The 72089-nt window shown below is 33.2% G+C and overlaps 3 protein-coding genes across 4 annotated transcripts; 2 read left to right on the plus strand and 1 right to left on the minus strand.

The window, feature by feature from the left end:
* The first annotated feature begins 3944 nt into the window (after positions 1-3944).
* LOC131623616 (transcription factor bHLH30-like) lies at positions 3945-12646 on the plus strand. Its single transcript, XM_058894626.1, has 2 exons — positions 3945-4666; positions 11963-12646. Exons 1-2 carry the CDS (start codon positions 4397-4399, stop codon positions 12416-12418), a joined length of 726 nt encoding a protein of 241 aa, XP_058750609.1. The 5' UTR covers positions 3945-4396; the 3' UTR covers positions 12419-12646.
* Positions 12647-18809: 6163 nt separating this feature from the next.
* On the minus strand, positions 18810-21017 carry LOC131623617 (UBP1-associated protein 2C-like). Of its 2 annotated transcripts, none has more exons than XM_058894628.1 (2): positions 19829-21017; positions 18810-19231 (listed from the first exon to the last, which is right to left on the minus strand). In XM_058894628.1, exons 1-2 carry the CDS (start codon positions 20896-20898, stop codon positions 19066-19068), a joined length of 1236 nt encoding a protein of 411 aa, XP_058750611.1. In that variant the 5' UTR covers positions 20899-21017; the 3' UTR covers positions 18810-19065. The 2 variants fall into 2 exon arrangements, with proteins under 2 accessions (XP_058750611.1, XP_058750610.1); XM_058894627.1 differs by having other exon boundaries at positions 18967-19231; positions 19800-21016.
* Positions 21018-48201: 27184 nt separating this feature from the next.
* On the plus strand, positions 48202-51973 carry LOC131623618 (protein trichome birefringence-like 37). The gene is made up of 5 exons (XM_058894629.1): positions 48202-48598; positions 48682-48853; positions 50946-51124; positions 51250-51408; positions 51488-51973. The coding sequence occupies exons 1-5, from the start codon at positions 48291-48293 to the stop codon at positions 51774-51776; spliced, it is 1107 nt and encodes a 368-aa protein (XP_058750612.1). The 5' UTR covers positions 48202-48290; the 3' UTR covers positions 51777-51973.
* The last annotated feature ends 20116 nt before the right edge of the window (positions 51974-72089 follow it).

Here is a 72089-nt window from a genome sequence, read left to right on the forward strand (position 1 = left end):
AGAACCTTATTCTCCAATTTTGCATTTTTATTCTTTTGTCTGTCAAGCTTTAAATCCCTTTCATCAACAATTTCATCATCTATTACAACCTTTATCCATGTAATTTTTATAATTTCTACAACCCCAAAATTTTCTCCCACAGTTGACATTGTTCATTTCACTGACGATACGAAGAACACTTTCATCTTGGCAAAAGTACTTCATCCTCTTGTTTCTACGAAGCATAGATCCAGGTGTACCAAAGCTTTGGTTGTTTGACATTGAAGCACTCAATACATTTTTCGACATTGAAGCACATATGGTAATTGAAGAAGGAACACGAAGGCAAACTCAGATGGAACACGAAAGAACACAAAAGACAACACACAATTTTTAGGATTTATTGGTGAATAGAGAAAATGATAGATGGATTACTAATTTGCGGGTGAATAGAGAAAATGATAGATGGAAGATGAAGAATATAAACCCTAAAGGTATTTATAACATAGTTGATGAGTAAACCTTTTACTATTTGCCTACCTATCATGCAATGTAATCCATACATAACATTTTTTCAACAAACCTAACGGAAGGGGCCATTCCATATAATGGAATGGTAGTTAAGAGACTATTTTTTAATGTTTTTAGTTAAAGGACCAAAACGAAACATCTCATAAAATTAAGAGATTTGGGGACTAATTATGCCTAAAATAAAAATAAAAATTAAATATTTAAAAAAAATCAGCGGTTGTAATTACTATGTAAAATATTTTTACATATTATTGCATGCATGCTAGTTAGATTTTATTGCATACTATGTAAAATATTTTTACATATTATTGCATACTAGTTAGATTTTATTTTTAACATATTTTGTATGTGTTTTAATTAGGCTTAATTAATTTTAGTTTCTTTTACATTTTTGAACTTAAAATTGATTACGTAACTATTTTTAAATGATGTGAAAAATGATAAATCACTATATAAAAATATTTATGGAATTTTAAAGATAAAAAAAGGGTTATTACCATTTTTGCCCCTGCCATATAGGCGACTTTTGGTTTAACCCCTGGAATTTTTTTTTTTTTGTAAAACTAACCTTGTCAAATGAAGATTCTGTCGTTTTAGACCTCGCCAACAAATGGCACATACCATTTGCTTATGTGGCATGCTGATTGTGTAATTCTTTTATTTTTTTAATTTTTTAAAATTCAAATATGCTGACGTGTAATTATATTTTTTTTTATTATTTTTAATTCCGCTTAAAATTTATTTATTTATTTATTTATTTTTTTTATTAATTTATTGTTAAAATTCAAAATTTTAAAAAAGTCTAAAAAACTTTTTCACAAGTAAGACTTGAACTCATGTCTTTTAACTCCATACCAAGGATGCACTTACCACTAGGCCATATGAATTTACTTCCAACGTTTACACACAATGCACATATTATTATCACTTAGTTATCACTTAATTATAAATTTTACTTTATTATATAATAAAGTGAAAGCAATTATACATAAAATAATTAAACAGAAATAATATATATAAAATAAACTCAAACTAATTGAAATAATTTAAATATATTAATTTCAATAATTATATATATATATATATATATATATATATATATATATATATATATATATATATATATATATCGAAACTAATATAAACTTAAATTATAAATTATTCTTTTAAATATATAATTTTATTCTAATAAATAAACTGAAATTATTATTAAGCACTCCCCTCCACTCAAATGCTTGAGCCTTTACCACTATACTATAACAATTGGTTTGTTAATATTTCACATGATATTTATATGTAGTAAACATTGTCAATACATAGTATTTCAAATGTTCTCTTTAAAAATATTTAGAAATTAATGTTTTAAATACATTTGAAAAATTAACATTTTAATTATTTTAATATTAACAACTATTTTTGTCAAAAAAAAAAATATTAACAACTATTAGATTTAATTTAATTAATGTACGGTTTTAATGTTTTGTTTTAAGTGCTTTTTATAATATATAGCATATAATAATAAACTGAAATTAATTTATAATATGTAGTATAATTTGGATAAATAAACTGGAATTAATTTTTCATATTATTTCAAAATATATACTATAGTTTATTATTTCAGTTTATTTCTAAATTTATCTTAATTTATTCTTACATGTCATTTTAAAAATAATTGTACATCAAAACACATTTTAATAGTATATATTATTATAAAAAAGCACTTAAAACCAGAAATTAATTAAAATAAATTTAATAATTCTTAATATTAAAATAATTAAAATATTAATTATCCAAATGTATTTAAACTACAAGGCAAATTAATTCAATGTATTGACATGTTTACTACATATAAGTATCATGTGTAATATTAACAAGGCAATTGTTATAGTGTAGTGGTCAAGGCTCTAGCATTTGAGTGGAGGTGAATGGTTTGAAGTCTCATGTAAAGCAAATTTTTTAAAATTTTATGTGTTTTAAATTTTAATAATATTAAAATAAATAAAAAAAATAAAATAATATATTACGTTAAAATAAATAAAAAATAAAATAATATATTACGTTAAAATAAATAAAAAATAAAATAATATACGTTAAACAAAAAATAAAAAAATAATAATAAATATTACGTGGAATTAAAAATAATAAAAAATAAAAATATAATTACACGTCAACGACAGAATCTTCATTTGGCAAAGTTAGTTTTTAAAATTTTTTTTTTACAAGAGGGTAAACCAAAAGTCGCCTATATGGCAGGAGGCAAAAATGATAATCACCCTAAAAAAATACAAATTACATGTTATTAAAAAATTGATATGACATCAATTTTCAGTAAAAAAAATGTGAGAAAGGAGAAAAAACTTTGAAGAACTTCATACGTCATAAAATGAATAAAATGAGGAGTGAAGCATAATGAAAATTCCATTCTATTGTTTAGAAAATTTTAGAACGAAATTAAACAAATTCAGCATTCCGTCATAATCGGAGAAAAAATATAATGGTAAATTATGCAATGAGATAGAATTCATATCACTTCATTCAACTATGCTCCCTCTCATACAAACAATTAAATATCCTTTTATTTCATCCCGTTCCGCTTCATTTGATTACATCAATCAAAACAAAATTTTAAGAATAAAATATATAAGTTGCACATCATGAAAAAAAATATCAAAACCATTTAAATTTAAAATAGAAAAAATTATTTTCACAGGCGAGGTAAAATTGGGGCACTCATTAAGATTTATAATTATCTAATATAAATAATAAAATAAATTATTTATTCATAAATTTATATAAAAATTCAAATCGTCTATCATTAGTAGTGTTAATCTATTTTATAAAAGTTATTTACATTTATTTAATAATATAATAAAAATATATATAACATTAATAATTTATTTATATAATAAAATAACTTATAATTTAATAATATATAATTAAAAAATAGAAATATTGTAAATAAATATTTTGGAGTGTTTGTTTCAAGTTTAAGAATTATATTTTCAAGAAGCTAAACATATTCATTTCCATAAAATTTTACTCAATTTTTTATTGATAAATAGTTTTACTAGTTTTCTTTAAAATATTAAATAATATGCCTAACACATTTTTTAAAAATATTTGAAAATCAAACTTCTCTATTTCTATTCTTGAATAACTTATTTCTAAAAACCATTTTGAATCCTTGCAGCAAACGCCCTCTTAAATATATTTTGACTTGCCAACCCTATAAAAATATTAATGTCAAAATAAATAAATAAATAAATAAATAAAGGTTTTTGGTATAATGTCCAATTCAAAACACCTTAAATTAATTAATATCAATCATTAATAAATAAATCAATAGACTTTTTTATTCATTCCATCAAAAACCCATATTCTATTTTATTAATATTAGGTGTATTACACTATTACAATTTATTTACACCATTACACAGAGACTACAACAGCAAGTTCTATAAATAGTCAACAACGTGGTACCAATGTTTCCATAAGTTCAAAAGTCACAAACACTACTCATCAATCATCTAAAACCTTGTACCTTGTCTGTTCTTCCATTGAAATCCAAGGCAGAATAAATCTCAAAATTCTCTTCCTTTTTCTCTTTTCCCACCTACAAATGGTCGAACTCAACATCATCAAGAACAAAATGTGGATCTTTTCACATTAATCTACTTCTGTTTCAATAATCCTCTAAAAAATTCGTCCTCCCTTTGCTTAATGGAAGTTATGACCAACGATACTATCAACAAACAAAGCAACATCCGTTTTCAAAAGCTTTCATTTTGGTTCGCCCCTACTACTCGTCCACCTGGTTTTTTTCATCTTCTCTTTCGCAAGTAGCAACATCGTTAGTGATCGCAGTGTGAAATCCAGAGTCAGAACTATGTTTTGTGGGAAATTTTCTTCAACTGGGTATGATGATTTGGAGCTGTTGAGTCACTCTTTGCATGAGATTGGAGGTTCTGATGGTGTTTCGAGAGATGGGTTGTTGTTGTCATCGTTGACAGAAAGGGTTGGTGGTAAGAATGAGAATTGTGAGGCGAAAGCTTTGGCTGCTTTGAAGAATCATAGTGAAGCGGAGAGGAGAAGGAGGGAGAGAATAAATGGTCATCTTGCTACATTACGTGGTCTTGTGCCTTCTACTCATCAAAAGGTATTTTTTCGTTGCCTTCGGTTGGAATATTGTTCTTTTGTTGATTGTAAAATTGGTTTTGATTTTTGTTAAATTATTAATTGTTGTAGGAGATGCTAAATTGTCATTTGTGTGAAACTAGATTTGATTTGATTTCCTTACACACAAATTTGATTTGATTTGATTTAATTCTAAAATAGGTATTTTAGGTTTTTTTATAATTTTGAGCTTTTGGCTTAGAGAGCAAGTTAACCTAAATCTATAAATAGAGGGAGTAATCCATATTTTAGTAGTCAAGTTGTATTCACGCAATTGCAAGTTAATGAGAAGTTTTTCACAGTTTGCGGGTAGAGAGAAACTCTGCAAAAAATCATTATTTTTCTTAATTTCTTTCATATTTTTCATTGTCATTGCGTGGTACTAACAATCTTGTTCTTCAAGATTGATAGAAATTCATGATAGATATTGGTGGATTTCCAACATAAGAAAGATTGTGATCAAAATACTTATTTGTTGCATAACAACTTCCTAATATTTAGGCATGACAATTACACTCGTATCCTTGAATACTTATGCGAATAAGATTTAGATATTATTAAGTTATAGAACCATAATTGATCCACGAATCGATAGTTACTTGGGATAACGAAGGACCTAAACCTCGGATGCCATAGAGTGTTGAGAATCAAGTGTGAGGAAGAAGTCTCACATTGATTAGAAAAGGAAAGAATGAACACTTTATAAGTGAGAGAACCCACACACCTATCACCTTAAGGTTTTGTGTGAGTATGTGGTGTGTCTCTCACAAATGTGTGTGACAAGTATAAAAGTGTTCCCTCATTGACCCCCAAAGTGCCTCAATCATAGAGAAGGGTCTGACCTGGAGGATTAACACTTCAACGCTCAAGTTAAAATGTGAAGGAGAATAATAAACGAAATTTGAATTTGAAATTATATACCTGAAAGTAACGTGTGTACCCTGTATATAATGAGACGGTTGTAACAACCATATATTCTCTAGATGTATGATGCTCTTCATCTCCTATATTCTTCCACATTAATTCCTCTATACTGCGATCAATTCGAGCGAGTTTTCTTTAAGTAATCGGCTGATGGCTATTTTGGTCGGCCCATAAGAGATAAGAAGAAGATAATTTTACTATTAAAGAAAATGATTTTTCATATAGAATACACTGTTTTCTAAATTTTGTGTATGTCTTTTAAATGCGTGGAGATTGTAAAAGTTATAAGTGAGAGAAATATAGTGGAGATTGTAAAAGTTATAAGTGAGAGAAATATAGAAATATATGGCGTCTATATTTTGATGTTTAAATAACACAATTTTATGGTGAATTTTTATTTATCTAATTTAAAAAGTTAGGTAAAATTATCTTTAGTATAAACTGTTTTGAAAACATCAAAAAATTATATCATTTAAAATATAATTAAATATATGAAAATCAAATGGTATCTTGTGATTAGGGATGTTATAGGTTTATTTTTAGGCCTTAGCCTAGACTTTTTGAAGGTCTGGTTAGTCTGTTAGCCTACCTAAAGCCTATTTGTTTTAGACATATGTAAATAAGGAATTAAAATAATATTTAAATAGACTAACTAACTAAAAGATCAAGAGACTAAAAATTTATTTGCATTGACTTATTTTAAATTACCTATTAGCATAAGTTCTGTTAAACTATTTCTTTAAACGAACTTATGAAAACAATGTTCATAAGATGTTTTCATCTTATTTTCACAAGTTCTTCAATATAAGCAAGTATTATTTATGTATTTTAATTCAAAGTACAAAATATAACATAATAATAAAATAATTATTCATATTTATTTAAATCGACCGGCTTAATAGACTTAAAAAAAAAAATTGGCCTGAGACCTAGCCTTTTTAAGTAAATAGGCTTAAAAAAAGCTTAGATATTTTTTATTAAAAAAATTTAGTCTAGCATGAGCATGTGTAGACTAGTTTATATGTCTCTGTTATCGGTTTGACCTATTTCCACCCCTACTTGTGATTACTTGATGTTAGGTTATCCAGTTTTTTGTCCAATTTTATACTAATTGGTAGGGAAGTTGTCCCATAATTTTATTTATAATTTTAAAAGAAGAACTAGTAAACTACCCGCGCTGCCGCACGGGTACATTTATTTGATATTATATATATAATTTATTTAGATATTTAAAATATTGAATGATAAGTATAATTATATAAAAAATTAGATATTCATGAGTTTGTATAGGTTAAAATAATTTTGTATAGTTAATTTGTATTCAAATGCATATTGAAAGCAATTTTTATCAAAAAACAATTTGTGTGAATTTAACTAATCGTGTTCCGTTACAAATAAGAATTGTTAATTAAAATAAAATGGTTATTTAATTGATAGTGCCCCGTGAGAAAAATAGAAAATTTTGACATTTGAAAATAAGAATTTTGTGTCTCAAATAAGTATAATGTCAACTAAAACAAAATATGTATTTTGTTTATAATGATCCGTGAGAAAAGTAGAAATTTTGACATGTGAAAATATTTTTTTTAATAATTATGAATAATTTTGACATTTGAAAATAATTTTTTTAATAATTATGTTAATTCAATTTATTAAAATTGTGAGCGAAAAAATAATTTGTATAAAAAATTAATGATATTCATGAGTTTGTATAGGTTAAAATAATTTTGTATAGTAAATTTGTATTCAAATGTATAATGTCAACTAAAACAAAATATGTATTTTGTTCATAGTGATCCGTGAGAAAAGTAGAAATTTTGACATGTGAAAATAATTTTTTTAATAATTATGAATAATTTTGACATTTGAAAATAATTTTTTTAATAATTATGTTAATTCAATTTATTAAAATTGTGAGCGAAAAAATAATTTGTATAAAAAATTAATGATATTCATGAGTTTGTATAGGTTAAAATAATTTTGTATAGTAAATTTGTATTCAAATGCATATTGAAAGCAATATTTATCAAAAAAAAAATTGCGTAAATTTAACTGATCGTGTCCTGTTACAAATTTATTTAATACGATATAGATTTTATTTAAATATACATCTAAATTTGAAATGAGTTATTTAATTATAAAATGAATAATAATAATTTAAATTTAATTTGAATATTTGAAAATAAAAATTTTGTGTCTCAAATAAAGATAATTATTAATTAAAATAAAATTATTATTTTATTGATAGTGCCCCGTGAGAAAAATAGAAAATTTTGACATTTGAAAATAAGAATTTTGTGTCTCAAATAAGTATAATGTCAACTAAAACAAAATATGTATTTTGTTCATAGTGATCCGTGAGAAAAGTAGAAATTTTGACATGTGAAAATAATTTTTTTAATAATTATGAATCATTTTGACATTTGAAAACAAGAATTTTGTGTCTCAAATAAGTATAATGTCAACTAAAACAAAATATGTATTTTGTTCATAGTGATCCGTGAGAAAAGTAGAAATTTTGACATGTGAAAATAATTTTTTTAATAATTATGAATCATTTTGACATTTGAAAATAATTTTTTTAATAATTATGTTAATTCAATTTATTAAAATTGTGAGCGAAAAAATTAAAATAAAAGTGAAAATATTGGAGAGAAAAATGCAAGAGAGAAAGAGAGAGAAAAGTAAGTAGAAATGAAATGAAAAATAAATGTGGAGAGAGAAGTGAGATAGAATAAGAGTAGTATAAGAAAAATAAGAAAATAAATATGAATAAGAAAGTTGAAATGTAAGAAAGTAAGTGTAAGAAAAAGAAATGTGGGGGAAATTTGAAATTTGAATGAAAAGAAGAAAAGGAAAAGGTGAGGATATGTGAGAAGTGTAGAAAAATAGTTGGTTTATGAAATGACCAAACTAACCCTTGAGTAGAAAATTAGTTAAAAAGGAAGGGCAATAATGTAATTGTGCAGGACTATTGTTTTGATTGCTAGATAGTAGATTTATACTAATTGGTAGGGAAGTTGTCCCATAATTTTATTTATAATTTTAAAAGAAGAACTAGTAAACTACCCGTGCTGCCGCACGGGTACATTTATTTGATATTATATATATAATTTATTTAGATATTTAAAATATTGAATGATAAGTATAATTATATAAAAAATTAGATATTCATGAGTTTGTATAGGTTAAAATAATTTTGTATAGTTAATTTGTATTCAAATGCATATTGAAAGCAATTTTTATCAAAAAACAATTTGTGTGAATTTAACTAATCGTGTTCCGTTACAAATAAGAATTGTTAATTAAAATAAAATGGTTATTTAATTGATAGTGCCCCGTGAGAAAAATAGAAAATTTTGACATTTGAAAATAAGAATTTTGTGTCTCAAATAAGTATAATGTCAACTAAAACAAAATATGTATTTTGTTTATAGTGATCCGTGAGAAAAGTAGAAATTTTGACATGTGAAAATATTTTTTTTAATAATTATGAATAATTTTGACATTTGAAAATAATTTTTTTAATAATTATGTTAATTCAATTTATTAAAATTGTGAGCGAAAAAATAATTTGTATAAAAAATTAATGATATTCATGAGTTTGTATAGGTTAAAATAATTTTGTATAGTAAATTTGTATTCAAATGTATAATGTCAACTAAAACAAAATATGTATTTTGTTTATAGTGATCCGTGAGAAAAGTAGAAATTTTGACATGTGAAAATAATTTTTTTAATAATTATGAATAATTTTGACATTTGAAAATAATTTTTTTAATAATTATGTTAATTCAATTTATTAAAATTGTGAGCGAAAAAATAATTTGTATAAAAAATTAATGATATTCATGAGTTTGTATAGGTTAAAATAATTTTGTATAGTAAATTTGTATTCAAATGCATATTGAAAGCAATATTTATCAAAAAAAAAATTGCGTAAATTTAACTGATCGTGTCCTGTTACAAATTTATTTAATACGATATAGATTTTATTTAAATATACATCTAAATTTGAAATGAGTTATTTAATTATAAAATGAATAATAATAATTTAAATTTAATTTGAATATTTGAAAATAAAAATTTTGTGTCTCAAATAAAGATAATTATTAATTAAAATAAAATTATTATTTTATTGATAGTGCCCCGTGAGAAAAATAGAAAATTTTGACATTTGAAAATAAGAATTTTGTGTCTCAAATAAGTATAATGTCAACTAAAACAAAATATGTATTTTGTTCATAGTGATCCGTGAGAAAAGTAGAAATTTTGACATGTGAAAATAATTTTTTTAATAATTATGAATCATTTTGACATTTGAAAATAAGAATTTTGTGTCTCAAATAAGTATAATGTCAACTAAAACAAAATATGTATTTTGTTCATAGTGATCCGTGAGAAAAGTAGAAATTTTGACATGTGAAAATAATTTTTTTAATAATTATGAATCATTTTGACATTTGAAAATAATTTTTTTAATAATTATGTTAATTCAATTTATCAAAATTGTGAGCGAAAAAATTAAAATAAAAGTGAAAATATTGGAGAGAAAAATGCAAGAGAGAAAGAGAGAGAAAAGTAAGTAGAAATGAAATGAAAAATAAATGTGGAGAGAGAAGTGAGATAGAATAAGAGTAGTATAAGAAAAATAAGAAAATAAATATGAATAAGAAAGTTGAAATGTAAGAAAGTAAGTGTAAGAAAAAGAAATGTGGGGGAAATTTGAAATTTGAATGAAAAGAAGAAAAGGAAAAGGTGAGGATATGTGAGAAGTGTAGAAAAATAGTTGGTTTATGAAATGATCAAACTAACCTTTGAGTAGAAAATTAGTTAAAAAGGAAGGGCAATAATGTAATTGTGCAGGACTATTGTTTTGATTGCTAGATAGTAGATGGAGCTCAGTCTTTTGATTACTGTAAACACGACAAGTATTGAAATTTGAAGTGCATTATTGAGATTAAATTAATGGTTTTCTGATTATATCATTGTTGTCATTATATGGTCAACTTGTTGTGAGAGTTACTTATTTCTAAAGTCAACTACCATGGTCCATCATTTTATCATTGTTTATTCTGCATGACAAACAACCTCACCAATTATGTATAGTTCATGATAATATTATTTTCACGGTTTCTTCTTCAGGAAATAATTTATTATTTAATGTAATATCAAACATTACTTGCTTGATTAGTCACCATCACATGAACACAAATATACAACAACAACCAAATATTATTTTACTAATTCAAGTGGTAGACATGATCAAATTTTATCATAATATTTTAATATTATGTTTTATTCAAATTTTGAGAATTTTTTAAACTTCTTTTATAAATTTTTTAATTCTTCCTTAATTTTTTTACTATAATATTTTTAATTTTTAATTTTTACAGACACAAACCACTTAGATATACATTTTTTAGTATAAATTTTATCTCAACCTCTCCAATATAATATTCTTAATTTTTTCTCGTTTAGTCTTGCAACATATCTAATATAAATTTCTCACCTCTAACACACTTATTTTATTTTCGTATTGACTTTTTATCATCCAACATTCAGTCTCGTACAACTTAAACATAACTTTTGTGTCACATAAAATTTTTGAGGCACTTCTATTTCTACGTCGTTTAGCATTATCAATCCAAAATATTTAAATCGTCTGACTTGTAGGATGATATGATCTTCAATTTTTATCACTAGATTAAAAATTCTTCTTTTTTTTGTGTGAAATTTTATCTTACTTATATTCAGACGAAAGTCATGTATTTCTAAGACTTGTCTATACATCTCCAACTTCTCATTAATATTCTTATTCGACTCCCTAAATAGAATTATATTATCTCTAAATAGAACTATATATTTGGAAAAAAAACATACATCTAACAAAAATATACAACATTAAAAAGTAAGTTATTTTAATCTGATGGCTTTCATCAAAATAAATAAAAAAGAGAACAAACGTTTTCATTGCAATTAGATTGATTAAGATATTGCTTTGAACTTTTGTCGTTGACTTGCAACTATGCAAGCTGTTCTTTTTCTTCTGGAGGGCATGACATAGTCAGTTTCTTGAGCTATGTTTTTTGTTGTTTTATTCCACCGCCATTTTATCTTCATTTGTCACACAACTCATATAATGGTGATGTGGAACAATGAAATACTATTTTATATATATATATATATATATATATATATATATATATATATATATATATATATATATATATATATATATATATATATATATATATATATATATATATATATATATATATATATATATATATATATATATATATCAATCATCATAGTTAATAAATAAATAAATAAATAACTTGATGTCTTTTAGATGGACAGAGCCACATTACTTGCTAAAGTGATCAGCCAAGTGAAGGAATTAAAGAATCATGCAATGGAAGCAAGCAAAGGTTTTCTAATTCCAATGGAAACCGATGAAGTGAAAGTTGAACCATATGATACTAAACTAGGATATGGATGCATGTCTTACATGGCAACTATATGCTGTGATTACCAACCTGAGATACTTTCTGACCTTAAAAAAACACTTGATGCACTTCAACTTCAACTAGTGAAGTCAGAGATGTCAACATTGGAAAGTAGAATGAAGAATGTGTTTGTATTCACATGTTGCAAAGGGCATAATAATAGTGTTAATGTTGAAGCTTGTCAAAGTATTGCAAATGTTGTTCATAAGGCACTTGGTTCTGTGTTGGAAAAGGCTTCTATGTCAATGGAATTTGCACTTAGAACTTCGTATCCAAACAAGAGGAGAAGAATATGTTGATGTGTTGTAATATTATAAGGGACTCTAAAATTTTCTCATGTTGATGCCATAAAACTAAGTGTGCGAGTGTGTGGACCCGTTAGAGATTTGTGTTATTGGAAGTTTTATGGAGAAAAATGCATTGTAATAAGCCTAAGATGCTTAATGTTTGAGTATGTTTACTTCAATAATATTTTGTTTTCTTCATCAAATCAAACACTAAAAAGTTATATTGAATACTTCCAAAATATCAATAGGGAAATTTTCTCTTCATAGGTAATAACTAATAAGAGCTGAAAATAGACCATTAACAATATTCTCTTCAATAATAGGTTTAGAAAATCATATCAACCGTGATACATTAATTAAAATAGATGTTATATGAGCTCCAAAATCAACTGTTAGCTCAAATATAATAAAAAGTGGGAATAGATTTTACTAAAGAAAGTATAAGATACTTAATTCTCATACAGATTTTGTGTCGGCGTATTTAAACGTGACATCATCATTTTTTACGTGATCCAAAAGAAAATGGTTTCAAATTTTAATGTGCTTGGTGCAAGATTGCAACACAAGATTTTATGTAAGGTTGATGATATTAGTGTTGTCGCTTTTTATTGGTATATGCAGTGATATATTTGTAAGGGCCTTCAAATAGGACGGTATATGTCTTTTGTTGGGCGCTTGCCCCTATGAGATGCGGCCTAAGGCATATTCTTCATGTGGCACAAGGGTTCGCTCTAAGGGAAAAACATGAGTAATATCGTTTATCCATCTTCTAAGTGCGTGTGCGAAGTTAAATCATGACTCTTTAAGAAATAGGCGGTCAATAGCCTCCCTCAGAGTCAAAGGGATGGATGTTATCACTTTTTAGGGATTCCTGAATTACAAATAACATATCTAATGGTGAGATAATTGATTGATTAAAACAAAGGCTCAATATTTTTTTACGAAATAGTTTGGTTCATCTTCAATCAATAACATTATGAATGCAAAAATTTAAACCTAACAAATTAGATATGTTTTCAACAAATTTAATATTAAAATCGTAAAGAAATTAGAATTAGAAGATTGGGTTGGTGAGTTTATAGTGACTTGACTCAGCCGCTATCGTCCTTGTAGGGGGCTAGTGTAATCTTGATGGATAATTCATCAAAATTTGCTTTTTGCACTATGATATCTAATGTACAAAGTTTGTATGATTCTATTCAAGTAATCTAATTCTTGAATCGATTCAAGAAAACATTCAATTCAAATAAACATAATGTCTTCATGATTTTGAATTGACTTGTGTTTGTTCAATTAAATTTGATCAAAACTTCAATCAAAATCTAACACATTAGTTTCAATTGATTCAACTCTTCGCATAATTTAATTCAAATTATAAGAGACTTCGTAACAAAAAAGTTTAATGCATGAGAAAACTTTCAAATGCTCTATGAATGAAAATTTTCTATCTAGAGACTTTTACTCTACACAGTGTTTTAAAAACCGGACCGGAAATTAAACCGGTGAGGATATTGGGTCACTGGTTTATTGGTCGAACCACCGAGTCACTAGTCGAACTGCATGACTAAACTGGGTTAAACCGGATAACTCAGTTGAATAGACGAGTCGTTATATCAAAATTATATAGGTATAAAATCTGTCAAACCGAATAATTCAGTCTCTAAAAAATATAACTAGCACTTAAATTTTTTGAAAATATCATACTATAAATAAATTCACAAATTTATATTTAAATTCAAATTTTACGCATAGGTATCACACACAATAAAATAGAACATAATTATAAAATATAATTGCAAACGAAAGTTTAATCGCAATATAATCTAATTTAATAATTTATAACAAAATAATTTCATTGTCTATTAAATATAATTTCAATAAAAAAAATTGTTTCAATGTTGGGACCTACTTCTTCAATATCAAAATTATCGGTAACAAAATCAACTGCATCAGGAACAATTTTTTTATTTTTTTATTTTTTATTTTAATTTTACATTAAAATAGTCAAAAAGACATTGTTTTAATTTTTTAAAATAAAAATAAATAAATAAATAAAGAAATGCATTTAAACCGCCGGTTCACAAAAACCGCCGATTTTCCCAGTTTTAGCGGTTTACATCGATTTTGACCGGTTCACATCGGTTCAAAGACATTTCCGATCCAGCTATTGAACCAACCTGGCCGGTTCCCAGTTCGATCGGTCCGACCGGCCGGTCCGGTTTTTAAAACATGACTTTTACACATTAAATTACTACTAAATTAATTAACAACATTCAAAATAAAAATAAAAATCTGTACAAAACACATTTACACTTCTGGCCAAAATCGTTATAGTACTAATAATCTTCCTTGAAAGTGTAACTCCCTTAGAGTGTGTTTGGAGAAACATTTTAATGAGGAAAAACAACTTTTTGAGAGAATTTAAAATGAATTGACCAAAATTCATTGTTTAGATACAAAATATGGAGAATCGTTAAAATGATGGAAATTTATGAAGTATTTTATTCAAGTTTGATTTAAGAAATTCCAAATGATACCAAAAAGTAAAGAATTTGAAATTGCTTCTTTATCCTGTATAATGCAAATGCTAAATTGTTTATTATTAATTTTTCAAATTTTGCAAGATGGTCCCTATATCTTATGAAAGTTTCAAATTCACCCTAACATTTTTATAAATTGCAAATAAGTCCCTAATAATTTTCAAATTTTATAAATTGATCCTTTAAATTTTCAAAAATTACAAATTGGTCCATATTTTTATATTTTAAATTTGACTCAAAAGTTTTAAAATTTATAAAAATAACCCCAAAAATTTAACAATGAATCATTTTAATACTCTATCAAAACAAAAGAATTTTAAAATGAATGAATTTCAATCGAATTATTTGAATTACTTAAAATTTTAAATTTCTTAAATTTTTTCAATTAACTCATCCAAACACACTCTTAACACTTAAGAACATTGGTAATAAAATCTCACCACATCATATCATAAGCTTCAATTAAGTTAGCTTTAATAGTAAAGGAACTCAACTTTTCTATCAACATCTTCATGTTGTGAACCATCTCTTGAACTACCACAATTTGGGAATACTCTTACTCAAACAAAACCAATATGAAAAAGAAGAGACAGTTGTTAAAAATGACTTTAAATTTATTAACTAGACAACCTTATTATTTTAAAAATTTGCTTTCCAAGATATAAGTCAAAATTGTTCGGTCATCATGATAAACATCCACATTAGATCAAAAACTCACATCTGTATATAATAATCTTCCCCTCAAGTGTGAGTCCATACACTATACTTCCCCTCAAATGGAAGCTCTTTCATCCACATATACTCTCCCTCAAACGAAAACTCTTTCATCCACATACACTTGTATTATCGGTGCGGACACTACAACGACCCTCCCCCTCAAACAAAAGCTCTTTCTTCCACATATACTCTTCCTCGAGCGAAAGCTCTTTCATGCTCATACACTTGTACCACCGTCTGACCACCACATTGTTAAGAACAGTTTTGATACAAGAAGTCAGTCTCTTAATTGAACCATCGACGCTGATATCACTATTGGATCATCCATCTTGGTTCAAGAGCAACACAAAAATAAAAGAGATTACACATATTCTCTCTAAACATTAAGTTGACAAGTATATGAGTTACCTCACTTATAAAGTGTTCAACATTCACTTTTCTAAACAATATAGGACTTCCAACTCACACTTGTACACAACAAAAATAGACCCACATTTATGACATTAATATAATGCAATTCAATTGGTTTAAACATGTTTTTCTAATTGTCGCAAAATGCTAGGATGGAATGTAAAAACAACGTTGTGAAATAAATCACATTTTATGCCAAAACATTTTCTAAATCATTTATATAACTAATCAAATGTGTAAAATAAATCACATTTTATGCCAAAACATTTTCTAAATCATTTATATTACTAATCAAACGTGTGGATGCATCCCTCTTTTTTCAAACGTCATTTCAAAAATCACATTTTGTGCCAAAATATTTTCTAAATCATTTATATAACTAATCAAATGTGTGGATGCATCTCTCTTTTTTCAAACGTCACAAATGCTATGGTGGAATGTGAAAGCCCCGTTGTGAAATAAATCACATTTTGTGCCAAACTATTTTCTAAATCATTTATATAACTAATCAAATGTCTGGTTACATCCCTCTTTTTTCAAACGTCACAAATGCTAGGGTGTAATGTGAAAATACCATTGTGAAATAAATCACATTTTGTGCATACCCTAAAAATTTGATATGGCCCACACACAAAAAATGAGGGCGGGGTCCTAATTTGTATACCCTGCACTTTTAATGCCTAAAATTTGCAGAATGTTATGTTTACGCACGCAAAAGCCCACAAAAAGCAAGACGAGACAGGTCAAGCATATTAGTGGGTACGGGATTAAAATCTTGATCCAGCTCACAAAAACTGCGGACAAAACTGACATGTCTAACATACCAGATCCATTTTGTCGCCGCAAACCATTGTAGCCGCATAATGCATCAAAGACAACCATCTCTCCCATATGCTGCAAGAGGTGGAGTTGTTTTCTCTTGAACTCACATAAACAAGCTCGCTTGAACCTTAATGCCAATCACACGATGTTTGCTAATGTGCACTTAGGACATCAACAAGACACCCCATCTAGTTGTATCGAGGTAATATGTAAATTAAAGGGAGTAGCAAAACAACGTTGTGCAGCCCAAAATAATTAGCCAAAGCCAGCAACAAAATATTGCTATGCAGCTGATCTAGTTGGCAATCATGCAGATGATTTTGAGAAAAATGATCTACCTATTAAACGAATCCAAAACAAATCAATTTCCCTTCTCTTGGACAAGTAAATGTAATTGCTCTACCAAATTCTTAAACTCGCGTCATAAGGTAGCATGCATAGCAAATGGCCTTAGAGAAAAGGTATCAAATTCCATTTTAATCAATTTAGCCCCTAATTCCCTCCACATATGCCATAACCCACACAAAAATTCCCTGGCTTTCATTCAAAGTAATCCCTTAAAACGTGCCCCCATGAAGCCATCATGCACAAGCCAGGTGCCTGGTGGTATCATGGTCGAGTATTCATTCCGATCCCATTTGATCACCAGCCAGAAACACCGTTCAAAAGTAACATCTCAAGACATCATTTACTCAAATCACAACATGCACTTGTGATTTTAATACCATTTATTTGAAACGATGCAAATTTAAAAGTGGTTATAACTGTGAAAGCCAGCCTTTTAAGGAAAGCAATCAAGTGCACCATATGCATTATATCATTAGCATTTATATTTGATGAAAATGTGTTACAAAATAATTGTGTCACTTCAGAGAATGATACAAAAAATAGCTCCCTTTACTAACTAGACATTTGAGGGTCCAAACTGGCATTCAAAAGTCCTACATCTTAACCTCAGTGGAAAAGGGCAATGCGGTGTTGGCCGATCCACTCCAAATAGAAAATGGGACAGGAACCACCTCAAAATTCATTAGAAAAGGCAGACAATAACAATCACAAGATTTATGTCAACAACAACAACAACAACAACAAAAACATTCACAAGGTTCGATACAGAATCCATTGAAGTTAGAAGTTATGCAGAATTTTCAGTGATAACAAACAAACAAGTTATTCGTCCCAAGAGATGACTAATGAGAGGGAAAACAAAAAAGAAACACCAAATTATAGCAAAGTTAATTGTTGCCCATTCTCCTCTAGAACCCAAACAAAGAACACCACATACACAATAGCAGCACAGTGCAACACAAGGTAATAAACCAAAACATGGTGTTGTACTTTTTACCTTCATATATCCTACTTTTAGCTCAAGAGAGACAAAAGCATTAACATTTCTCTTATCTTGCTTTCCTTTATTACCAGCTTCGGCAATCAATCATCAATTATTAGCTCAAATACTTTTCTTGTTATACTAATGGCTAGTTAACAACCACTTGATGTGTGTGTGACAAAGCTTTATTGTGTATTACACAAGCCAAACTAAAATTTTAAAAATCATGAACTGTGAAGAATACAAAACATCCTTCGCTTTTTCCCTACATTGAAAATATATTTTCAGAAATAGTAAAATCTTGTTTTAAAAAACCATCATTGTGTTTTTGTGTGTATAAATTATGGATTTATGCACACAAAAATGGCATTGCAATTGCCACATCAAGTTTGAGCTTGGATTCCCACAACAAACAAGGCAGATAATCACCAAAGAAGGTGTTTACACAACTTCACTAAACTGATTTCACAGAAGTCTGATGCAGAATTAGTTTACAATCAAATCAAAAGGATATGTAAAAATAAATAAAATTAAACAAAACACAAGCCTGACCATAATAAACATATACTAGCAAATAATGAGGTAAAAAGTTAAAACATCAAAATTAAATTGAGATATCATCATAAGTTCACAACAACCATGCATAGTACATATATGCACATAGAATCATAGACAGCGATATCATGTTTCAAATTCAACGTGATGCACCTTGCAACTTGATCAAGAACTTGGCAAGCTAATTCAGGAAGCAAAATACTCAAAACAAAAAGTTCAACAAAACTTCCACATAATCACTACATAAAAAAACTACACCATGTTATGTAAGCTTTAACTAGCAGCTAGAGTAAATAGGAGCACAACAAATAGAAGCAGAGGTAGTGAAGCAGCAACAAATAGCAGTCCATGTAACCAAGACCAAAAATTTCATTGTCTGCATGCACGAAATCAGCACAATCATTTAAAGCACAAGCGCCCAAGAAGCCATCACAAAGCTGAACGAAACACCTAAACAAAACTCAAACCAATAATTAACATTCAAAAAAACAGTGAACTGTCAAAAATCATCATAATCACTAAAAAGTTAAATTCAATCAACAAACAAATAAATGAAACAAGATAAATTTTGCAGAAAGATATCAATCAAACCCAATAAACATTGCCAATTAATTTATAAAACCAAATTGATAAGATGGAGGGGAGGCCCTTGTAACAAGCACACCAAAAACAAACTTCACTGTTTTAAAAACCATCAACTTACAAGTTACAGTTAAGAGTCACACACATATTCACTGATGAATAGGGGCATAGAGTTTCTTACAAACCAACAAAGCTTTCTAGTGAAGTGATAGACATTAACATAGATTGGAAACCTTGAAAACATGATCAGTTAATAAGTGAACCTAAATCCATTTTTTCAAAAGATAGTTGAAAACTGAATGCAAATAAGAAACTACATCATAATCTCAAAACCAAAAGCTTATACAAGCAGACACATATTGCATACAAAGCAAAAACAGAAAACCAATCACATATGGCCTAGAAAAGAAAATTGAAAACAAAACACAAAAAGTACCTCAATAATAAGGTGGCACGCCTTGGTACATTCCTCCGTTAGGGGGTCTCTGCATAGGCATAGGCTGCGACGGGTAACCATACTGTGAACCATCAGGGTATCCACCAACAGAGGGAGGATGACCTCTTGGACCGGAAACAGGCACGGGTCCAGGAACCGGACCGCCATACTGAGGGGCACCTCCACCAATTCCCGGCCCATATCCGCCACCAGAAGGAACTTGATTACCATAAGGCGGTTGTCCATAAGCATTAGGAGGGGCACCATACTGTGGCACCATTGCTGCATTAGGAGCATGATGATAATTAGGGTTAGAATTATCCACCGGGAAGCCTGATGGGTTTTGGTTCCCGGGTTTCGGCTTTTTGTTATCCACAGCCAACTTGCAAATCACTTGGTGACCATCAACGGTTTTGACAGACTCCACCAATGAGTTCCTTGCACCCTCTTCGGTTTTATACACAAAGAAAGCAAAGCCTCTAGTTTTCCCACTCGCTTTATCAAACCCTAATGGTCCCTCTTCGATTTCACCGTACTTCGAAAACTCACTCAATAGACTCTCCGCTGAAACTTCAAAAGGAACGTTACCTACAAAAACCTTACGAGCAGATACATCCCCGCCGGTAGAACCCGCACCCGCCGCCGCAAGCTGCGTCACCGTCATTCTCCCGTCAATCTTCTTGCTCGGTTCCTTTAGGGCAAGAATTGCACCGTCGACATGTCGGAAAACAACGAAGCCGTATCCCTTAGACCTACTGGTCGATTTGTCGAATATCACGATTGCTTCATCTAGGTCACCGTATGCAGCGAACACAGCACGGAGCGTCTCACTGGTGGTCTCGCCTGAGAGGCCGCGGACGAAAAGCTTCCGGCGTGAGGTATCACGGTCGGCGACAGAGCGTACGGCATCGAGAACGTTGGGGTGTTGAAGGGCGGCGGACTTAAGAAGGTCGAGTAGCTGGTCCTGAGTGAAGGGTTGGAGAATCTTGTGGATGTCTTCTGGGGTGAGGGTTGTTATGACGACGTCGGCGTCGTTGGAGAGAGGAGGAGAATTGGTGTCGCCGTTCTCTTCTGTTTTGCGCTTCTTGGAGAAGTCCATGGTGATAGATCTTGAGGGATTTAGGAATTAGGGATTTGAAACCAGAAGATGAAGTTAGGTTTTACGAAGTGAAACAGACAATACTACTACGATTACTCGTGCACCACAACGCAACCATATATTATATCGATAGTAGTCATTTAAATTAAATTCACTAACATATCAAATCTTCTGTTTTTTTTATTTAAATATCTTGTTTTTAATTTAATACTGTACTAGATAACAAGAGGACACAATTTTATAGTTTAATCAAAAATAATTAGGTTTTGAAAAAAAAAATCAAAAAATATGGAGAAATTCTTAATACTTCATCTGTCCCAAAATAAATGTCATATTTATAAGAAAAAAAATTGTTCCAAAATACTTGTCACTTTATATTACCAATACAATTTTATATTTAATCTTCTAATTGTACCCGCTAATAAATACAGTATTCTAAATTTATTGTTTTTTTTACTTAATATTAGTATTATTTTGAATACACCAATAATTAATCAGGATAATTTGGTAAAGTCACAATTCTCTCTCTTTTATTTATTATTGTTTCTTAATCTGTATGAAATGGATCATTGCGACAAATAATTTAGGCGGAGAGAGTATTTTATATATATATATATATATATATATATATATATATATATATATATATATATATATATATATATATATATATATATATATATATATATCATTAATAAATTTTTAATTTTTGAAATACTATAACAATATAAATTATATTTTAACAATTGTCTAAACTTTTTAAAATACTTCAAATCCTTTCTACAATCCAATTTTTTAGTTCTCCTAAATTAGGAGGATTTTAACTTTTGAATAAAAATAAATTTCAAAACCTTTCCACTTAAATCTTTTTATCATTTTCACTTAATTCTTCATTTTTTTTAAGTTCTCTATTTTCTTCTCCTCCAAACTCCCAAACAAAATTTTAGTTGAAAACTTCAATATTATTATCAACTAATAAAATAATGACATAATCAATATTTTTAGGAGAAAATAAATTGTAATTAGTGTGCTAGTTATCTCATATTAATACCACATAATGCTCTGAATTAAGGTATAGGCATGAACATGGGAATTTTTTCAAAAATATCAATTTGTATAGCAACTTAGGAGAGGGGTTTATGAGCCTCTTTGTATATATATTTCTATGCCACAGTGCATAGAAAAACATATTAGAATTTTTCTATCGCTGGTTCATTTATGGTACCATAGCTTGACAGGTTTCACTTGGAATTTTAAGACAATGTTTTATCATGACGATGTATCTGATCTTGAAAAAAGTCTTCTAAAGAGACGATCCACAAAACGGTGAAGAAAGCTCAATCATTGTATGATTTAAATTCCAATGATAATCTAGGAAACTTGATAACTCAAGTGTGATTTCGAGAGGAGAACCATGAAGAATGGGCGCGTGCCATGAAAATATTGTTATGTGCTCGTAGGAAATGTGGCTTTATAGAAGGCACCATTGAAACACAAAAGGAAAATTCTGATCAAATTGAAGACTGGTGGACTGTTCAATCTACGTTGGTGTCATAGATTCTAAATACCATTGAAGTTGATCTTCGTTCTGTTAGACGCTGGCCTATAGATCTAGAGGGGGGGGTGAATAGATCTCACTAAGTTTTTACAGATTTTTCTACAGACTTGAGCGAAAGCGGTTCTGAATCGACTTGCGTCTATTCTGGACCGCTATTGCAAAGGTCGTATGTGTTTCAAAACCAAATAGTAAGTGGAATTGATGGTGAAGTAATATGATAGCTAACCAATACGTTTAACAACTGAAATCCAATTAACTTCTAGATTGACAACTTTGCTTTGCAATGCAGTAAGATTGGATTAAGCAAAAACACAAACACTTGGTGATAGGTTCAAATTGATAGTGATTCAAGTTGTGGTGAATTGTGATGTTTGTGCAGAACTTTAATTCACAATTTTAACACTCGAATCGTTGATCAATTTTACACTTATAACCAATTATGAACAGAAAGTAAAAGAGAAAGTAAAAGCGACAAGAACACGATATTTGTTTAGGCAGTTCGTCGATCGTCCTCGCTACGACTACGTCTGCCCCCAATTCCAAATTGAAATTGGGTAATCTTTCATTAATGTTGAAAGTAGTATATACAAAGAAGATAACAAAGCGATAAACGATAAACCAATTATGTCGATCCTTTGAATCTTCTTCCCCCTTAATCTTGAGCCAGATCAAGGTTATCCAAGAGCTTCACTTTGATTCCCTTCTGCAGTGTCTTGATTCCTTGAACTCCCCGTTCCTCAATCGTTACACTCAGCCGAATCCTCAATGAACGCCTCTTGATAAAAACCCCCAAGAACCACCCGTCGTGGAGGACAAAACCCGCAGATTTTATTCACCAACAAACCCCACAAACCTTCACCCACTAGGAATCTTCAATTCCGTTCCATGGACGTTATCGAACTCATCACTAACCCGCAACGCAAGAATGATTATGTGTAATTGTGTTGGAGATGATGAAGAACGAAGATGAGAAGCGTTTGTGTATCTTTCAGTCGTTGGTGTTGCCTTGAATAATTACCCTTGCACAATATATATGATGCATAGCAGTTGGAATCAAGAATAACTGAATTTTGGACTTTCTTGATCAGTTAGGTCGACCACTTGTAGTGCTTAGGTCGACCTAACAGAGCTTGCTGAATTTTGCTCCCAGTTAGGTCGACCTGTTGAAGGAGTAGGTCGACCAGAATCCTCTTCTGGTGCGTTCTGGGAACATTTTCTCAGATTAGGTCGACCTAGTTGCTATGTAGGTCGACCTAACAGACTGATATGAAGATTTCTTCATTTTGAGTCGACCTAAATGGACTGTGAGTCGACCTAGCAGAGGTATATGGATTTTCCTTCATTCTAGGTCGACCTAGGTTGACAGTAGGTCGACCTAACTGCTGATTTTCTGCATTTTCCATGTTCAGCTTGTGTTGAGTCGACTTGTATGCATAGTAGATCATCTTGTGCTTTCATGAGTGATCAAATGCTTTACTTTTCTGATTCTTCCTTGTTGTTTGGATGCTCATTTGAGTTTGCCATAAATCAAAAACATCTTTGAGTGTAATCTTGTATTCACAAACTCCCCCTTTTTGATGATGGCAAACCAATACTCAAAAGCTTTGGTAGTAAGTGACAAGGACTCAAAAGAGCTCCCCCGTACATCCAGCATCTATCTCTCAACAGGGCAATCTCTCAACAAAGCTCCCCCGTACGCTCAGCATCTATCTCCCCCTTTGTCAACATCAAAAAGAGAGAACAGGAGAATAGAAGAGTAACAAGAGAACCATAGATAATAATGCTAGCATGTATAGTATAGTAGGTAAAAGGTAGTTAATGGTAGAATGAGACACATATGTGAGCAGGAGCAGTTTTTATGCATGAGGTCACTATAAGCGTGTTAATTGATAGCATATTATAGTATCAATAATATTTTTGGAAGTGAACACCAATTGCGTTACCGCTTTTTCAATATGACGCCTGGCTTGATGATGAGCTACCTTTATGCTAAAAAAATTGTTAGCAAGACAAATAGATATATACATAAAGTAAAGAAATAATATTAAGAGAAAACAAACGTAATTAGCCCAAATTAGAGATATCGAGTATCCCTAATTCCCTACGAATGTTGAAATATTGCTCCGTTGCTAGCGGTTTGGTGAAGATGTCAGCTAGTTGCTTCTTGCTTTCTACATGTTCAAAAGTAACGTCTCCTTTCTCTACATGATCTCGTAGAAAGTGATGCCTTATTTCAATATGTTTGGTACGTGAGTGTAAGACAGGATTTTTACTCAAGTTTATGGCGCTTGTGTTGTCGCACATGATAGGTATGTGATCAAGCTTAATACCAAAGTCAAGAAGCTGTTGCTTGAGCCATAATATTTGTGCACAGCAGCTTCCAGCAGCTACATATTCTGCCTCAGCAGTGGATAATGCAACCGATACTTGTTTCTTACTATGCCAACTTATTAATGAGTTTGAGAATAGATGACACGTTCCACTAGTGCTTTTTCTATCGGATTTGCAGCCAGCAAAATCTGAATCGGAGAATCCTACCAAATGACACTCATTTCCTTTTGGATACCATAGGCCATATGTAGTAGTTCCACGTAAGTATCGCAGAATTCTTTTGACAGCTTTCAAGTGAGATTCTTTTGGACAAGATTGATATCTTGCACACATACACACACTAAACATAATGTCTGGTCTTGAAGCAGTAAGATACAATAGTGAACCTATCATACCTCGGTATAATTTCACGTCAACCTCTTTACCTTTCTCATCTTTGTCTAGATTTGTATTTGTTGCCATAGGTGTGTCAATTTCCTTTGCTTCACTCATTCCAAATCTTTTGAGCAGCTCCGTACAATATTTAGTTTGATTCACAAACGTTCCATGACTGAGTTGCTTGATTTGTAGGCCAAGGAAGAAATTCAGCTCACCCATGAGACTCATCTCAAATTCACTCTGCATAAGCTTAAAAAAGTCTTTGACAAGTTTTGCATTAGTGGACCCAAATATAATATCATCTACATAAATTTGGACTAAGAGAATATCCTTATCTTTTCTTTTAATAAAGAGAGTGGTATCAACTTTACCCCTCGAGTACCCTTGACTAAGGAGAAATTTGCTCAAACGTTCGTACCAAGCCCGAGGGGCTTGTTTAAGACCGTATAGAGCACGTTTCAGCTTATAAACATGAGTTGGATACATGTAATTCTCAAAGCCGGGTGGCTGAGCAACATAGACTTCTTCATTTATATAGCCATTTAGAAAGGCACTCTTAACATCCATTTGGAATAGTTTGAAGTCTTTAGAACAAGCATAAGCAAGTAAAAGGCGAATAGCTTCGAGACGTGCTACAGGAGCGTATGTCTCTTCATAATCAATACCTTCCTCTTGATTGTAACCTTGAGCAACTAATCTAGCTTTGTTTCTAGTAATAACACCGTTTTCATCAAGTTTGTTACGAAAAACCCATCTAGTGCCTATTACTTGATGATCTCCCGGATGAGGGACTAAGTCCCAAACATCATTCCGTTTAAATTGGTTTAATTCTTCTTGCATGGCCATTAGCCAATGCTCATCAAGTAATGCGTCCTTAGCGTTTTTCGGCTCAACTTGTGAAACAAAAGCAAAATGATGGCAGAAGTTACTTATCTTTGAGCGTGTTGTAACGCCCCTTGAGATGTCTCCTATTATATTGTCAATTGGATGGTCTTTCACGTTTGTCCAGGCCTTGGGAAGTTCTTCATTGTTTGAGATGCTTTCTTTTTCATTTTCATTGTGAGACTCATCTTTCTCTCTCTCAGCATCTTTCTTTACAATACTCTCATCCTCATCTTCCTTATCCTTGACAATGTCTTCAGTGGATGGGCCTGCACCATTAAATGAAAGACCTTTCTCGACATATTTTGCATAAGATTCATCAAAAGAAACGTGTACTGACTCTTCTACTATAAGTAATCTCTTATTATATATTCGATATGCTTTGCTAGATTGTGAGTAACCAAGGAATATGCCCTCATCAGCTTTAGCATCGAATTTGCCAAGATTATCCTTACCATTGTTCAAAACAAAACACTTGCAACCGAATACATGGAGATGAGATACATTTGGTTTTCTACCCTTTAGTAATTCATAGGGAGTTTTGTTCAGTATAGGACGTATTGTTATCCTATTCAAAACATAACATGCTGTACTAATTGCGTCAGCCCAGAAATACTTTGGTAGATTACCCTCATTCAGCATTGTTCTTGCCAGCTCCTCTAGAACACGATTTTTACGTTCAACTACTCCGTTTTGTTGAGGTGTTCTAGGAGCTGAAAAGTTATGCTCAATTCCATGTTTATCACAGTATTTTTCAAAAGAAATGTTTTCAAATTCTCCACCGTGATCACTTCGAATTGCAACTATTTTGTTGTTCATTTTGTTTTGACATAATCTTGCAAATTGTGTAAAGGCTGGAAAAGTTTGATCCTTACTAGGTAAAAAGATTGTCCAACAAAATCTCGAGTAATCATCGACAATGACAAAACCATAGGTGTTTCCACCTATGCTTTTAGTCCTTGAAGGGCCAAAGAGATCCATGTGAAGTAGTTCAAGAGGGCGTGATGTTGAAACCACGTTCTTTGATTTAAAAGAGATTTTTGTTTGCTTTCCCTTTTGACAAGCATCACATAGATGATCTTTTGAAAAATTCATTTTGGGTAAGCCGATTACTAAATCTTTTGAGACAACTTTATTTAGTAAGTCAAAATTTATGTGGGCGAGACGTCTATGCCAAAGCCATGAGTCATCGCCTAGAGCAACTAGACATTTGGTACTAGACTTAGATACCTCATCCAAGTTTAGCATGTAGATGTTGTTTACTCTTAAGCCCTTAAACATAATGTCTCTTTTCTTAGTATGTTCTATTGTGCATCCAGAATTTGTAAACATTACTTTAAAATCTTTGTCGCACAATTGACTTATACTTAAAAGATTATGTTTAAGACCTTCTACTAGCAGCACATCAGTTATAGTAGTGGTAGAAGGGTTACCAACACTTCCTTTACCAAGTATGGCTCCACGATTGTTATCTCCATAGGTGACATACCCCTTTTTCTTTGCTTGAAACTCAACGAAAAGAGATAGGTCTCCAGTCATGTGTCTTGAACATCCGCTATCAAGGAACCACAACCTTTCGGCAATGTCAAGACACTTTTCCTGCAAGATTAATTTAAAGAGGGAGGTCCCCAATTTTCATTGGGTCCTTGGTAGTGAGTACACAATTTGTTGCACTTAGGCAACCATTGAAATACTCCTTTAGGAACTAAAATTCTCCTAAATTTGCATTTTTCAATGGTATGTCCCTTTTTGCAACAATAATGACAGGTAATATGATGAGAATATGGAGTTTTGCTAGTTGATACTTTTGGTACAAAAGTGTATTTACTATATAAAGGAGTATACGATCTTTTGAACTTGTTTGGATCAACCGCAAAAGTCACTTTTGGTTGTAGAGCCTTGTCTAACTTGGCTTTTAGATCTCTTACTTCTTTTTGCCAAATGTGACATGTCTCACAACCAAACCATGATGTAGGATCTAATTCAACTTTGTCCTTTTGAATGTCTAGCATAGATTGTTTTAAAGCTTCCATATCCCTTTCGGTTTTCTCAACTTTTGATTCAAGGTATGAAAATATTTTCTTATTTGAGGCCAAAAGTTTGAAAGCTTTAATTGCATCTCTATGTAATTCTTCAAAAGCAAGTTTTAGTTGAGAATGAGATACCTTATCTACGAGTTCAGGTTTAAGATGACTTACAGCTTTCTTTTTCTTGTTTTGATGAGCCATGAGACATAGGTTTGCTGATTCTTCTTCATCGCTTGACGAGCTTTCACTAGATGAATCACTTTCCCATGCTATGTAAGCTCTTTTAGATTTGTTATGACCTTTGCTTTGGTTCTTCTCCTTTTCTTTCTTAAGGTATGGACAATCCGGTTTGTAGTGACCGGCTTTCCCACAATTGAAGCAAAGACCTTTGATCTTTCCTTTGTTGTCGTCATCTTGTTTGAACATGTTTGATTGCTTTCTATAGTTGATCAATCCTTTGTCGGAATGTTTTGCTCCATTTTTCTTTAGATATTTGTTGTATCTTCGCACAAACAGTCCCATTTCCTCATCATCGGAGTCTTCGTCATCACTTGTGTCACTATCCTTTGGCTCTCGTTTTGAGGTCTTGGAGCTCGAAGCTTTTAGAGCTATTGACTTCTTCTCTACCTCTTTCTCCATGTTCTTTTCTTTCTTTGTCCTCTTCTCATGCATGTCAAGGCATTTAAGATGCTGTTCATGTTCCTCTAGTTTACCAAAGAGAGTGGTAATGTCTAAAGTGTTGAGATCATTTGCTTCCTTAATTGCTGTAACTTTGGGCTGCCATTCCCTGTTCAAACACCTTAAGATTTTGTTAGTAGCAACTGCATTGGAAACAGGTCTATCAAGAGAATTTAATCGATTTTTCAGGTGAACGAATCTTTTCTGCATGCTTTCGATGGTTTCACCATCTTCCATGTGGAAAAGTTCGAACTCTTGAGTTAACGTATTGATCCTAGCTAGTTTGACATCATCCGTTCCCTCGTGGGCAACTTGCAATGTGTCCCACATAGCTTTAGCTGATCTACAATGGGAAACGCGATAGTATTCATCAACTCCTAGAGCTGAGATTAGAATGTTTCTCGCTTTCCAATCGTATGCATATTTCTTTTCATCTTCAGCATTCCAAGTATCTTCTGGTTTTGGAACAACTGCACCAGCTGCATTTGTCATAGTGATCTGAAATGGACCATTGACAATAGCTGTCCAGATGTTCCTATCAATTGCATTGATATGGACACACATACAATCCTTCCAATAGCCGTAGTTTTCTCCGTTGAAAACTGGAGCTCTATTATGAGCCCCTTTAGGTCCAGAAGCCATCTTTCCAATAAGTGTTTCACGTAGCACGGAATAAACCAGAGCTCTTGATGCCACTTGTTAGACGCTGGCCTATAGATCTAGAGGGGGGGGTGAATAGATCTCACTAAGTTTTTACAGATTTTTCTACAGACTTGAGCGAAAGCGGTTCTGAATCGACTTGCGTCTATTCTGGACCGCTATTGCAAAGGTCGTATGTGTTTCAAAACCAAATAGTAAGTGGAATTGATGGTGAAGTAATATGATAGCTAACCAATACGTTTAACAACTGAAATCCAATTAACTTCTAGATTGACAACTTTGCTTTGCAATGCAGTAAGATTGGATTAAGCAAAAACACAAACACTTGGTGATAGGTTCAAATTGATAGTGATTCAAGTTGTGGTGAATTGTGATGTTTGTGCAGAACTTTAATTCACAATTTTAACACTCGAATCGTTGATCAATTTTACACTTATAACCAATTATGAACAGAAAGTAAAAGAGAAAGTAAAAGCGACAAGAACACGATATTTGTTTAGGCAGTTCGTCGATCGTCCTCGCTACGACTACGTCTGCCCCCAATTCCAAATTGAAATTGGGTAATCTTTCATTAATGTTGAAAGTAGTATATACAAAGAAGATAACAAAGCGATAAACGATAAACCAATTATGTCGATCCTTTGAATCTTCTTCCCCCTTAATCTTGAGCCAGATCAAGGTTATCCAAGAGCTTCACTTTGATTCCCTTCTGCAGTGTCTTGATTCCTTGAACTCCCCGTTCCTCAATCGTTACACTCAGCCGAATCCTCAATGAACGCCTCTTGATAAAAACCCCCAAGAACCACCCGTCGTGGAGGACAAAACCCGCAGATTTTATTCACCAACAAACCCCACAAACCTTCACCCACTAGGAATCTTCAATTCCGTTCCATGGACGTTATCGAACTCATCACTAACCCGCAACGCAAGAATGATTATGTGTAATTGTGTTGGAGATGATGAAGAACGAAGATGAGAAGCGTTTGTGTATCTTTCAGTCGTTGGTGTTGCCTTGAATAATTACCCTTGCACAATATATATGATGCATAGCAGTTGGAATCAAGAATAACTGAATTTTGGACTTTCTTGATCAGTTAGGTCGACCACTTGTAGTGCTTAGGTCGACCTAACAGAGCTTGCTGAATTTTGCTCCCAGTTAGGTCGACCTGTTGAAGGAGTAGGTCGACCAGAATCCTCTTCTGGTGCGTTCTGGGAACATTTTCTCAGATTAGGTCGACCTAGTTGCTATGTAGGTCGACCTAACAGACTGATATGAAGATTTCTTCATTTTGAGTCGACCTAAATGGACTGTGAGTCGACCTAGCAGAGGTATATGGATTTTCCTTCATTCTAGGTCGACCTAGGTTGACAGTAGGTCGACCTAACTGCTGATTTTCTGCATTTTCCATGTTCAGCTTGTGTTGAGTCGACTTGTATGCATAGTAGATCATCTTGTGCTTTCATGAGTGATCAAATGCTTTACTTTTCTGATTCTTCCTTGTTGTTTGGATGCTCATTTGAGTTTGCCATAAATCAAAAACATCTTTGAGTGTAATCTTGTATTCACACGTTCCACTATGTCTTATGCTAAAAATGCGAGAGATTTGTGGAAGGATATCAAAGAAAGTTTCTCTACAGTGAGAAGTCCCAGAATACAATAGCTGAAATCATATCTAGCCAGGTGCAAACAAGATGGTATGTCAGTTGCAACATACTACGGAAATTTGAAACTATTGTGGGATGAGATGGCCAATTACGATCAAATCCCGACATGTGGTTGTGGTGGATACAAGTGTGATATATCATAAAAAATAGAAAAGCGAAGAGAGGAAGAAAAAGTTCATCAGTTCTTCATGGGATTAGATGATGCAATTTACGGGACTGTTCGATCCAACTTTCTTGCAACAGATCTGATGCCCAATCTCATTAGGGTATACTAAAAAATGATTCAAGAATAAAGGGTGGGAATGATGACTAGAAGCACAAAAGAAGGAAGAGAAGTGATGAGCTTAGTTGTTCAAACAAACGGACGTGCAAGTCATTGCAACAAATAGAAAATAGACAAGGTAGAGGAGGAGTTGTGTGTGCAACTGCAAATGTTGTACACACATGAGGATGTCACATAGAATCAGTGTAGAACAATTGCAATCGTTGGTAGGATTTCTCAATAATATCACACTCTTGAGAGTTATAACAACAACATGGCACTAATACACTTTCTTCCTCAGAAGCAGCATTTCACTCAAAGACACTAAGGCAATTTAAGTGAGAGAAAAATATTTTTAGAGAAAGATAAACTCCAAAGAAAATAGAAAACTTTGGAGAATTGGTGTAAAATGGATAGGATAAGACTCTTCCTTATATAGGAGATAAGAAAGTCAAAAAAGGAAACACGATCCATGGGCATTTTTAATGGCCTAATCAATTAGCCCCTTGTCCCAATTGTTTGGATAAGCAAAATAATTGATTATTCCGGCCCATTTTGGAAAGTTTAGATAGAGAGTCGTTATCAATCATCAAGACATTGTCACAATCAATTATGTAATCGATTAGGCTTCTTCCAATTGATTGACTTAATGTCCCAATCAACTTTATAGTTTAAAAAATGCTTCAAAAAGAAGATGATAGTTTCCTAATTAACTTGCTCGGTCTTGAAAACATTTTAAAGAGTTTTGATAGTTAAAAAATAGGTTTAAATGGATTTTAGTGTGTGTGTGTGTGTGTGTGTGTGTGTGTGTGTGTGAGTTGCCTTAGTATTTTAGGATTTACTCCCCTACTTTAACAAAACTCTAGTCACTCAAACAGATGTGATTTTGTGATCCTTCACACTTTTTCTCTTTCAAAACTTTGAGGCTTCCAAGATCCTTTTCCAGATACATCGATCATATAAGCATTTCAATGAAATTTTGAGTCTCCTTTTTGATGAGGCTAGAGATAAATTCAAGTTTAGTCATCATTATCAGAGAGTTAGAAATCTATTACCATTGGCTTTAACAATCATTGGTGTTTTCATCATCAAAACACTAGGAAGATTTTCAGCAGGATCATCTGCTTCATACCTGCAAGCATATAGATCCACAAAAATAACCTCTTTTCAACTCATTATTTAATATACACTTTAATATTATTTATTATTGAGAGAACAAACACTTAAGTATAACTATATTGTGTAAACTGTTGTTGATCTAGAATTGTAAGACAAGGGAAGGTTATTATCTTGAACTATGATATTTTGATATTAAGGTTGCAGGTTGAACCTGAGATAAAAGCATGGTATAAGAAGGTTGTGGGTTGATCTTGTTATGAAAACTCTATGATAATGGAAATCTAAAGGGTTTGCCCCTGGGGACTAGACGTAGGCCTTGTGGTTTTAGGTAGAACCACGATAAAATCTAACGCGTTCTTCTGTGATCTCTCATCTCTTCATTTTTTTGTTATTATTTACTTATTATTCTCTTCTTATTCTACACGTCTTCTTTGAATAAATAAAAAAAACATTTTAATTATCCAAGTTGTTAAAAACTTTTTATATCAGTATTCATTCATCTCTTGTATTTGAAATCCCCTAGGTAACACCATTAAGTCATAAGAGCCATAAGAAATTTCAAAAAGATTGTTATAAGTCTCAGTCCCTATTAACTAACCTATGATATGAATTGAAATGATACCTTTAAAAATTAACATAGCTTCACTTAAAGCTATAAAAAAACTCAATATTGATGAATATCAATGTAACTATGTTAATGGAATCATTATACAAGGTTAGGATTATGTCCTTAAACATAGTTAAGAATTAAAAAAGGACATAGACTACAATAAATGAGTCAAAGTTAAATGATTTATTGAATGCATAATTTTTTAAAAAGTATTTTACATATTGGGATGAAGGATCCTAAGTTTGGGGAATGGTTACCAAACTAGGAAGGATCCTTTATTGTAATAATGTTTTTAACGAAGGAGCCTATTGGCCAGTGAAAGTGTAAGGCAAATAATTAAGCACAAGCATAAGTTCAAATTAGTTGAAGAAGTATTATCCTACTATCTAGAAGAGTATTAACGAGAAAAATAAATATTTCATTAATGTCTTAAATAATAGGTCGATGAACCAACTGATTCAAGAGAAAATATATAATGGTCTAAGAAGGTAGGCCTTGAACAATCTCTTGGCCATCATAAGTCAAAATATTATTCCAAAAAAAAACCTAAGCAATTTCATGTTTGGCATTGGATATTCAAACCTTCTTTACCATTCTCAAGGTTAAATTCAAAACATGCATTCTAGGTTAGTAGAGGTTTCAATTCATTATCAACATGAGTCAAATTCCATATGAGTCAATCCTTTGACAATTAATTGATTTTCATTTCTTGACAACTTTGAAGCCTCCAAAGTCAATTGTTCTAATTCCTTCTTATTTTGTTCCTACTCCCCTGATAAGAAATTCATTCTATCTTAAATTTGGAAATTGTTGTTATTTCTACATCAAGTTTTGCATACACTTTTTTACTACTATCTTCCTTTCATGTAATTTCTACATATAGTTAAGATATATGAAATTTGAGTAACCCCTTAAAATCGCTTATACGAAGGACAAGTTGGATGAAGATTTCTTGTTATACACCATGTAAGAAATGCACGGTAAAAAAAATGTAGTTCTAAAATCCCCAACCTCTTCTACACCTGCAACAGTTGAGATGTCTATGCGGACACCACCAAGATTTTCCCAATGTATTCTTGGGTGGTCAAAGTCCACGGAGAAAGAAAACCATCATCTTCAAAATATTAATTGAATTCCTCTTTAAGGATTCTCTACTAGTTAAAAAGGAGAAAGAAAAAATATGTAGTAATACACGAATAATTAGTTCAGATTTGAAAAAAATACCATTTAACTATTTGCATTTTTTCTACACTACAAACAAAAAATAATTCTCTCTTGTTGATCGTCTTGTGTATCAAGGTCAAGAACCCTTAGTTCTCCCTTTAATATAATTCTTGCTTACACAAAAAAAAAACGTTTTTATTATAAAACAAAAGTTTAAATTTTTCAATACATGGGGATGTAGCTCAAATGGTAAAATACTCGCTTTGCATGCGAGAGGTACCCCTGCATCTCCAAAAGTTGATGTTTTTCTCTAAATCATTTCATACGTGTGAAAATATCTTTTTTGATGAGTTGGGTCTATTGACAAAAAGGCTTGCTAATTATTTGTTTTTGTAATCGACCTACCATAAAAAAAAGTTGCTTAATAAAGAAATATTTGTTTACAACAATTTTCGTTTTAGTAAAAGAAATTGTTGCTTTTTCTTAATTATCAATTTCATCATTTTATCTCCAAAAGTAGATGTTTTTCTCTAAATCATTTCATACGTGTGAAAATATCTTTTTTGATGAGTTAGGTCTATTGACATAAAGGCTCGCTAATTATTTATATTTGTAATCCATTTACCATAAAAAAGGTGCTTAATAAAGAAATATTTGTTGACAACAATTTTCATTTTAGTAAAAGAAATTGTTGTTTTTTCTTAATCATCAATTTCATCATTTCATCTCCAAAAGTTGATGTTTTTCTCTAAATCATTTCATACGTGTGAAAATATCTTTTTGATGAGTTGGGTCTATTGACAGAAAGACTTGCTAATTATTTATTTTTGTAATCAACCTACCATAAAAAAGGTGTTTAATAAAAAAATATTTGTTGACAATAATTTTTCGTTTTAGTAAAAGAAATTGTTGCTTTTTCTTAATTATCAATTTCATTATTTTATCTCTAAAAGTTGATGTTTTTCTCTAAATCATTTAATACGTGTAAAAATATCTTTTTTGATGAGTTAGGTCTATTGACATAAAGGCTTGCTAATTATTTGTTTTTGTAATCGACCTACCATACAAAAAGGTGCTTAATAAAGAAATATTTGTTGACAACAATTTTCATTTTAGTAAAAGAAATTGTTGTTTTTTCTTAATCATCAATTTCATCATTTCATCTCCAAAAGTTGATGTTTTTCTCTAAATCATTTCATACGTGTGAAAATATCTTTTTGATGAGTTGGGTCTATTGACAGAAAGACTTGCTAATTATTTATTTTTGTAATCAACCTACCATAAAAAAGGTGTTTAATAAAAAAATATTTGTTGACAATAATTTTTCGTTTTAGTAAAAGAAATTGTTGCTTTTTCTTAATTATCAATTTCATTATTTTATCTCTAAAAGTTGATGTTTTTCTCTAAATCATTTAATACGTGTAAAAATATCTTTTTTGATGAGTTAGGTCTATTGACATAAAGGCTTGCTAATTATTTGTTTTTGTAATCGACCTACCATACAAAAAGGTGCTTAATAAAGAAATATTTGTTGACAACAATTTTCATTTAAGTAAAAGAAATTGTTGCTTTTTCTTAATTATCAATTTAATCATTTTATATCTAAAAGTTGATTTATTTCTCTAAACCATTTCATACGCGTGAAAATATCTTTTTGATGAGTTGGGTCTATTAACCGAAAGACTTGCTAATTATTTGTTTCTGTATTCAATCTACCATAAAAAATGTGCTTAATAAAGAAATATTTGTTGACAATAATTTTCATTTTAGTAAAAGAAATTGATACTTTTTCTTAATTATCAATTTCATCATTTTATTTTATCTTCAAAAGTTGATGTTTTTCTCTAAATCATTTCATACGTGTGAAAATATCTTTTTTGATGAGTTAGGTCTATTGACAAAAAGGCTTGCTAATTATTTATTTTTGTAATCGAGCTACCATAAAAAAAGGTGCTTAATAAAGAAATATTTGTTGTCAATAATTTTTATTTTAGTAAAAGAAATTGTTGCTTTTTCTTAATTGTCAATTTTATCATTTTATCTCTAAAAATTGATGATTTTCTCTAAATCATTTCATACGTGTGAAAATATCTTTTTGATGAGTTGGGTCTATTGACAGAAAGACTTGCTAATTATTTGTTTTTGTAATCAACCTGCCATAAAAAAGTGTTTAATAAAAAAATATTTGTTGACAATAATTTTCGTTTTAGTAAAAGAAATTGTTGCTTTTTCTTAATTATCAATTTCATCATTTTATTCCAAAAGTTGATGTTTTTCTCTAAATCATTTCATACATGTGAAAATATCCTTTTGATGAGTTGGGTCTATTGAGAGAAAGACTTGCCAATTATTTATTTTTGTAATCTACCTACCATAAAAAAAGTGCTTAATAAAGAAATATTTGTTGACAATAATTTTCGTTTTAGTAAAAAAAAAAATTGTTGCTTTTTCTTAATTATCAATAACATCATTTTATCTATCATATAAAAAAAGTCAAATAGATATTTTTATATGTATTTTATCAAATAAATGCGCACATTTAAAATTGATAAATAATTGCATTAAACGCATTTTTTAATGAGTTCCAAACATAAATATTTGATTTTTGTATCAAATAAAAATCAATATGTTTATTTTTTTATTACTTTTATTATATACTAAAGAAACATAGTATTTTAGATTTGATTTTGTTTATTGCTTTGATATGACGTGACTTAAAAAAAAATAGTAGTATAAACTGTTAGATAAATTGGTATGATAATCCTGGATATCTTCAAGAATCGTGTTCGTTCACTTTCCGAACAAAGTATTTCGACCCTATACTTGTCTGGGTTCACGAAATCTTTGCGGGGATAATTCTTGAAGAATCAATCTGTTTCTGACAATGGAGAACAGATCGGAATGTAGAGGAAGTGTATGATTTCGTATGTCAAATCGAGACCGAAAGACTCCTTATATAGGAGACCAATAATAGCAACGAACAGACACACCTGTTCGGTAAAAAACAGTTATGTTGGTTGGAAACGAAGCATCTGTTCGGTAAAACGGTTAAGTCCGTTGGGAAAGGGTGCAACTTATTCAAACGAAATTTTTGCTCGGGACCCCAGCCAGGGGCGCTGCCCCTTGGACCCCGCCAGGGGCTCCGCCCCTTGGACCCCGACGGGGCGCTGCCCCGCACCCCGCCAGGGGCGCTGCCCCTTGGACCCCGCCAGGGGCTCCGCCCCTTGGAACCCCGTTTCTATTATTCATATTCAATTGTACGTTTGGCTCTACGAGCGTGCACTCCGCACTACCCTAACTCGTTTCAAGCTTAACGCATAATTGCATCGGCCTTCAGTAAATCACATTACTACCAAAATTGCATTGATGATACTAAAATCACCAACATAAACAACGTTTTTTTCATAAAATAAAATAAAATATCTTAGTGAGTTTTTTCTATTTGGTTAAATAATCTAGTAGGTAGACTTACATACTTATTACCTTATAATTTTATCAGGGCGGGAAAGTAAAATATTTTGGAATTTAATTACTTAATGTGTTTCGCCACTAATTTATTTAGAACATAAACAATTAATTAATATTAAATTAATTATATGCAACTTAAAATTTAAAGAAAATAATCATTTCCATCACTAATATAAAGTGAACATTCTGATACCTAGGGCTGGTCCTGACATTTTCAAGGTCCAGGAAAAATAATTAAAATAGACTTTTAATAAAAATTATTTTTTAAAAGGAATATCATGTATTTAAATTATAAATAATATCAAAATAATCATTTATCCGTAACATAAAAAATATCATATTCTAATTAATATTCGATAACAGACCGTCTAAAATTATTTGGAAGTTGTGTTCATATTTTAAAAGTTGATCTTTAATAAATAAAATAATGTCTTAAGCAATGTTCTTGGAATATTATAAATAAGATAGACTAATTATAAATCTTAAAATGAGATGGTGTAAAGAAATAATTAACAAATGTTTTTTTTTTGGCAGTTTTGAAAATAAAATTAAGAAAAAAAAAAGCACATTTTTTGTGGCTGTTTTGAATATAAAATTAAGAGAAAAAAAAACACATGCTAGAAATAGAATTCGAACACACGCGACTCTAGTTGTAGTCTGATGGAGCATAACTATATATTTGAAAGTTTGCTAAAGTTATTTTTTATATTATATTTTATTTAATATTTTCAAAAGCCCAAAACAAAAAATTATGAGGTCCTTTATTTTTGGAGGCCCTGGGTTGTGGGCTTGCTTGCCCTGGCCTAGGACCGGCGCTGCTAATACCTTACATTTGTTTAGGTATGTTCTAGTCTAAAGAATTTTAGATGAATTCAACTTGCAGACTCACTAAGTCAAGACAACTTTTAAAGTTCAAGTGGAGTTTACATAGGTACTTACAAATTATTCATTAAAGATGTTTTCACATAAATATCGAGAATTAAATTTACGATTTTTTTTGGTGAGCCAACTCTTTATCAGTTAGGTCAACCTTTCTTGGTTGTTTAAGTATGTTCACGTCCAATAATTCGAGGTCGTGTTATTATTTTATATTAGTTCATTTTAAATAAATTAAAATTTAGGATATAACTTTTTTATAAGAGTATCATAATCGAGTCATGTTTGTTTAATTTTATTAATTTATTATTGATTACGTATAAATTAATGAGATGTTGAAGAGGTAGACCCTTAAGGTGTTAATCATCTCAAGAAAAAATATTGAAATCCATTTGATAATCTAGGCGAGCAGTAAGGAGAAGAGGAACAAACTTTTTGGTGAGGAAGGATCTTATTGTGAACTTCATTACTTTATATCCTGTTGAGAGCTGTTTTTTGTAAATGACATGTGTTGTTTCATTTGCAAATACTATGGACTCTCTTGACACAATCACTACAACGGAAAAGACATTTAATAATGGTTGGGAAATATATATAACCACGTGGGACCAGACGTTGTTATGTAGCGTGTGGTTGTATATGCAATACTTACAACCACGGTCCTAGGACCGTTGTTGTATTATAGAAAGCACGCGCCATATCACAACGGTTCGTTAGCCCAGCCGTTGTGATATAACTAAAGTTCCCAGGTTCGATTCTCCGCATCAATATTTTGTAATTTGTCATCTTTCAATATACAATCATGGTTAGGTTTTATAACCGCAGTCAAAGAATTCACAACAACCTGTATTTTTGTTAACCATGCATAAAGAGCATCAAAAACAGTTAACATTGTGCATCAAAAGACAAAATTAATATTTACATCAAACACAATATGTTTAAGTCAAAAGTAATATTCACATCATCATATATAGAAAATAAGTCATTAACACATCTCAATAAATTAAATAGCAGGACCCTTAAGCACATTGTGGATATACACCCAACGTTTACGAAGATCGACAAAGACCTCAACGGAGAATGGGGTTACGTCGTTAAACATCTACATATGAAAGAGTAAAAAAGTTAATATCATGCATGATAATAATTCAATAGTCAACTTATATATTAGTATATGTAAATATATTCATGACATAATACCCACACTCGTATTTCTCGGGTTGTTTCTTTGCCTACAAATGAATGTAACCACACATGAATGTAACCACACATGAATATAACCACACATGAATGTAAATGAAAGAAATAGGTAATCGGGCCACATACTTTAGGAGAGATCCATGAGAGCTTTCTTCTAACATTTTTCATCATATTCACTTGCTCCACAACACTGTACATTGAATATGAATTAAACATATTACATGCTAAACTACTTACAATATCAAAGAAAATGAATGTGACATATACTTACGAATTAATAATCTCTTTCATTTTCTTGTCGAGTGGGTCATGCAAAGAACACAGTACAATTATTGTATTCGTCTTAAATGATATTATGATTAATTGCCAATGACCATTGAACAAACATGAGCATATATATTATTAGTATTTACTAAAACAAAACTAAATATAGAATACATAAACATCAATTAAAAAAATACGTACGAACAGAGAAATGGTGCGAAGTAACATTCTTTTCCTCCCTCATTTAACCTTTGTTTCATGTAATCTTGAATGTGTCTTGGTTGATTAAACAACCATCGAATAAAAAGCGGATCCAATATTCCATAAATATTCGATTTATTTAATTCTATACAAACACGACGAATGTACCTAAATGGTTAAAGAAAATGAATAAATTAATTGAGGAAATACAAAAAATGATAATGTTCTATGATGACATGTATATTCAACTATAAACTTACGTGCATCAAACTTGCAATATCCCTACGTCCAGCCACTTATATCCACCGAGAAAGTCCCTTACACCGTCAGGACTCTAATAGAATAACTCCACATATGGATAATGTTCTAGCGGAAGAGGTTGCGAAGCATTTATCACCGCAACGTTTGTATATAACATGGTGATTTCATTTGAGTTAAGGTCTAATAACTCATTGCGGTTAGCTGAGGGGGATGGGGGAAGAGGCTGAACAATTACTTCATTTAGTACAAGCACTACGTACAACACTTCTATTTGGAGTTTGATAATGATCATGATCATGATCACTATTAACATAGCATTGATCTTCATTTGTACGTTGTTCGTGGTTTTCACTTAATATCTACATCATAATATTCAGTTAGAACAAAAATAAGCATAATATATATACCATACATTTCTGATAAAACACTAAAATCTCAAGTAAAGCACATACCGAATATAAATCTTGAAACCTTTCCATATCTTTCTCCCTTTTTTCCTCTCCTCGTCTAACATCCTCCTTTGTTCTTCCAATTTCTTCTCAAAATTTTCAATCTTTTGTTTTTGTGCATTCAATTCCGAGCTTTTGGTACTTTTTTTGAGACCCAAAGAATAAACTCATGCCGACACCTTCTCCCACACCACGGATACGCCCACCATGCTCATCTGTTTCGATTGCTTCTACTAATATATCATTTTGTGCTTCTGAAACAAATGCGCCTTCACGAGTCGCCTCAACCAACTCATCCTACACAATATGAGTAACTTACGTATATTGTTACCAACACATTTAAATAACAAATAACATAAGTAAAACAATTCATACTTACAATTTTCTCGGCAACTACTTTGGACGTCTTAGAGGTGTACTCTCCATTTGGTCTTAATCGAGCCCTCTTCCATTTCTCATGTCTTGACGGTGGGGATGGGATGCGATCATCTCCTGTTTGTGGTTATTTTTTAAGCATGATTCTTTTCTCAAGTTTCTTGTAACCCCCACGAGACAATCTATGGGGGTACATGTTCTTTGCCTTGTTAAGTATTCCTACTTTGCTTTTAAGTTGTTATTAACATAGTGAAATATATATATGATTAGTATTAACTCATTAGCATAACATTATCGGTTAAATAAGACTAGTACTAACCTTGAATTCCTCAGAACGACGTATCTTCTCAAACTTCTTCCATTGCTTCTTCGATATAAAACTATATCTTTTCCATGGAAGATCAAGACCGCTCTTAGGCTTCCTAATGTAGTCAGCCGTGAGGTATGACTTAAATTCCCTCCAACAAGTACCGACATAAGAGATCCACTTTTTTTCAACTTTGAGTCATCGGTAAACTCAAAATTCAACTACATATAAATCAATGTGTTTGAAATTATAGGTAGTTATATCTAATATATGAAAATTATAGTATGTAATACCTTAATGTCTGTCCATATGCTTTCTTTGACTTTCTCATCCACTTGTTTCCAATCATCTATCAATATACTTACTTTTATCCGTCAAAGGAACACAACATAACTCTTAAAAGTAGAATAATGTTCACAATCAACTACTCTGTAGAACGAGTCAAATTCGATCAGATTTTTTTCACCTGATGAGTTGCAGACTGATGTGAATTGGGGCATTATTGTGACACCTCTTTGTGATCTTTTTGATTGAGTCTCATTTGTTTAAGTTTCATTCGCACAACACTCATTTATTTGATGTTCTTCGCTAGTATCTGATGAAGAACTTGACAAGGTCGACATCTACATTAAAAAACAACAACAACAACATGAACAACAAGAACATAAACAACAACCACAACATAAACAACAACCACAACAATGGAAAATGAAGTTTATTGTAGATGCATGAGGAAAATATTTACGTACCCTAAACGTGATGACTAAGTAAATGATGTTGGTGTTTGTGTTGTCTTCCTTCCTTACGGTAACAACGATGTTGATGTTGTCTTCCTTCTTGACGGTGAAAACTTGGTTGGTGTACTCTTCTTTCTCGACGTCACGATCATGATGCTCTTGTCAACCTTGATGATGATGACGAAAATGACAAATACACAGTGAATAATGAATACTAAAGAGACAAGCTAGGGTGAACGATGGTGTTTTGGTTGAAATCGTGTATTATTTTACAGTATTGAACGTTGGGGTTTAGGGTTGAAATCTGTATTGTTTCGTATAGTTTATTTTTTCAATGGAAAAAAGGATACTGAAGACAAGCTAACTAGAAGTGTATAATATTGCAAAGATACCACCACAGCCAAAACTAGAAATTGTTATGATATATTACTTTCATGGTGAAATTTCATAAAGAAGCGCCATAGTTTAATTTATAATTAAAAATTTTAAATAAAAAACAAACTATATCACAACGGTGGAACGAACCAACCGTAGTCATAACCCTTTAAGTTTTTTATTTTAAAAAAAGAAAGAAAAGGCGCGCCTTAATATTAATGGAATAATATATGTGATGGCGCTGAGGTTCGAACCCATGAAGGCTCGTCGATTTCACCACAGTTGGCTCATAAACCATTGTTATATACAATTAATTTTAAATCAAAAAACAAAAATAATATGGGAGCGCCTTAGTTTAGATATGTCACCACGGTGTAGGGAAGAACCGTGGTGATCATGGCGTTGTTGTTTACACGTTTTGTAATAGTGAATGTTTTTACTAAAAATAAGAGGAAGGTCCACACCTTCCCCATATATTGTACCAGAGACACAACCCAAAGCTATTATCACGTGATCGTGTGGGGTAGTGGCCCCTTAAAAGTGCCCTACGAGGTTGAGCTTGAACATGAGATGTTGTGGTGAAGGACAAGACTGAAGATACATGTGGACCTCGGAAGAAGGGTGGACTTGACTAGAAAGGTTTTAGAGGTCTAAGGCCTGATGTTGGGAAGAAAGGAAATTCGATGAATAAACCTTATATCAAAGAGAAAATTATGAAAAACTATGCTAAGAAATCCTCTTCCAAAATCGTAAATGGTGATTCAAACACGAATAGGTTAGGAAAAGGCCTTGTTGAGGAAAGGAATCCTAAAAATAAACTAAGAGATGATAGAAAAATTCTAAATGAATTATCTCTTTGGAGAAACGATTGTCCTTGCCATGGCGTTTTCCTCGCCGTCAGACTTATCGTTGGCCAGAATTGTTGCCCTTTTGTTCACGATGACAGACAAAGAGGTTGAACACGAAGAACACAATTTGCCTGAATGTTGTAATGGTGGCCCCATGGTGGGCACCAAATGTATTTTCTAAAAGTACAATACATGACAACCCCTAATAATTAACGGCTGTCAAAGGCTTTTAGAGTTTGTTGTAGGGTTTATAGCTAACTCACACATGGAGGTGATAAGCGTTGTATATGTAGTATATGCGTAAATGAGATTGGATCCTTCTCAGCCTCAAGGGCGAGGTATTTATAGAAGTCGCTAGGTCTGGATCTCAGACTCCTAGAAACTAGCAATCACTCCCAAGAGCGCGAAAATTAGGAAATTAGTCCCTTATTATTTAGGATAACATGGTATAATTTTCCTTGACTACCACTCCGCATGTTTGTGGATTGGGATACATCACTTCCAAAAAAATTCTAGAAGGTGACCAATATGAGAAATACGCACCCCATCCTAATGATTGGTGCTCGAACTAATAAACGGGCGATCAGGAAGTTGTTTAGGTGATACGTTACACCTTTTCCCTCTCACTTTGCCTCTTATGAGGCATGAGCCCTTTGCAAATATACCAATATAGTATCCTTTAATTCATGATTTTATAATTATTAAATTCTTTGAAATCAAATGTCGACCTCCTCTAGCACATAATATCATGCAAGTCAATTGGTGCTTTCCTAGTCATAATTGGAAGTGCAACAAAATGGAGCTTTAAGAGAAAATTTTGGAATATCAACATGTGGTGGTGACATGCTGTCATTGTACGTCATTTAGCAAGAAAGATCGACCAAATCTGACAAGAAATGAGCAAGTTAGAAGCAAAGGAGTGAAAAAGCTTAAAAAAGCACTTATGGGTGAAGAAAAACACTTATTTGGAAAACTAGTGAAAAAAGGAACAAAAACACGATGCTTTGCCTATGGAATTTATGTGCCCGTGCTGAGATAATGATTGCGCAACGCGTCCGTGTTGGCTTATGTAACACCCTAATTTTCCTCGCGTATTTATAATTGAAAATCAGAGTAATTTAAAAACATACATACAATTAGGATGCTACTTTCATCCAACATAAACATGCTCATAACATATGACATGTAACACACACAACTCTTTAAAATTATTAATAATAACTATAATAAACATCATCATGTCTAACTCCATTTTATTGCATCATAAAATATCAGCAAATTATTATTTTAATATCTCAAAGCATAATCATATCTTATACTAATTATAAGAAAAAACAAACATAGGAGGCTACATAGTAGTCTCCTCAAAACATAAACTAAACACAAAAGTGTTCCATCCCCCAGTGTTACATATCAGAGAAAACGCCGATTCGCTAAAAGCATAATGAAGAGCACTCTCTTCTACTCACATCCACTCTTTCACTGCGGATCACCTACGTGTTATCCACGTGAAGGCAACATTCAAACAAAAGGGGTAAGATATCAAAATTATATAAAGCAATGCATAATAATAAGTAAGTAACCGAGTATTTCATGCATAATCACCCATTATACCAATCACGCTTCCACACAATCTAAAACACACAACAACACAACAAGTATGCAATGCAATGAGACTCAACACCATGACTCAATGCATGTGGTACCAATATGTGAACTCTCAGGTTCACTCGCTCACGATCCCCGCCATAGGAACATAGCACACCAAAAATCGTTACCATCACCATAGGTAACGCTTCACCGATTCCCACCTGGAACCAACTACTCGCACCCAATCCCTACCATAGGATTTAGGCTCACCAAATTAGACCACCGTCCAAACACCAATGATGCATGCTTCACCATATAACATGCAACAACACAATTGTGTACAATAATATTCACCTTAATCAATGCACTACTCCAATGCTGACCACCATACACCAAACACATGCTACAAACATTCTGCAACAGCAATTAACAATATAGCAAGTAACAACAATACATTCACACATTTTCCAAACACCGACATCATATCGCAATATACAATTACACATATTACAACACCATTACACATTATTTAAATCATTTCCAAAAACATGGAACTATTTTTAAATGAAAGTACATTGTCTCAGCTTTCTATAACTTCAAACGGCGCGTCAATCAGACACCTGAAACTCAAGATATTAATTATTTTAAGTTTTATAAAATTTTTGTCAGAGCAATGGTAATCGATTACGCCATAACCGGTAATCAATTATACACACTCACAGTAGCCTGAATACTCAATTTTTTGCAACGGTAATCGATTACGCCAAAAGTGGTAATCGATGGCGCCCTCCCCGGGCGAACCCTCCTACAATAATATTGAATGTGTGACGTATGGTGTTTGTTTCCTCCCATGTGGATGACCATTTTTTCCCGGTTGGATACGGGGGTTCCCTGCATCATCTCTCTCGCGAAAAATGGATTCGCCTAACCCTCGAGAGGAAACTCCTTTAACATAATTCTTGTGGCATCCCTCTTGGACTAGCCGTTCGATTTCCTTTTTGAGTTGGTAGAAGTCTTTCGTATGATGTCCTTTGACTTTATAAAACTTACACCATATGCCTGGTTTGGGCCCCATCACGTCTTCTTTTGGACTGGAGGCACATAAATGTTGTGAAGGTGGATAACCTTACACCATATCTGCTTACAACGAGTGTTCAAAGGCGTGAAGCTCTCCACCTTCTTGCCTACTCGCTTGAATATAATTTTATTCTTAGTGGGAGAGTTATGGTTACTATTCTTTTTTTAGTGCGAGCCATCAACACTAGGAACATGCTTTTTAATGTTTCATGCCTTTTTCTCAACATTGCTCTCCTCGCCTTTTATGAAGCATTCTGCTCAAGTGACCATCTCTGCTATTGAAAATGTTGGCTTTTGGGTGAGAGGTTCGTTTAAGTGTCCAGCCTTGAGACAGTTTTGGAACACCCCTATAAATATTTCTTGGTTCGGGGGGACAAACTTAATGGTATCTTTGTTGAAGCGAGTCAGGTTTTCCCTCAATGAATCTGAGGGACCCTGTCGCATGTTAAACATACTGATGGTGGACATCTTTCTGTGTCGATTGCAGGCAAACTAGTGTACAATTTTCTTCATCATATCTTGATAGCCGGCGATGAAAACTCGGGGCAGACCCATATACCATCGCAAGGTTGCGTCCCTGAAGGTGTCAACCATCAATTGCACTTTAGAGAGTCAAGCGCTCTAATGATAGTCATATGTATGTTAATAGAAGTGACATGTTCATAAGGATCACTACGCCCATCAAACTTTGCCTGTGAGGGAGACTTGAAGTCTTCAAGGACAATCACTTCTTATATTTCGTCAGAAAGTAGCTAAGGGTCCACCACTTTCATCTACACTAGGGGTTTGGTCTCTTGTTGGCTTTGTGGGATTTTGAGGACGTTGTCCTATAGACTCTGATTGAGACGACACAGTTCATCCATGGAGGCACACATCTCCGCCAAGGCTTTGGCGTCACTACTACCCCCGGTGTCTTGTCCCCTCCTCCTTTGGATAAGGTATTTATAGGAGTTTATAGTCATGAAGTTTAAGAAACCCTAAGAGGTGGTAACGGCTCCTCCTTGACTATAGGTGATTGTTGACTACCTATTTTCTATATGGTTAGCATCTCTATAACAGTGTTGTACAAGTCTTCTAAAGGGCGAACCCCACGATGCCACATGAAGATTACGTCTGAGCGATGCTTCAGGAGGCGAGGACCCATGTGTCACCCTTATTTGAGACTCTCCCAACTATATCAGAACAAAATGTATGAAGTGCTCATGTTGGAAATGATCATGTCACCATACATCCTTCTTCTAAACATGTGCATGGTGATCAAGCTTACACAATCCTTTTATTATACAAGTTCATAGTATAATACATCTGATGATAAACTAACATGTCCTAGCTTGCACTACTCTCCTAATACACCTCCTAACTTGTAAAACTATTGCACATGCATTATACTGGATTTGCACAAGAAAAAGAAACATACCATACACCATAGATATAAGCTATTTTTATACTACCATATTTAAGACTCGAAGGAGTAATTCTTTAATTTCTTTATTAATGGTCGACATGAATTTTTCTACACCAAACATATGCATTATCAGAACATTTTTAATATTTGTAACTTTACCTAAGTTAGTTTCATTGTATGTAGTAATTTAATACAAAACATTAAGGAAAAAAATATTGAAGCACATGGAATGAAGGAATGTCGTGTAGTAAGTCCATATTGTCCCGTGACATGCTGCAAAATGCAGACTAGTGGAACACAAAATAACTATTCAATCCTCTCATCTCAATAATGCACTCATTTTTCCCATAAAACTACCTATCAATTTCACATCCCACCTCACCTATGACGCCACAAATTAAAAAATAAACATAACTTAATCATATCAATAATAGTAATAAATAAAAAGTTTATGTTAACTCAATTAAGAATAAAAATAATTGTTTTCTAGCACCCACTTCCATGTGCAATAATTTTCTGAATTTTCTCCATCCTATATATACATGACCAACTAGCTAGCACATTCATACACACCAACTTATTATTATTCTTTTTCACAGTTTCTGGACCCCAAAAATAGGACCATATGGGTTATTTCAATGTCCATAACTTGTTTTTTCTCTTCCTTTTTAGCCTACCTCTTCTTGTGATGTCCATGCACCAAGTTACAGCAAAAAGTTCAAAAAAAGTGATTCCTCTTAAAGGAAGAAAACAGCTAACTAATTGTAATCTATTCTCTGGCAGTTGGGTGTTTGATAACTCTTCAAATCCTCTTCTCTATGACTCTTCAACTTGCCCCTTCTTAGAACCTCAGTTTGATTGTAAAAAGTTTGGAAGACCAGACACAGATTATCTTAAATATTCTTGGAAGCCAGATTCATGTTCCATACCAAGGTAGTGAGTGGTGTTATAGTGTTTATGTTTATTTATGTTTAAATATCTATGTAAGAGTTAACGTTGTGTTTTGTGTGGTGTAGATTCAATGGAGAGGATTTCTTGAACAAGTGGAGGGGTAAGAAGATAATGTTTGTGGGTGATTCATTGAGTCTAAACATGTGGGAATCGTTATCTTGTATGATTCACGCGTCTGTACCAAATGCTGTTACAAGCTTTTCAAAGAGAGAGGGGATAGCTACTGTGATCTTTAAGGTAATATTTTTTGTCATTTTATTGTTGTTTCTCATGTTTTGTTTCATATAATATTTCTCTGTATTTTGTCTTGGCACTCGGAAAGTTTGATTTAAGGAAAAAAGAGTAGAGTTTTTAATAGGTTAGAAAGGTGAAAGGATGTTAGGAAAGACACTCTCTTTGTATTTTAACTCTTAGGTGTGTTGAGTGGCTATGTTTTTTCTTTTGGATGATAAAAAATCTATTCTGTTTAGTTAATAGTAAAAGTCACATTACAAATTATGTATATGATCATTAAGTTTAAGGGGGAAAAAAGTCTCTTTAGTATTTTAATCTATTTAACTTGAAGATTATTTTCATTGTTGAGTTTTTGCGAATTGATTTCTGAATTTTTTCTAAGGATTGTATTTATATATATATATATATATATATATATATATATATATATATATATATATATATATATATATATATATATATATATATATATATATATATATATATATATATATATATATATATATATATATATATAAATATTTTTCTGAGAAAATGTAATTTCATATAATAATATATAACTTTTTCAATGAAAAATTACAAAATTTTATTACTTAAATTGATTAAAACACATTCGTCTAAGTTTTTTTTAAAATAATGTTTACATACATGTTTTTGTTTTCTAAAAAAATTGTACATATTCAAATAAAAAATTAGTTTAAATATTTTTCATAAAATATTATTTTAGGTATTTTATTCTTTTACTATGATTTTTTTAGACATCAAAATTTTTAAAAGAACACTTAAATTTGGTACAATTTTAAATAATTTTTCACAAATATTATTTTTGAAAAATATTATAATTTTAATATTCAATAATATATATTTGCATTATTGAATGTTAAAAATTATTTTTTATTTATAAAAAATGTATTTTTTTAATTTTGGAAAAAGAATTTATAAAAAATATTTTTTAAAATATGAAAAAGTTATTATTTAATGACAAAACAAACTGGTCATAAATCAAGTGTTTCACAAATAGTACATATCAATTTTAAGAAAATGAATTAGATATCTTAAAATAGATTTAGGTTTTATTTTGTTCAATTAATAAAAATTATAGATGTGATATTTTAAAAGTAGATTTAAGTAAAGATTGTTTTTGAAAAATATAAAAAAAAAATGATTTCATATCATCTATTTGGTTGAGTTCCGGATTCAAATTGTCAAACCTATTATGCAAATCAAATATCTCTAGGCTTGAATGAACTCCTTGAAATTGCATCCATATTTGATTGGATTGAATTGATTTATGTGACAGGAGTTACTCGTTAGTTAATATCCATAAACACCTTATGTAGTGTTGGCAAATTTTAGTTTAATTAACAAAAATTGATATTATAAAGTTTGACGATAACTTAGAGTTGTTTTTAATGGTGATTACCATTACGCCTACTTAATAAAAATACGGAGACAGAAAAGTTATTTTCCAATATTAAAGTTGTTATATTTTATTACTAACACTAGTTACATGTAAAAGGATAAGTTTGTCGTTGACAAATAAATTCACCACCAATATTAAGCTAGAAATTAGAGATCTTGATATTGATTTGCCCCATTGTTTTCCATAATGATATTTTTTAGAACTAAAAATATTGACAGGCTGTGAGAAACTGAGAATGCCAACATGTGATTCCAACTATTTACAAGTTGCAGCCTCCCTACAATTATTTTCATTCCTTCATTTTGATTAATCAACATCACTCACGGGAATGCCTTTATCATTAAATAGTAATAATACAATGTTTAAGTATTATTCATGTCAAGCATGTCATGCCACAATGTGTATATAATTAAAACTTAATGTCCGGTCAACTTTGGATTATAGTTAGAATTAAAACATAGAAAAGTGTCTTCATGATTGATATAAATATAAATATCTTCATTAATTGGACACTTCACTTGTCCTAAGTTAATAATGATCATGATCCTTGTGACTCTGAGTTCAACTTGTTAGTGCAAGTACTTCTGTCACGCACGGGTATTTTGAAATTTAATCTCAACCACTCAAAATGAAAATGAAAATGTAATAGTGATAGTTGTTGACTTTGTGTAGGACTATGGAGTTACCATACAACTATACCGTACACCATATTTGGTGGACATAATCAAGGAAGATGTTGGGAACGTTCTTACGTTGGATTCCATTAAAGCCGGTAATACATGGCTTAACAATGACATCTTGATCTTCAACTCGTGGCATTGGTGGGTACACACCGGAGTCGAATCTCAAGGGTATGTTTTCTTGAACTCAATAGATCATATATATACATTAATTATTTAAAAGAGTTTTGTCGGTTACGATCTTTTGTGATTTATTTTTTGTTTTTTACTCGGTTGTTGATGTTTGTTACATTTAGATGGGATTATATTAGAGATGGTTCCAATCTAGTGAGGAACATGGATCGATTGGATGCATTTTATAAAGGATTAACCACTTGGGCTAATTGGGTTGATGCAAATGTTGATCCTGCCAAAACTAAACTCTTTTTTCAAGGAATTTCGCCTACTCATTATCAGTACGTAATTCTTACATTCTTATATTTTACAAGATTAATCGAAACAAATTTAATGATTCTCTTTTCTCGTTGAATCCAGAGGTGGCGATTGGAATGAACCAAAGAGTACATGTAGTGGTGAAGTTGAACCGGTATTCGGGCCAACATATCCGGCGCCTCTACCTCCTCCGACCGATGTAGTAAATAGAGTGTTGAAGAATATGAAGAAGCAGGTTTATCTACTTGACATAACACTCCTCTCACAATTAAGAAAAGATGCGCACCCTTCTGTTTATACCAAAGATCATGGTAATGATTGTAGTCATTGGTGCCTACCAGGACTACCAGATACTTGGAATATACTCCTAAATGCAGCTCTAATAATGTAAAATTAGATTATATGCTAATTAAAGAAAGGAGGAGGATGAATACAATTGAAATATATATAGCATACTTGATTGTTGAAGAATACATAATGAAATTGGAATTTATAAGCATTGATTAATGCAGACTTTATGTTGAAGTGTCATTTTTTTTATTCGAAAAAATAATATATATATGATGATTGAATGTAAAATTCAAGTAATGATATTCCAATTATTTACTTTTAACGATTCTAACTAACTAACTTTCATCATAGTTTCAATCATTTTATCTTTCAAAAAAAATCTTTTTCTAATGACATATCTTCAGTTTTAACCAACTCATGTTAGAAAAATGGTATGATAATCCTGGATATCTTCAAGAATCGTGTTCGTTCACTTTCCGAACAAAGTATTTCGACCCTATTCTTGTCTGGGTTCACGAAATCTTTGCGGGGATAATTCTCGAAGAACAATCTATTTCCGACAAGAGAGAACAGATCAGAATGTAGAGAGGAAGTATATAATTTCGTATTCCAAATCGAGACCAAAAGACTCCTTATATAGGAGACCAATAATAGAAACAAACAGACACACCTTTTCGGAAAACAGTTATGTCTGTTGGAACGGGTGCAACTATTCAAACGAATCGTTATGTCCGTTAGGAACGGGTGCAACTATTCAAACGAATCGTTATGTCCGTTGGGAACGGGTGCAACTATTCAAACGAAACGTTATGTCCGTTTCTATTATTCATATTCAATTACGCGTTTGGCTCGACGAGCGTGCACTCCGCACTACCCTAACTCGTTTCAAACTTAACGCATAATTGCATTGGCCTATAGTAAATCACATTACTACCAAAATGCATTGATGATACTAAAATCACTAACAAACTCCCCCCATTTTAGTATAATCCTTGATTTACTTTACAGGTATAACGATCAAACAAATGCATAGAAGAAAATGTCTTACGATTGAATTTTCATCTTAGTACAAATACACATTCCAAATATTCGAAAATCGGGGTGTCATAATGATTGAACCCGTCAATCCATTTGAATATCTAAAGATATAGTACACATATGTTTCTTACAATACTCTACTATTCATACTTGACACTTTACAAGCCATGTGTCCTTATCCATTAATAAGCATATAGGAAGCCAAGTCCAAGCTTCTTGAAGCGGCAAAACTTCATGCTCACATAGGTGATCCTTTTAATCTTGCACCTGCATTAGCAATTTTTCAAAAGAACCATTAAGAAGATATACTTCAACCTAGCCATCACTTGCAGGTCTGAGCACATACCTTGGGAAGATAAACACAATTGCTCCAATCTTTAACTATGATCTTTCCACATTGAATTCTGCTTCTAATGTTGTATTAGAAGGGAATTGGGTATACCATAGTTAATAGATTTAAATGGACTTTAATCCCATCCCAATTACCGACTTCTTCACTAAGTTTCTAGCTAACCCCTTCGTCAAGTGGTCAGCTAAGTTTTGTTGCGACCGAACAAACTCAATAGATATCACCCATTCATGATTAATTCCCTAATCATACTATGTCTAATACCCAAATGTCTAGACTTTCCATTGTATATTTGACTATATGATTTAGCCAGTGTGGCACTACTATCACAACAGATAGAAATTTGGTGATATCGGTTTAGGTCATATCGGAATCTCATATACCAAGTTCCTTAGTCATTCTGCTTCTTTACCAGCAGCACCTAATGCTACAAACTCAGATTCCATTGTGGAACTAGTTATACATGTTTGCTTCTTGGAAGCCCATGAGATGGCACCTCCCCCAAGCAAGAACACCCATCCACTTGTAGAGGATGAATCTTCAACATTATTTATCCAACTAGCATCCGTATAACCTTCTAACACCGAAGGAAATCCCATATATGACAATCCATAATTCATAGTACCCTTTAAGTACTTGAATACCCTAGTTATTGCATGCCAATGATGTCTACTAGGATTACTAGTAAATCTGCTCAACTTTCCAACCGCATAAGCAATATCCGGTCTAGTGCTAATCATAGCATACATCAAAGAGCCTATAGCTCTTGAGTATTCAAGTTGATCCTCAGGTTTACCTGTATTTGGCATAAGCTTTTCTCCTGGATCCATGGGAGTATTTACTGGAGAACAATTTTCATAATTGAACTTCTTGAGTATTTTCTCAATGTAATGAGATTGCGTAATTACAATCCCCTTATTCACCCGTTTAATCTTAATACCAAGAATAATGTCTGCTTCTCCCATATCCTTCATGGAGAATTTTGATGACAAGAAAACCTTTGTTTTATCAACTTGACTTTGGTCGGTGCCAAAGATCAACATGTCATCAACATATAGACAAATGAAAACTCCTTTACCGGATGTATCAAATTTGCTATATACACATTTGTCAGCTTGGTTTAGAATGAAACCATTAGACAAAACAACCTCATCAAACTTTTGATGCCACTGCTTCGGAGCTTGTTTCAGCCCATACAACGACTTAACTAGCCTACAAACTTTATGCTCATTACCAGGCATTACAAAACCTTCAGGTTGCTTCATGTACACTTCTTCTTCCAAATCACCATTCAGAAATGCTGTTTTGACATCCATTTGATGAATCACTAGATTATGAATAGCCGCCAAGGCAATCAACAATCTAATAGTAGTGATACAGGCAACTGGAGCATAGGTATCGAAATAATCAATCCCTTCTTTTTGTCTGAAGCCTTTGGTTACTAATCAATTCTTGTAGATGTTTAGTGTATCATCACTATAATACTTCCTTCTAAACATCCACTTGAAAAGTTCCTTGAAATTACATCTTCATTGTAACCTTTTAGGAACAAATTCCACTCGAAGGATAATATGAATATTACGAACAAAATTTTATACATGAATATAAACATATATATTGACTTTGTATTCAAAAAATTAAATAAATAAAATTTCAGCCAATGTGTTGGTTCTGTTGGTAGAACAGTCACCTTTTGATTGAAGGGTTGTGTGTTTGAACCACCCCAAATTCCATTTTCACCACACCTCATTTCAATTTTATAAACATAAATGAAACAAATTAATTGTTAGAAAATTGATTTAATTTCATATAATATATAATATTTTGTCTATGTTTCATCATGCTGCACTAATTACTTTTGTCTTCAACATTTATACCAAGTACAGTACGAAACAACAAATGACAAAATATAGTAATATGTATTCTGGACTTACGGAAATCTTTTCAAACATATACGCATGTATATGAAAATGTTAACATATATCACATCCCGTTTTAATTTTCAGACGAAACGTATCAACAAGCAAATAACGGTATCTCAAAATTTAAATTATGAGATCAACTAATCATTACCAAAATATTAAACACGCTAATTTCATGAAGAATCATAATATTATGTTTTTTTTTTTTGGTTTAATTTCTATGAGAAATAGTAAAGCATACCCGGATTCATAGTGACGATTTTGTTCTTGAAACTTGTCCAATTTTCCGAAACTTTTAGTCATCTCCTTGACGGTGTTTCCTCCTCCAGCCATGATTATCAGAAAAAATACTTTGTTCGTTTGTTAGAAAAATGGTATGATAATCCTGGATATCTTCAAGAATCGTGTTCGTTCACTTTCCGAACAAAGTATTTCGACCCTATTCTTGTCTGGGTTCACGAAATCTTTGCGGGGATAATTCTCGAAGAACAATCTATTTCCGACAAGAGAGAACAGATCAGAATGTAGAGAGGAAGTATATAATTTCGTATTCCAAATCGAGACCAAAAGACTCCTTATATAGGAGACCAATAATAGAAACAAACAGACACACCTTTTCGGAAAACAGTTATGTCTGTTGGAACGGGTGCAACTATTCAAACGAATCGTTATGTCCGTTAGGAACGGGTGCAACTATTCAAACGAATCGTTATGTCCGTTGGGAACGGGTGCAACTATTCAAACGAAACGTTATGTCCGTTTCTATTATTCATATTCAATTACGCGTTTGGCTCGACGAGCGTGCACTCCGCACTACCCTAACTCGTTTCAAACTTAACGCATAATTGCATTGGCCTATAGTAAATCACATTACTACCAAAATGCATTGATGATACTAAAATCACTAACAACTCATCACTATGGTACAACATAAATCAACACATATCTTATCTGGTTGTGTGCTACAACTTAAGGAAAATTACAATAAATCGACCCAACTCGGAGAGACCTATCTTATAGGGAGCACATGAAAAGCAATACAAACAATAAAAACACCCATGAAAAATAATTATCCCGGCCCTAAGTTAATAAACAAGATAGAAACATTAAAAAGCTCCAGAAAGATGAGGTCGCTAAGCCCCAATTATTTTTTAAAATATATTTATTAACTTTACAATTTAAATAAGAAAAAGATATAAATCCTAAATTTATAATTAACAAGTAATGAAGGGAGTACAATATTTTTTAAAAAATAAAATCTGAATAATAAAAAAGATAAAAGAAAAATCTAATAAATGAGAAAATAACATTTTTATACGATCATATATTAATGTCATCAATTTTTAATTATATTTTTTTATTAAACGATTTTTTTTATATAAATATATTATAATAAAATCCGTGCAACACACAAGTTATATACCTAACCTCAAAATACTACTCCCTCTTAAGTGTCGTTTTAGAAGAATTTTTTTTCCTATTTAAGTTTCTTTACCCACCTCCCTATGGGGGTCACCCTCAGCGAAAACTCCACTTTACCCCTGCTTCGGAAATGCATTTCCGAAGTATTTTTTTTTAAAAAATTTTTCAGACTTCAGAAGTGCATCTCCGAAAACACCAAATGGGGGGTATTTTCGGAGATGCACTTCCGAAAACACCTTTTTTCAGATTTTGGGGGGTTTCAGAAATGAACTTCTGAATTATGCAGAAATTGTGTTTTTTTTTTATGTTTTTGGAAACAGTCTCGTATTTTTAATTAAAGGAAGACGGCAAATAAAATAAGCGACATATAAACAGAAAAATACTAATATGATAAAAATAGTAATATATACAAGCCGATCCAAATCCAAATAATAATAGTGTGCGAAAGATACAATCCGAAAATAAATAAATAAACCCGACCATTACTGGGTATGCCTAACCCTCTCTCCCTGGGACCTCCTATGCCGCCTGTATGCCGCCGCACGGCCCGCATCAGTGACGATCATCTCCATCACGGCGACTGCCTCTGGACCGCCCTGATGAACGACACCTCGATCCAACGCGTCCCGCCCAAGCATCTCTATCCGCTGGCAGATCGGCGGGAGATCAATGGCGTGGTCATCCTCGGCCTGCTGGTTCTCCAGGATCTCCTCGTGTGCTGGCCTAGGAGCGCCGGGAGCGTCGGGTGTCAGCAGAGGATGTGACACCCGATAGAACCATGTGACGTATCCCTCCACACTGTGCCAGTCCTGGGTGACCCGAATGCGACGACACTCCTCCGGTACCACATGATGCTCCCAATCCTCAATTATGGCAGTGAGCTGCACTCGGGTCACTGTGTCGGGAGCAGCCTCAAAAGGTGACCTGGGTATCATCTGCACAAATTCGAACTGCCGCATGCACCGCTCAGGGAGATATCGAACCATGGTGCTGGTCCCGCATGCCAACCAGCCAGAATATAAAGATATGCCGTCAAAGGGGACAATATGAGTGTAGTCGCTGAATGGCCTCCAAGTGACGTCATCATGCATCGTGCGGTCCAGGTACCCACGGTATGGTCCCACTGCATTGTTCCCCCTCTGGAGAACGTATCTGGCGGCCCTGGGAATGGCATCATCGTACTCAGGATCAATGTGGAAGCCGTGGATGCGGGAGAAGTAAGAGATGACCCAGCTCTGAAACACAAACACGATAATGTATTAAAAATAAATACGAAACATAAATAAATACGAAACAATTAAAATGAAACGTACCGTAAGTAGTGTGCATGATCCGGTCAACTGCATCGTCCTCCAGTTGGAGGCCTCATTCAGCTTCTGGTATAGGTATGCCAGAGTAGCTGCCCCCTAGTTCCACTGGTGAACGGTGGTCAAGTCCATGAAGTGGCGGAGGTAGGTCACGTCGACGTACCTTGCACTCTTGTCCACAAAGATCGCAGCGCCTACCACATGCATGTACCAGCACCGGAGAGCGCAGCCACGGTGATAATGTGTAAATAGGTCGTCACCCGCATCCCCGGCTTCGGCCGCCGCCACCAGGTGGTGCTCGAAATAAGTGCTCAGTGTGGTGAACCGGATATGAGGCCCACAGGTCGTGATGCACTCAAAGTCAGCAACTTCGGGCTCCATACCCAAATAGAGCGCCATCCACTCACTGGCTTCGATCCTCTGGATCCAGGAGTGGTGAAACAGCGCCCCCTGATCGGCAGGTGGAGAAGACACTACACATCATGCAAGGTGATCGTCATCTCCCCAACCGGTAAGTGGAAAGAAGACGTCTCCTTGTGCCACCGCTCCACAAAGGCCCCCTGCATGCCGTGGCTGATGGTGGAATACCCCGTCATGCAGAGCCCACTAAGCCCTGAAGCTCTCACCGCATCGTTAAACCACTCGGCAGTCTGTTTAAAAAGACTGAAAACCTTTCGGGCGTGGTTCACAATTTTCAACGGCTCTCTCTCCTGTTACAAAAAAAAAACAAATAAAAAAGTATGTTAAATAGACCGTTAAGAAAATATTGAATAAACGTCTAAATTATAAACGGTTAAATAATGTAGTCGGACAAATTATAAAAAATACCTCTCCCTCCCAGATACGCCGAGCGACGTGCTCGTGGTAGGTAAGCAGCACAGAAGTGTCACTGGGCCCTCCCGAGTAGCCCTCCTCCTGCTCATCCTCCTCCCCGAGTAGAGGGTCAACATCCGGTACCTCCTCCGCCTCGTGGTATGGCACTGCCACCTCCTCCTCCTCCTCTCGCTGGCGGGAAGAAGATACTCGAGCCAGACGACTCCTCGATCCAGATGTAGAGGTACCCTCGTCCATCTCCATGGAAACTCGCACACGTCGTCCCCGGCCCCGCCCTCGTCCCTGTGTCGACGCCATCTGCGCCGCCGCCCGCTCGCGTCTAGCCGACGCAATCTGGGTATCTCTACCCTGTCTGATGCGTGCTTGGTTGCCTGACATGTTCCTGAAAACAATTGAAATCGATTAATATGCGAGACAACATAAAGAACTAAAAAAAATTGCACTTCTGATACTATTCGGAAGTTCATTTTCGAAACTGGGAATGGAGGTGTTTTCGGAAATGAACTTCCGAAACACCACTGCGAAGAAGTTTTCTGCAACTTCCATGGCAGACCCCAAAATCCTACTTCAAAACTACTTTTATTCATTCTAAACAACCTAAATAGCAGTACCAACCTAACCTAATACAGTTTTTGCAATTTCTAAACACCCTAATAGAGATTTTAATAATGGATCTAAAAATTGAAAAAATTGAAAAACTTACCAATTGAAGAGATTGGGATGATTTAGGTTGAGTTTGGGAAGCTTTTGGAATGTCTAACTGTTTGATACACACTTGCTTTTGCAGAAATTTTTGAAGAGAGAAAGTTTGAAGTAGATTTAGGGTAAAGTGAATGGGGGAGGGGGACTGTTTTGCTAAATCTACAAAACGCGCAGTATTTCGGAAATGAACTTTCGAAATAGTGTTTTCGGAAATGCATTTCCGAAATAAGACAAATTTAAAAAAAAAAGGCGCTTTCGGAGATGCATCTCCGGAAACACATTTTTCTTGCATTTCGGAAATGCATTTCCGAAGTCAGGGGTATATGTGATTTTTCACTAGAGGGTGACCTAGAAGGTTGGGAAGTGGGCAAAGAATTTTCCCTATAATAAATCGACCCAACTCGGAGAGACTTATCTTATAGAGAGCATATGAAAAGCAATACAACCAATAAAAACACCCATGAAAAATAATTATCCCGGCCCTAAGTTAATAAACAAGATAGAAACATTAAAAAGCTCCGGAAAGATGAGGTCGCTAAGCCCCAATTATTTTTTAAAATATATTTATTAACTTTACAATTTAAATAAGAAAAAGATATAAATTCCTAAATTTATAACTAACAAGTAATGATGGGAATACAATATTTAAAAAAAGTAAAATTTGAATAATAAAAAAAATAAAAGAGAAATCTAATAAATGAAAAAATAACATTTTTATACGATCATATATTAATGTCATCAATTTTTAATTATATTTTTTTATTAAACGAATTTTTTTATATAAATATATTATAATAAAATCTGTGCAACACAGAAGTTATATACCTAACCTCAAAATACTACTCCCTCTTAAGTGTCGTTTTAGAAGATTTTTTTTCCTATTTAAGTGTCATTTTATAATTTAATGTTATAATTTGTCAATTATACCCTTATTTTTCTAATAACTCCACCTCATATTTTTTAATTAGTTATTGGAAAAAGAGAGTGTGTGATTGAATTTATTTAGAAAGAGAAACATAAATAAGGGTATAATAGAAAAAATAACTCTAACTCCACTATCTTGGTTGAAAAACTTTATGCTAAAATGACACTTAAAAAGAAACGGAGGGAGTATAAATTTAACTTTTAAAATTATTTATCAAAATTATTAAAATTGATTATTATATTAATGAATGATTCAATTTTGGGTTAAATATGTTAGTGGTCCCTATAAATAAACCAAAATCTGATTTTAGTCCCTATAAAAAATTCATCTAAAGAATGGTCCTCATAAAGTTTCCCGTCCATATTTTTAGTCCTTGCCATCTATTTTGTCTAACGGAAGCTGACATGACACGCCACGTTGCATGCCACGTCACTCATAGTCGACACTGCAAAAATAACATGTTAGATTGCGGGGGTTTCAAACCTCCCTAAATTTGAATATTTTTTCGCCATTGTTACTACCAATTAAATCGTATTCAAAGACTCAATAGCCAAAAAAAATTGTTTATGTTGGTGCCTTTCATACTCAATGGTCAGAAAATGGCTCTTATTGATCAATAAATGCATTCTTAGAGGTGCCCTTCTAGTTGAGTTATTTCATCGAACAAGTTGAGTGCATCCACAACAGTCTCCTCCATGTATAAATCACTTCTCATATGATACAGAAGTAGAAAAACGAGATCATTTGAATATGATGATGTGAACCTCTTAGATAAAGATGAAGAATCATGGGAAATATGATTCACAACTTTAATTGATAATGACATTTGTAGGTAGGGAAAAATTGGAATTAAACAATGGCAAAAAAAACTCAAATTTAGGGAGGTTTGAAACCCCCGCAATCTAACATGTTTTTTTGCAGTGTTGACTTTGAGTGACATGGCCTGCAACGTGGCATGCCACGTCAGCTTCCATTAGACCAAATAGACGGTAAGGACTAAAAGTGTGGACGAAAAACTTTAGGAGGATCATTCTTTAAAGGAATTTTTTATAGGGACTAAAACTAGATTTTGGTTTATTTATTGGGACCAAAAACATATTTAACCCTTCAATTTTTATGTTAAATAAAAGATAAAATTATATTAGAGAATAATATTAATAAAAATATTTATATGTTATGTAATTGTTATAAGATAATTTTAATTATATAGTTTAATATTTTAATAATAAATTAAATATTAACTTTTAATAAGTATTATGATTTCCCATTCTAAAATATCTGTGCATCGCACGGGTCAACAATCTAGTTAGTATTAATTGTAATTATGTTATTTTCTATTATGTACAACCACATCTTCATATTAATATACAATCATATTTGACACACAGAAACACAATTATAATATGATATTTAGAGCTGGTTGACCCACTATTTCCAGCTAAAATATTTCATGCTTTAGAGGCCACAATCGGCAGTACTGCCACCAGCGCTGTTGATCCTGACGGCCTTGTGACAATATACCCATATAGTCGCAAACGCCTCTTCATATTGGCCAGTCCCCAAAAACTCGCCGCCGACTGCCTCTACACGCGCCCTCATGCGTCTCCAGTCTTACCCGGCATGGATCTCACACGCAACCTCTCATGCAGCACGTGACAACTCATCCGACAACCGTTTTTCGTTGATGTTCACAACCCTAATTCCTTTTACAAAAGATGCAATAACTCATGTTGACCAACACAATAATTTTTTCATGATCATGGCACTTGTCGGACTACCACTAGAACTTGATTTCGTTCGTTACAAGATTTTATTAGGATCCATTGTTTCTAATTATGAAGCAGTTAGTGAATAATTGTCGTGCTTGACTTGACCTCATGCTTTTGGACCATTCTCTACCACTGAATCATCTACTCTTGCTTCCCAATACCACGGTCGTGGTGGACTAAACAGAGGTTGTGATGGTCAACGCCATGGTATTCGTGGTAACTATTGCAATCGTTACAACCACATCGAAGTTGAATGTCTATAAAGGCAAGAGAACAACAACGACAACCACTGGTTATTGTTGTTGCTAAAACAACTATCACCAAAGATGTTATTATTTCCGCCCCTAATTACAATGAGTTCCTTCAATTCAAAGTAGCCCATCAGCCATTATCACATGCCTCTGTTGCTTAGTATGATGATCATGTAGCCTCTATTTCTACATCCTCCCTTGGTCCGTAGGTCGTCCTTGACTCTGGTGCCTCTGATCATATGACTGGTAATAAATCTATTTATCTCACTTGTCTTATTCTGATTCTTTGCCTTCTGTCACTGTGGTAAATGACTCTAAAATTAAAGTTCAAGGTTGGTTTGTCACACCCACTTCCAAACTTGCCTTTAGACTCTGTCCTTTATATTCATGGTTTTCCTTTTAATCTAATATCTATTAACAAGCTCACTCGTATTATTGATTGTTCAATCCTTCCTTATGATAATTTTGTTTATGTCGTGGATCAACATACATGACAGACAATTGGAGGAGGAAGGGAGTTCGAGGGTTTGTATAATCTATCTCCATCGGTGTCATGTTCTTCTATTGCTTCTTAAGACCTTACACATCAACATTTGGGTCACACTAGCCTTAATAAAATGCGTCTTTTAATTCATAGTCAATTAGGAAAACATACTCGTCACACCTGTTAGACGCTGGCCTTAGGATCTAGAGGGGGGGTGAATAGACCGTTCACAGTTTTACGGATTTAAACGACTTTTCAGCGGAAGTGAATTCTGAATCGACTCGCGTCTATTCCGAACCACTATCGAAACGATTATATATGTGTTTTAAAAAAACCAGTCAAAGACTTGAAGTAAATGATAAGAGTATATGTTGCAGAATCAAAGCGTTTCTCTTATTGAAAATCAGATTAACTTTTTGTATGATGGACAATGTTTGCAATGCAGTAAGAGTGATAGAAACAAATATACAAACACTTGGTGATAATGATCAAATTGAAGGTAATTCAATGTGTGGTGGATTGTGATGTTTATGTAAGTTCTTAATTCACAATCTTAACACTCGAATCGTTGATCAATTTGCTATTATAACCAAATATGAACAGAATGTAAATGAAAAAGTAAAAGCGACAAGAACACGATATTTGTTTAGGCAGTTCGTCGATCGTCCTCGCTACGACTACGTCTGCCCCCAATTCCAAATTGAAATTGGGTAATCTTTCATTAATGTTGAAAGTAGTATATACAAAGAAGATAACAAAGCGATAAACGATAAACCAATTATGTCGATCCTTTGAATCTTCTTCCCCCTTAATCTTGACCAAGATCAAGGTTATCCAAGAGCTTCACTTTGATTCCCTTCTGCAGTGTCTTGATTCCTTGAACTCCCCGTTCCTCAATCGTTACACTCAGCCGAATCCTCAATGAACGCCTCTTGATAAAAACCCCCAAGAACCACCCGTCGTGGAGGACAAAACCCGCAGATTTTATTCACCAACAAACCCCACAAACCTTCACCCACTAGGAATCTTCAATTCCGTTCCATGGACGTTATCGAACTCATCACTAACCCGCAACGCAAGAATGATTATGTGTAATTGTGTTGGAGATGATGAAGAACGAAGATGAGAAGCGTTTGTGTATCTTTCAGTCGTTGGTGTTGCTTGAATAATTACCCTTGCACAATATATATGATTGCATAACAGTTAGAACCAAGAAAAACTGATTTTTGAACTTTCTTGATCAGTTAGGTCGACCACTTGTAGTGCTTAGGTCGACCTAACAGAGCTTGCAGAATTTTGCTCCCAGTTAGGTCGACCTGTTGAAGGAGTAGGTCGACCAGAATCCTCTTCTGATGCATTCTGGGGACATTTTCACAGATTAGGTCGACCTAGTTGATGTGTAGGTCGACCTAACAGGCTGGTATGTAAAGTTCATCAATTTAGGTCGACCTAAATGATGTATGGGTCGACCTAGCAGGAGTATATGAATTTTTCTCCATTTTAGGTCGACCTGGGTTGATGGTAGGTCGACCTAACTGCTGCTTTTCTGCATTCTTCTTGTTTTGCTTGTGTTGAGTCAACCTTTAAACATATAAACATAATGGGTTGACCTATGAGTGATCAATGCTTGCTTTTCTTTAAGTTTTCTGCTTCCGTCTTGTTGTTTGAATGCTTATTTGAGTTTGCCATGAATCAAAAACATCTTTGAGTGTAATCTTGTATTCACATACTCCCCCTTTTTGATGATGGCAAACCATTCGTCTAAGCTTTGGTAGTAAATGATAAAGACTCAACAAAGCTCCCCCGTACATCCAGCATCTATCTCTCAACAGGGCAATCTCTCAACAAAGCTCCCCCGTACATCCAGCATCTATCTCCCCCTTTGTCAACATCAAAAAGAGAAAACAAGAGAATAGAAGAGTAACAAGAGAACCATAGATAACAATGCTAGCATGTACAGTATAGTAGATAAAAGGTAGTTAATGATAGCATGAGACACATATGTGAGCAAGAGCAGTTTTTATGCATGAAGTCACTATAAGCATGTTAATTGATAGCATATTATAGTATCAATATTATTTTTGGAAGTGAACAACAATTACGTTACCGCTTTTTCAATATGACGCCTGGCTTGATGATGAACTACCTTTATGCTAAGAAAAATGTTAGCAAGAAAGATATATATATATATATACATAAAGTAAAGAAATAATATTAAGAGAAAACAAACGTAATTAGCCCAAATTAGAGATATCGAGTATCCCTAATTCCCTACGAATGTTGAAGTATTGCTCCGTTGCTAGAGGTTTGGTGAAGATGTCAGCTAGTTGCTTCTTGCTTTCTACATGTTCAAAAGTAACGTCTCCTTTCTCTACATGATCTCGTAGAAAGTGATGCCTTATTTCAATATGTTTGGTACGTGAGTGTAAGACAGGATTTTTACTCAAGTTTATGGCGCTTGTGTTGTCGCACATGATAGGTATGCGATCAAGCTTAATACCAAAGTCAAGAAGTTGTTGCTTGAGCCATAATATTTGTGCACAGCAGCTTCCAGCAGCTACATATTCTGCCTCAGCAGTGGATAATGCAACTGATACTTGTTTCTTACTATGCCAACTTATCAATGAGTTTGAGAATAGATGACACGTTCCACTAGTGCTTTTTCTATCGGATTTGCAGCCGGCAAAATCTGAATCGGAGAATCCTACCAAATGACACTCATTTCCTTTTGGATACCATAGGCCATATGTAGTAGTTCCACGTAAGTATCGCAGAATTCTTTTGACAGCTTTCAAGTGAGATTCTTTTGGACAAGATTGATATCTTGCACACATACACACACTAAACATAATGTCTGGTCTTGAGGCAGTAAGATACAATAGTGAACCTATCATTCCTCGGTATAATTTCACATCAACCTCTTTACCTTTCTCATCTTTGTCTAGATTTGTATTTGTTGCCATAGGTGTGTCAATTTCCTTTGCTTCACTCATTCCAAATCTTTTGAGCAGCTCCGTACAATATTTAGTTTGATTCACAAACGTTCCATGACTGAGTTGCTTGATTTGTAGGCCAAGGAAGAAATTTAGCTCACCCATGAGACTCATCTCAAATTCACTCTGCATAAGCTTAGAAAAGTCTTTGACAAGTTTTGCATTAGTCGACCCAAATATAATATCATCTACATAAATTTGGACTAAGAGAATATCCTCATCTTTTCTTTTAATAAAGAGAGTAGTGTCAACTTTACCTCTAGAGTACCCTTGACTAAGGAGAAATTTGCTCAAACGTTCGTACCAAGCCCGAGGGGCTTGTTTAAGACCGTATAGAGCACGTTTCAGCTTATAGACATGAGTTGGATACATGTAATTCTCAAAGCCGGGTGGCTGAGCAACATAGATTTCTTCATTAATATAGCCATTTAGAAAGGCACTCTTAACATCCATTTGGAATAGTTTGAAGTCTTTAGAACAAGCATAAGCAAGTAAGAGGCGAATAGCTTCGAGACGTGCTACAGGAGCGTATGTCTCTTCATAATCAATACCTTCCTCTTGATTATAACCTTGGGCAACTAATCTAGCTTTGTTTCTAGTAATAACACCGTTTTCATCAAGTTTGTTACGAAAAACCCATCTAGTGCCTATTACTTGATGATCTCCCGGATGAGGGACTAAGTCCCAAACATCATTCCGTTTAAATTGGTTTAATTCTTCTTGCATGGCCATTAGCCAATGCTCATCAAGTAATGCATCCTTAGCGTTTTTCGGCTCAACTTGTGAAACAAAAGCAAAATGATGACAGAAGTTACTTATCTTTGAGCGTGTTGTAACGCCCCTTGAGATGTCTCCTATTATATTGTCAATTGGATGGTCTTTCACATTTGTCCAGGCCTTGGGAAGTTCTTCATTGTTTGAGATGCTTTCTCTTTCATTTTCATTGTGAGACTCATCTTTCTCTCTCTCAGCATCTTTCTTTACAATACTTTCATTCTCATCTTCCTTATCCTTGACAATGTCTTCAGTGGATGGACCTGCACCATTAAATGAAAGACCTTTCTCGACATATTTTGCATAAGATTCATCAAAAGAAACGTGTACTGACTCTTCTACTATAAGTAATCTCTTATTATATATCCGATATGCTTTGCTGGATTGTGAGTAACCTAGGAATATGCCCTCATCAGCTTTAGCATCGAATTTGGCAAGATTATCCTTACCATTGTTCAAAACAAAACACTTGCAACCGAATACATGGAGATGAGATACATTTGGTTTTCTACCTTTTAGTAATTCATATGGAGTTTTGTTCAGTATAGGACGTATTATTATCCTATTCAAAACATAACATGCTGTACTAATCGCGTCAGCCCAGAAATACTTTGGTAAATTACTCTCATTTAGCATTGTTCTTGCCAGCTCCTCTAGAACCCGATTTTTACGTTCAACTACTCCGTTTTGTTGAGGTGTTCTAGGAGCTGAAAAGTTATGCTCAATTCCATGTTTATCACAGTATTTTTCAAAAAGAATGTTTTCAAACTCTCCACCGTGATCACTTCGAATTGCAACTATTTTGTTGTTCATTTTGTTTTGACATAATCTTGCAAATTGTGTGAAAGCTGGAAAAGTTTGATCCTTACTAGGTAGAAAGATTGTCCAACAAAATCTCGAGTAATCATCGACAATGACAAAACCATAGGTGTTTCCACCTATGCTTTTAGTCCTTGAAGGGCCAAAGAGATCCATGTGAAGTAGTTCAAGAGGGCGTGATGTTGAAACCACGTTCTTAGATTTAAAAGAGATTTTTGTTTGCTTTCCCTTTTGACAAGCATCACATAGATGATCTTTTGAAAACTTCATTTTGGGTAAGCCGATTACTAAATCTTTTGAGACAACTTTATTTAATAAGTCAAAATTTATGTGGGCGAGACGTCTATGCCAAAGCCATGAGTCATCGCCTAGAGCAACTAGACACTTGGTACTAGACTTAGATACCTCATCCAAGTTTAGCATGTAGATGTTGTTTACTCTTAAGCCCTCAAACATAATGTCTCTTTTCTTAGTATGTTCTATTGTGCATCCAGAATTTGTAAACATTACTTTAAAATCTTTGTCGCACAATTGACTTATACTTAAAAGATTATGTTTAAGACCTTCTACTAGCAGCACATCAGTTATAGTAGTGGTAGAAGGGTTACCTACACTTCCTTTACCAAGTATGGCTCCCCGATTGTTATCTCCGTAGGTGACATACCCCTTTTTCTTTGCTTGAAACTCAACGAAAAGAGATAGGTCTCCAGTCATGTGTCTTGAACATCCACTATCAAGGAACCACAACCTTTCGGCAATGTCAAGACACTTTTCCTGCAAGATTAATTTAAAGAGGGAGGTCCCCAATTTTCATTGGGTCCTTGGTAGTGAGTACACAATTTGTTGCACTTAGGCAACCATTGAAATACTCCTTTAGGAACTAAAATTCTCCTAAATTTGCATTTTTCAATGGTATGTCCCTTTTTGCAACAATAATGACAGGTAATATGATGAGAATATGGAGTTTTGCTAGTTGATACTTTTGGTACAAAAGTGTATTTACTATATAAGGGAGTATACGATCTTTTGAACTTGTTTGGATCAACTGCAAAAGTCACTTTTGGTTGTAGAGCCTTGTCTAACTTGGCTTTTAGATCTCTCACTTCTTTTTGCCAAATGTGACATTTCTCACAACCAAACCATGATGTAGGATCTATTTCAACTTTGTCCTTTTGAATGTCTAGCATAGATTGTTTTAAAGCTTCCATATCCTTTTCGGTTTTCTCAACTTTTGATTCAAGATATGAAAATATTTTCTTATTTGAGGCCAAAAGTTTGAAAGCTTTAATTGCATCTCTATGTAATTCTTCAAAAGCAAGTTTTAGTTGAGAATGAGATACCTTATCTACGAGTTCAGGTTTAAGATGACTTACAGCTTTCTTTTTCTTGTTTTGATGAGCCATGAAACATAGGTTTGCTAATTCTTCTTCATCGCTTGATGAGCTTTCACTAGATGAATCACTTTCCCATGCTATGTAAGCTCTTTTAGATTTGTTATGACCTTTGCTTTGGTTCTTCTCCTTTTCTTTCTTAAGATATGGACAATCCGGTTTGTAGTGACCGGCTTTCCCACAATTGAAGCAAAGACCTTTGATCTTTCCTTTGTTGTCGTCATCTTGTTTGAACATGTTTGATTGCTTTCTATAGTTGATCAAGCCTTTGTCGGAATGTTTTGCTCCATTTTTCTTTAGATATTTGTTGTATCTTCGCACAAACAGTCTCATTTCCTCATCATCGGAGTCTTCGTCATCACTTGTGTCACTATCCTTTGGCTCTCGTTTTGAGGTCTTGGAGCTCGAAGCTTTTAGAGCTATTGACTTCTTCTCTACCTCTTTCTCCATGTTCTTTTCTTTCTTTGTCCTCTTCTCATGCATGTCAAGGCATTTAAGATGCTGTTCATGTTCCTCTAGTTTACCAAAAAGAGTGGTAATGTCTAAAGTGTTGAGATCATTTGCTTCCTTAATTGCTGTAACTTTGGGTTGCCATTCCCTGTTCAAACATCTTAAGATTTTGTTAGTAGCAACTGCATTGGAAACAGGTCTATCAAGAGAATTTAATCGATTTTTCAGATGAACGAATCTCTTCTGCATGTTTTCGATGGATTCACCATCTTCCATGTGGAAGAGTTCGAACTCTTGAGTTAACGTATTGATCCTAGCTAGTTTGACATCATCCGTTCCCTCGTGGGCAACTTGCAATGTGTCCCACATAGCTTTAGCTGATCTACAATGGGAAACACGATAGTATTCATCAACTCCTAGAGCTGAGATTAGAATGTTTCTCGCTTTCCAATCGTATGCATATCTCTTTTCATCTTCAGCATTCCAAGTATCTTCTGGTTTTGGAACAACTGCACCAGCTGCATTTGTCATGGTGATCTGAAATGGACCATTGACAATAGCTGTCCAGATGTTCCTATCAATTGCATTGATATGGACACACATACAATCCTTCCAATAGCCGTAGTTTTCGCCGTTGAAAACTGGAGCTCTATTATGAGCCCCTTTAGGTCCGGAAGCCATCTTTCCAATAAGTGTTTCACGTAGCACGGAATAAACCAGAGCTCTGATACCACTTGTTAGACGCTGGCCTTAGGATCTAGAGGGGGGGTGAATAGATCGTTCACAGTTTTACGGATTTAAACGACTTTTCAGCGGAAGTGAATTCTGAATCGACTCGCGTCTATTCCGAACCACTATCGAAACGATTATATATGTGTTTTAAAAAAACCAGTCAAATACTTGAAGTAAATGATAAGAGTATATGTTGCAGAATCAAAGCGTTTCTCTTATTGAAAATCAGATTAACTTTTTGTATGATGGACAATGTTTGCAATGCAGTAAGAGTGATAGAAACAAATATACAAACACTTGGTGATAATGATCAAATTGAAGGTAATTCAATGTGTGGTGGATTGTGATGTTTATGTAAGTTCTTAATTCACAATCTTAACACTCGAATCGTTGATCAATTTGCTATTATAACCAAATATGAACAGAATGTAAATGAAAAAGTAAAAGCGACAAGAACACGATATTTGTTTAGGCAGTTCGTCGATCGTCCTCGCTACGACTACGTCTGCCCCCAATTCCAAATTGAAATTGGGTAATCTTTCATTAATGTTGAAAGTAGTATATACAAAGAAGATAACAAAGCGATAAACGATAAACCAATTATGTCGATCCTTTGAATCTTCTTCCCCCTTAATCTTGACCAAGATCAAGGTTATCCAAGAGCTTCACTTTGATTCCCTTCTGCAGTGTCTTGATTCCTTGAACTCCCCGTTCCTCAATCGTTACACTCAGCCGAATCCTCAATGAACGCCTCTTGATAAAAACCCCCAAGAACCACCCGTCGTGGAGGACAAAACCCGCAGATTTTATTCACCAACAAACCCCACAAACCTTCACCCACTAGGAATCTTCAATTCCGTTCCATGGACGTTATCGAACTCATCACTAACCCGCAACGCAAGAATGATTATGTGTAATTGTGTTGGAGATGATGAAGAACGAAGATGAGAAGCGTTTGTGTATCTTTCAGTCGTTGGTGTTGCTTGAATAATTACCCTTGCACAATATATATGATTGCATAACAGTTAGAACCAAGAAAAACTGATTTTTGAACTTTCTTGATCAGTTAGGTCGACCACTTGTAGTGCTTAGGTCGACCTAACAGAGCTTGCAGAATTTTGCTCCCAGTTAGGTCGACCTGTTGAAGGAGTAGGTCGACCAGAATCCTCTTCTGATGCATTCTGGGGACATTTTCACAGATTAGGTCGACCTAGTTGATGTGTAGGTCGACCTAACAGGCTGGTATGTAAAGTTCATCAATTTAGGTCGACCTAAATGATGTATGGGTCGACCTAGCAGGAGTATATGAATTTTTCTCCATTTTAGGTCGACCTGGGTTGATGGTAGGTCGACCTAACTGCTGCTTTTCTGCATTCTTCTTGTTTTGCTTGTGTTGAGTCAACCTTTAAACATATAAACATAATGGGTTGACCTATGAGTGATCAATGCTTGCTTTTCTTTAAGTTTTCTGCTTCCGTCTTGTTGTTTGAATGCTTATTTGAGTTTGCCATGAATCAAAAACATCTTTGAGTGTAATCTTGTATTCACAACACCTATTGTCAACGAGTAAATAAAGTGTTTCATCACCTTTTGCTTTAGTGCATTCTGATATTTAGGGTCCTAGTAGTGTCAATTCATCTTTAGGATATTATTACTTTGTAACTTTCATCGATGATTTCTCACGACGCACTGAGTTATTTCTAATGAAAAATCGTTCAGATGTTTTCCATATATTCCAAGAATTTTATGCGAAAATTATAAACCAATTTGACACTTCCATAAAATTTTATGCACTACTAATGCTCGTGAATATATGTCATCAAAGTTTCAATCTTTTTTAACATCACAGGGGATTATTCATCAATCATTATATGCTCATACACCATGACAAAAAGGTGTTGTTGAACGAAAGAATCATCATTTAGTTGAGACCGCAGTGACTCTTTTACTTAACCACAACGTCCCTTCTCGTTTTTTGGATGATGCTCTCCTCATAGCCTGTCTGCTTATCAACTGAATGCATTCATCGGTCCTTCAAGGTCAGATTCCTTACTCTATCTTGAATCTGCAATATAATCTCTACCCCATTCCTCTTCGTGTCTTTGGTTGCACATGCTTTGTTCTTGACCTCAGTCCAAGTAAAGATAAACTTTCATCCAAATATCTCAAATATCTTTTTCTAGGCTACTTACGTATACAAAAGGGTATTGTTGTTTTTATCTCCAACTTCAACGATATATTATTTCCTCTG

This window comes from Vicia villosa, unplaced genomic scaffold (genome assembly GCF_029867415.1).
Source record: "Vicia villosa cultivar HV-30 ecotype Madison, WI unplaced genomic scaffold, Vvil1.0 ctg.000074F_1_1, whole genome shotgun sequence".
In the NCBI taxonomy this organism is placed as follows: domain Eukaryota; kingdom Viridiplantae; phylum Streptophyta; class Magnoliopsida; order Fabales; family Fabaceae; genus Vicia; species Vicia villosa.

Bases quoted from the DNA above. Each gene is read 5' to 3' on its own strand.
- LOC131623616 (XM_058894626.1), top strand. From the start codon at position 4,397: ATGTTTTGTGGGAAATTTTCTTCAACTGGGTATGATGATTTGGAGCTG. The intron at 4,667-11,962 runs GTATTTTTTCGT...GATGTCTTTTAG, and splicing joins TGCCTTCTACTCATCAAAAG to ATGGACAGAGCCACATTACT.
- LOC131623617 (XM_058894628.1), bottom strand. From the start codon at position 20,898: ATGGACTTCTCCAAGAAGCGCAAAACAGAAGAGAACGGCGACACCAAT. The intron at 19,232-19,828 runs GTACCAAGGCGT...AGTTTTGTTTAG, and splicing joins AGACCCCCTAACGGAGGAAT to GTGTTTCGTTCAGCTTTGTG.
- LOC131623618 (XM_058894629.1), top strand. From the start codon at position 48,291: ATGGGTTATTTCAATGTCCATAACTTGTTTTTTCTCTTCCTTTTTAGC. The intron at 51,125-51,249 runs GTATGTTTTCTT...TGTTACATTTAG, and splicing joins ACCGGAGTCGAATCTCAAGG to ATGGGATTATATTAGAGATG. The intron at 51,409-51,487 runs GTACGTAATTCT...CGTTGAATCCAG, and splicing joins ATTTCGCCTACTCATTATCA to AGGTGGCGATTGGAATGAAC.